Source organism: Anomaloglossus baeobatrachus, chromosome 1 (assembly GCF_048569485.1).
Source record: "Anomaloglossus baeobatrachus isolate aAnoBae1 chromosome 1, aAnoBae1.hap1, whole genome shotgun sequence".
Classification (NCBI taxonomy): domain Eukaryota; kingdom Metazoa; phylum Chordata; class Amphibia; order Anura; family Aromobatidae; genus Anomaloglossus; species Anomaloglossus baeobatrachus.
In genome coordinates this window covers 216077037-216134501 of record NC_134353.1, presented here as the reverse complement: position 1 = coordinate 216134501, position 57465 = coordinate 216077037, and the positions used below count along the sequence as shown (strand labels likewise).

At 43.8% G+C, this 57465-nt stretch overlaps 1 protein-coding gene across 2 annotated transcripts; it reads left to right on the top strand.

Moving 5' to 3' along the window:
* Positions 1-2812: 2812 nt before the first annotated feature.
* On the top strand, positions 2813-52102 carry LOC142291295 (uncharacterized). 2 transcript variants are annotated; one of them, XM_075335734.1, is made up of 7 exons: positions 2813-3116; positions 17630-17706; positions 30029-30093; positions 30749-30818; positions 35175-35266; positions 35646-35718; positions 51435-52102. In XM_075335734.1, exons 1-7 carry the CDS (start codon positions 2854-2856, stop codon positions 51578-51580), a joined length of 786 nt encoding a protein of 261 aa, XP_075191849.1. In that variant the 5' UTR covers positions 2813-2853; the 3' UTR covers positions 51581-52102. The 2 variants fall into 2 exon arrangements, with proteins under 2 accessions (XP_075191849.1, XP_075191858.1); XM_075335743.1 differs by having other exon boundaries at positions 51418-51452.
* Positions 52103-57465: the final 5363 nt, after the last annotated feature.

Here is a 57465-nt window from a genome sequence, read left to right as displayed (position 1 = left end):
GTAGAACGCAATGTGGGGCAATGTGGTGCCCAGTGTCAGAAAGCTGGGTTTTTGTCCTAGGTCATGGGTCTTCTAGCAGGACAATGACCCCAAACATACTTCAAGAAGCACCCAGAAATGGATGAGAACAAAGCGCTGGAAAGATCTAAATCCAGCAATGAGTCGAGATCTAAACCTCATTGAACACCTGAGGAAAGATCTTAAAACTGCTGTTAAGAGAAGGCGCCATCAAATATGAGACCTGGAGCAGTTTACAAAAGAACACTGCTCCAAAATTCCAGGTGAGAAGTGTAAGAAGCTTGTTGATGGTTATAGGAAATGATTGATTGTAGTTATTTATTCCAAAGGGTGTGCAACCAAATGTTAAGGTGAGGGTGCCAACAATTTTGTCTGGACCATTTTTGTTTTTTAATGAAAGTATGTCCAATTTGTCTTTTTTCTGTTATATGTTTTTTTTTTGTGTGTGTTATTCCAAAGGAAATAATTTTTTGGGAGATATACTTCATTTACTGGAACAAGTTGAGGGATGCCAACACCTTTGGCCATGACTTAGGCTGTGTGCTCACGTTGCGTCTTTTCATGCGTTTACGCAGCGTTTTAAACTGCAGAGTAAACGCATGCGTTCTTCGACCCCAGCAAAGTCCATGAGCATTTAGCAAATTCCATGCGCAGGTTGCGTTTTAAAATGCAGCGTTTTGCATGCCAAATTTTTTACAAAATCGATGTGTTCTAAAAAGCAACATGTCACTTCTTTTGTGCATTTTGGATGCTTTTCCCACTCTGTGTATGGCAGAGCAAGCATCCAGAACGCATTAGTTCTGCATCCATTCTGCACTCAAAATACATCCAAAACATAGCTTTTCGGCTGCATTTTCAAATGTACATGCAGTGACAAAACACTGCAGAATATTTGTCAAGGCAGAACGCAACGTGCGCACATAGCCTAAGTATAAGAAAAATAAAACTTCAGCTCACCCTGAATCCAGATCTCCGCAGAAAGAGCTGTTCATGGATACTAGGATATCAAGGATCTAGTATTCCCTCACAAAAGCGAAGGGGATTAATCCAGCAACTCGTCCGGAATATAAAATCTTGTAGCGTTATTTCACATTTATAAAAACATGACTGTGTCAAGCAATCCATGGTTCTCTTACATGTTTCAGACATAACAGTTCTTACTCATAGCATATTGGAATCACACTAGAAACCCCATTTACGAGTATATATGTAAACCAGAAATCCCATAGTGGAAGAGGCATCATAATCAATATGTAAATTATTACTTATAAACCTATAAACTAAGTGATCATACTAATAAAATGAAAACAGGTTCTCAGAATTGGCTATCCACAAATGAATCACATAAATATAGCGAAAAGTTGTGTGGCTTTTGTGAACACATGCTAAATACTAAGACATTTTCTAGCTTTAAAAATAATAATATTTACACGATAAATTAATTTATTAACTGTGAGTGCACATTTACGGATTTCCTGTGAGTGTGCAATGTTTAGTATGTGGGGAGCACCACCAGGATACAAAGGAGACGTATTGCTGAGCACATCTATGATGCCAGCAACAAAAGTACTAGGAGCCCCTCAGGCAAATCGCAACACTTTGGTAGTGTACATGAAGGGAATACGAGTGCATTAATAGTAAATTACGATTGAGAAGATATCCCAACCTAAGAGAGGTGGGTACAGAATTAAATTATTACATAGAAGCTATGTGGATATTAAAATTGGACACTAGATGTCTGATTAGTATGAATATTAAATATCACCTCTCCATATATTTATTAGACTGTTCCTTGTAACACCTTAACAATAGCCTTGTAATATGAATTTTCATACTATTTATATGTCGGTCGCATTTATTATGACGTATGGTATAGTTTGGGTTGGTGTGAACCTTTTTGATATATATGTATAAATTTCTGGTTATAAAAAATTTTGGGGGGGTTAAATATAGACGTTAGGATATACATATATATGTTTTGAAAAAGTGGTTTAAAAAATTGCACTTTATCTGTCCTGTTTATATGTTTATATTTAAAAATTTGCATATTGATTATGATGCCACTTCCATTATGGGATTTCCTGTTCACATATATAAATGGGGTTTGTAGTGTGAATCCAATAGACTATGAGTAAGGAATGTTACATCTGAAACCCATAAGCGAACCATGGATTGCTTGTTTTATAACCCCGTACAAGATTTTATATTCCGACAAGTTGCTGGATTAATCCCCTTTGTTTTCGGCCATGACTGTATATGGCTGTGTAACCGGTATGCCCCTTGCACAATGGATGAGAGATGAACTACATTCAATACCTATAAAGACAAGGCGGTGTAATATATAGTGATGTAATGACATTGGATGGAGCCATCTCACTACGTCAGTGAATGTATTATATATGTATACTGTATATAAACCTTATAAATGTCTGTCACATACAGTGCCCTGGAACTTTAGGCTTAGTTTCTGTGTGCCAGTGTTTTTCTTCGATTACTCTTGTATATATGCAGGATAATTTGTAGGATAATTTAGAAATGATTGGCATACTAGTCATGTGATAATCGATCTTTTTCTCCGGAGAGCTTGGATTTTGCGCTCTTTATTAGTTATTTCATGTGTTAGATATTGTGATTGTGTTTCGTGCTCACTTTGCATAGTAATTGATATGTAGTGCTTGCTCAGGTACACCTTTCATGTGGTGGTCACTTAGTAACGAGGGTCAAGTAGCGAGCAATAGGAGTGTTGCTAAGCAACCATTAACAACAGAGCAGAGCCTGCTGAGCGAGCGCAGTGTAGTGCAGGCGAGAACACATTACTCTCTAGAACTCTTCAGCATGACAATGGCAAGATATTCCCTATACAACAATGCCAACTTTCAGTCATTTGTTAGTCTAAACTACCAGCTTAGGCCTGCCAAGCAGAAATATGATGAGATTAGAGTTGACGCACAGTTGCAGCACATCCATGATACCAGGAAGAAAGAGAAAAGTGCCACGGTATATGCTGGTGAATACCGGAGGAAAGAGCTGGATGAAAACTTCCAGTCATCAATGAGACCAAGCTCACCCACTCGGATGAACAAGCCTCACCCACCTGAGTAAGAATGAGAATGTGTGTGACTCAGGATGACGTGGAGCTGGGGCTTCTGTATACCGGTCACTAGTCATATTGGGTTCTGCAAAAAAAGTTGTATCCCTGCCCCACCATTGTCATGACCAGTTCAGAAATGGCTAGTTCATACTAATTGTCATTGAATGTAGATGGTGATTACACTCATCTGATTTTATAGCCAGATATAACAGCACAGGTGGTACTGCGGGCTCACACATGGCACTGCCCGTAGGACGCCACCTTTATAACCAGCTACTTCTGGCATCTACTAAAGCTGAGCTTCCAAACAGTGACAACAAATATATAGACACCTAAGGAGGTATTTTCTTTTAGTTAAAGGCATGTATTTTGCACTAAGAATAATTTTCGCAATTTGATTTGATCACATATTTTGCACCGTGTAGCTATTAAATGTTATTTGTACCCCATTTGAGAGCATTGTGATGTAGATGCAGAGTACCACTTACTAGGCTGCTTTTTAATATAGTGGTAACATCACTATTATATCTGCTGCGGATCTACCAGTTCTCTGAATCTTGAGCTGTGTGCAACCCCACCCACACAACTGATTGGCAGCTTTCTGCCTATGCACAGTATACATAGAAAGCTGTCAATCAGTGGTGGAGACGGGGTTATACAGAGCTGAAGATTATGAAGGGCTACAGGTGTATTAGTCCTCTGGTGATAATCTCCTGCTGATAAAACAATAATTTTTATAAAAACTACAGCAAGCAGCCTAATAAGTGGTACATTGCTTTAATAAGGATCTCTGACTATAGTATGTTGCTTTAAAGTTGTCTGGCAAAAAAACCCATTGATTTTAACCCCTTCATTACCTAGGACATACCGGTACATCCTAAATCATGTCGGGGTAATCTCCGCCAGTTGCTGCGGGGAGTCAGAGGTGATTCCTGCACGTTTGCTGATTTGAACAGCAGATATGTGCGCAATACACCCATGCCTGTTAACCACTTAGATCGCACTGTGACAGTGAAATTTAAATGGTCACGCCAGGGAATATGCCTTTCCCCGCCACAATCGGAGGCCCTGTGACGCAATCACAGGGTGCCGATGGTTGCCATGATAGTAGCAGGGTCCTGTCGCTATCATGATGTAGTTCCTGTAAGGGCTGCTTCTCACTTGCGAGTTTCTCGCAGTAGAGCAATGCGAGAAAATCTCGCATTGGAATCGGACACATGTTAGTGAATGATTCAGCTCGCACTTGCGATTTTTTTCTCAGTCCGAATCGGACTGAGAAAAAAATCGCAGCATGCTGCTTTTTTGCGAGTTTCTACTGCGAGTCTCTCCAATGCAAGTCTATGGGAGCGTGTAAATAATCGGATGTCACGGGAAGGCAGTCACACCATCCTAGTGACATCCGATTTTCTAAATACATTTCTCGCATGTTTCCTAAAACACTGGAAACGAGCGATGTCTCACAATGTCTGTCAATCACTATTCTCTGTCAATCGGTCTCTCCCTCTCAGTCTCTATTCTCTCTCTGTTGATCCGTCACTATCTCTGTCCCTCTCTTACAGTCTGTCGGTCATTTTCCCCTCCTCTCTCATACTCACCGTTCCCCGATCCCCGGCGCGGCACGGCATTCACACTGCTGCGGCGGCTTTTACTATTTTGAAAAAGCCGGCCGCTCATTAAACAATCTCATATTCCCTGCTTTCCCCGCCCACAGGCGCCTATGATTGGTTGCAGTGAGACACGCCCCCACGCTGAGTGACAGGTGTCTCACTGCACCCTATCACAGCAGCCGCTGGGCGTGTCTATACTGTGCAGTGAAATAAATAATTAAATAATTAAAAAAAACGGCGTGCGGTCCCCCCCAATTTTAATACCAGCCAGATAAAGCCATACGGCTGAAGGCTGGTATTCTCAGGATGGGGAGCTCCACGTTATGGGGAGCCCCCCAGCCTAACAATATCAGTCAGCAGCCGCCCAGAATTGCCGCATACATTAGATGCGAAAGTTCTGGGACTGTACCTTGCTCTTCCCGATTTGCCCTGGTGCGTTGGCAAATCGGGGTAATAAGGAGTTAATGGCAGCCCCTAGCTGCAACTAAATCCTAGATTAATCATGTCAGGCGTCTCCCCGAGATACCTTCCATGATTAATCTGTAAGTTACAGTAAATAAACACACACACCCGAAAAAATCATTTATTAGAAATAAAAAACACTAACAAATTCCCTCATCATCACCAATTTAATAAGCTCCAAAAAGCCCTCCATGTCCGGGGTAATCCACAGACCTCCAGCGTCGCATCCAGCTCTGCTGCTTGAAGGTGACCGGAGCTGCAGAAGACACCGCTGCTCCTGTCAGCTCCACGCAGCTAATAAAGGGAATAGCGCGATCAGCTGAGCTGTCACTGAGGTTACCCGCGGCCACCGGCATGTCCGGCATCCTGGATTACGCCGGACATGGAGGGCTTTTTGGGGCTTATTAAATTGGTGAACCAGGGAATTTGTTAGTATTTTTTATTTCTAAATCATGGAAGGTATTCCGGGGAGTCACCTGACATGATTAATCTAGGATATAGTGGCAGCTATGGGCTGCCATTAACTCCTTATTACCCCGATTTGCCAACGCACCAGGGTAAATCAGGAAGAGCCGGGTACAGTCCCAGAACTGTCGCATCTAATGTATGCGGCAATTCTGGGCGGCTGCTGACTGATATTGTTAGGCTTGGGGGCTCCCCATAACGTGGAGCTCCCCATCCTGAGAATACCAGCCTTCAGCCGTATGGCTTTATCTGGCTGGTATTAAAATTGGGGGGGACCGCACGCCGTTTTTTTTTAATTATTTAATTATTTATTTCATTGCACAGTATAGACACGCCCAGCGGCTGCTGTGATTTGGTGATTTGGTGGTCACCTGTCACTCAGCGTGGGGGCGTGTCTCACTGCAACCAATCATAGGTGCCGGTGGGCGGGGAAAGCAGGGAATACGAGATTGTTTAATGAGCGGCCGGCTTTTTCAAAATAGTAAAAGCCGCCGCAGCAGTGTGAATGCCGTGCAGCGCCGCGCCGGGGATCGGGGATCGGTGAGTATGAGAGAGGGCTGCTAACTTCAGTCACTCAGGGGATTAGCGGTCACCGGTGAGCCCTTCACAGGTGACCGCTAATCAGGACGCGGCACAGACAGAGCCGCAGCATGACAATGAAGTCGGGTGAAGTTCACTCCAGTTCATTCTTTTTTTATCGTGCGGCTCTGTCTGTGTCTGCTGTCATCTGCCATTCAGCTCTGCTACATGGCTGTCTGTGTCTGCTGTCAGCGGCCATGTAGCAGAGCTAAATAGCAGATGACATAGTAAAAAATATGCATTACACACGCATTACACACGCTAGTAAAATGATTAATTTATTCAGAAAAAGCATCGCACTTGCGTTGCACTCGGACCTAACGTGAACTAAAATCAGCCGGGTTTTTTTCAGCCCAGTCGGACCGATTTTATTCGCATAGATGTGTTTCCAGCCTTAAAGTCAACAGAGCAGTAGCTCTAACAGGAACGCAACATTTCTACAGATCAGAGCTGTGCAGCTCTGATCAACAGAAATGAACAAGCGAGCAGACTGGTGATCCATATAGTCCCCTAGAGGGTACATTAAAATAAAAACAAGTGAAAAAAAGTTTTAAAACATTTTTAAAAATCCTAAAAGTTCAAATCACCCCCATTTGCCCCACTGAAAAAAAAAATAAAAAATATACACACATTTTGTATGGCCAAGTTAAGAAATGCCCAATCTAAAAAAATATAAAATCAATTAACCTGGTCAGTAAACGGCGTACCAGCAAACAAATTCCAAATGCCAAAATTGCATTTTTTGTCATTGCAAATTTTAAGCAAAATGCAATAATAGGAGATCAAAACGTAGCATGTGCGCATAAATTGTACCATTAAAAATGTCAGTTCGAGATGCAAAAAAATAAGCAATCACTGAGCCCCATAACCCAAAAAATGAGAACGCTACAGGTCACGGAAAATGGGGCAAAAAGTGTGCCACTTTTTGGTACAAATTTTTGAATTATTTTTTACCCCCATAGATAAAAATAAACTTATATATACTTGGTATCTACAAACTCGTACCGACCTGAGACGTCACACTGACACATCAGTTTTACCATATAGTTAACATGGTGAATAAAATATCCCAAAAACAATCGTGCAATCGCACTTTTTTTGCAATGTTTTGCAACTTGGAATTTTTTTTGCCGTTTTCCAGTACACTATATGGTAAAACTTATGGTTTAATTTAAAAGTAGAACGCATCTTTCAAAAAATAAGCTCTCATATTGCAAGATTGACAGAAAAATAAAAAAGTAACAGCTCTCGGAAGAAGGGGAGCAAGAAAAACAAAAACAAAAAAAAACAGAGAATCGCCCGGTCATGAAGGGGTTAAGGCTGTTTGCTTCCTTGCACACTGAATGAGATTAACTAAGAATCTGTCAGTGAACTTGTTATTATGAATATAAATTAGCACAGAGTAGCTCAGAAAAAGAGAGATAAAAGAAATGCTCATTCAAAATGAGCTGACTGACAAATTCTTAGTTAACTCATTCTGCAGCCAGCAATGGATCGTACAACAACGAGACTATGGAAAGCAAATGTTGCCAAATTTTTAATGAAACTGAATTGCAAAAATTATTTTTAGCCCGAAATACAATGCATTTAAATAAAAAAAAAATGTTGCCCTCATAGATGTCTATAGGATTTTATTCTCATTATGTAACCCCTTTTCTCATCAGGACTTAGTTAATAACCATTGATTTTTTACTACATTATCGTGGGTACATATCTCTAAACTTTTTGTCATTGTAGGATATAAAAGTAATAATGTAATTTGGGCTTTATATTTTACAGGTATACTTTTTATTTTTTAATTAGTAATGTCAAAATACGAATAAAATAATTTTTACTTAAGGAAATCCCCAAATAGTATTTATATTTCTCTATGTCATAGTTCAGAATTTAATTTGATATATAACAAAGCCTAATTATTGGATTTTAATCAGAACTGCTGATTTGGTTGGTGGGAACAAGAGCCGTTCCTTTCATTAGTACATGTCCCCCAATAGGTCATCAAATATTATTTTGCCATTATAACAGAAGTAGTGATGGGCGAACCCGAACTATACAGTTCAGAGTCCATACTGGACACCTAGTGTCCGTGCACATACCCCGAACATGAACTTGTTCAGGTTAGGCCACCGGATAATGATAGAAATTAAAAACATAAAGGAAAAAGAAAGAAAATAAGGAATAAAACAGGACAGTTATACTTATTGACCTTCCCCACTTCTGTAAACTACTTCTGGGTCCGATCATTAGCTCTCATACATATTCACTGCTTCCCCAGCCCATCCCTCAGTCCAAGTGTCTGTAATTGAGTGTAGTCAGACCACGTCCCCACCGTGTGGCAGTGTCTGTGATTGGTTGGAATCACACACACTGTTTGCGTCCCTATAGTCATGTAAAAATAAATAAATAAAATGGTGTAAGGTCTCCCCATATTGTGATACCCAGTCAGGCCCAGATTGGCCATAGAGCAAGTCTGGCAAATGCCAGATGGGCCGGTCCCTGTAGTGGGCCGCTCTACGGCCACTCCTCTGCAGCATGCACGGCAGGCAGCATTTGAGCTGCACGATCATGCTGCACTGCACAGCTAAAATCAGCAGGAGCAGGGGGTGGCGTGCTCCATGCCGCCCCCTGCTCCTGCTGATTAGATAGTGGACGTAGATCCAGCCTCTATCCGGCCCGCGAGATGTGGGCGTCCTACGCTGCTAACTGCTTCCTTGATCAGTGCAGCACGGTGACTGGGCCCTGAAGTGTGGCAGCGTCATGATGACAGTGCATTGCTGACGTCATCACATGGCGCGCAGACACACGTCGGGTACCGGTAAGCGCTCCACGGAGCCGAAGATGAAAAGTGTTATCAATGTGGACAAGTGGGGAGGGGAGACGATTAATGGACAAGATGGGTGAAAGGGGGCACAGCTTTGAAAAAGAAAGTGGACGGAGTACTTTATACGGATGGGCAATGTGTGGAGAAATATTTTGGAGAGGAACTGTGTGTGTGTGTATGTGTGTGTGTGTGTGTGTGTGAAGCAGGGATATTATGGAGAGGGGCAACCGTGGGGGGGGATATGATGGAGAGGGGCAGCCTGGGGGGAATATGATGGAGAGGGGCAGCATGGGGAAATATGATGGAGAGGGGCAGCATGGGGGAAATATGGAGAGGGGCAGCCTGTGGGGGAATATGATGGAGAGGGGCAGCCTGTGGGGGAATATGATGGATAGGGGCAGCCTGTGGGGGCATATGATGGATAGGGGCAGCCTGTGGGGGCATATGATGGATAGGGGCAGCCTGTGGGGGCATATGATAGATAGGGGCAGCCTGTGGGGGAATTTGATGGATAGGGGCAGCCTGTGGGGGAATATAATGGAGAGGGACAGCCTGGGTGGAATATGATGGAAGAGGAGCAGTCTGGGGGGAATATGATGGAGAGGGGCAGCCTGTGGGGGAACATGATGGATAGGGGCAGCCTGTTGGGGCATATGATGGATAGAGGTGGCCTGTGGGAGCATATGATGGAGAGGGGCGGCCTGTGGGGGTATATGATGGATAGGGGCAGCCTCTGGGGGAATATGATGGAGAGGGGCAGCCTGTGGGGGAATATGATGGAGAGGGACAGCCTGGGGGTAATATAATGGAAAGGGGCAGCGTGGAGGAAATATGATGGAGAGGGGCAGTCTGTGGGGGAATATGATGGAGAGGTTCAGTTTGTGGAGGGGATATTTTGTGAAGGAAGCACTGCAATTATTTTTTCAGGAGTGCAGAATAGGAGACATTTATGGGGCAGTATAATGATACTTTTATTTTTAAGAGCGGTGCCATGTTGGAAACTGTTGCAGAAGGTGGAGAAAAGGGAAATCTGGACACACGAGCACTGTGCGCGACATCTCATCATGGCATCTTTACTACATGGAGACACAAGGCATGGGAACAACTCTGAATTGAGATGACATCACCTATAAGGTACCTGCATGTAAATAACTTTGATACTGACTGAATCTCATCAATACTGTGGTTCCCGTATGCTCCGCAGTCTGATGATGCCTGATAACTCCCAACTCCCAGCATCTCCTTACCATTTTTCAGGACAACCTGGGAATTGTAGGTTTGTACAATACAATTGTACATGGGGCTAAGCTTGGTTATTTATTCATGTACTGATGGTAATTCTGGCTCTGCATTCATGTGCTGACGGTGGTTCTGGCGCTACATTCATGTGCTGACCTTGGTTCTGGCTTTGCATTCATGTGCTAACGGTGGTTGCGGCGTTGCATTCATGTGCTGACCTTAGTTCTAGCTTTGTATTCATGTGCTCACCCTGGTTCTGGCTTTGTATTCATGTGCTGAAGGTGATTTTGGCTGTGCATTCATGTGCTGAGGGTGGTTCTGGCTGTGCATTCATGTGCTGAGCTTGCTTCTGGTGCTGCATTGATGTGCTGATGGTTCTTGCACTGCATTTATGTACTGAAGGTGGTTCTTGAGCTGCATTCATGTACTGACGCTGATTCTGGTGCTGAATTTACGTACGGATGGTGGTTCTGGTGCTGCATTTATGTAATGACAGTGGATCTGATCTTGTACCCATTTAACAATCCAAAACAAGCTTTATGGCTAAGTTAAAATGTAAAAATCTTCAAAACTTTGTTTTGAGATTATGAGGCGAATTTGGCAAGATTCTTATCCAAAAACAGTGTAAATTAGCGTATGTTCATATTGATTTTTTGAGCAGAAACTGAGCATAATCTCACCAAATCCTCATTAAATCCTTACAAACTTTATTTCAGGGATGCATTAATGTACTCATGGTGGTTCTAGTGATGTATGCATGTAAGTACCCCTAACATGATACTAACTGCTCACATCCTCTTGATGTCTGATGCTTCCTTTGTGTTATAAAAATATAACCTGCTGTTGTGTCTGCTGTCTATAATTGATTGGTTGCAGTGCCGTCATTGTGACGTGACATCAGTGTTGCAGACAATAGCAGACCTGGGGAGAGACAATAAAGCAGTTTGTTTTCAAACAAACAATCCAGGGAATGGATTTCCATAACCGGAAAAACGCTTTAAGGGAATGTGCACACAGGGTATTTCAACTCAAGCAGAATATGCTGAAACCAATGTGATATTTTCCTGACCCATCTCCTGTGTAGTTTTACAGTAGTTTCCTAGGCATTTTTTCTGTTTTTTGACCATCTTTGTTTTTTTTTTAGTGTTTTCTTATTGTTTTTGTCACATTTTTTACTGCGCTTCTAAAAGCAATGGTAAAACGCAACAAAAAAGATGTCCGAGCATCGCATCTTTTGAGCCTTCCCATTTATCTGCATTGTAAAGTACAGAGCGTCTTCCGAGTTGCAAACACCAGAAGAATGGAGCGATCACTCCTTATAACTGCTTGGTGGTTTTAGAAACCTGAAGTGGTTAAAAGATGCTCAAAGGCCTGAACCTGTGCACAGCAATAGATGCAGATGGTCATTCCAGTATTTTTCATAGTGGTTTCCATGGTGGGATCTGCCCCCAAAAATGTCATTGCGCATTCCCTAAGTGGTACGCACACAAAATTATCACCAGTCAAAACTACAGCTGCCTTCCATTCCCCCTTTCCAAAAAAAGCAAAAGTTATGGATCTCAGAAATTGGTGGAAAAAAATCTGATTTTGTATCCCTGCCCATCAGTAATATGAAGAGGCCACAGCACTATGGAGGGCAGCATCCTCTTTATTATCTATGAGCTCTGTAGGGAAAATAGCAGCAAATAAAGCAATAAATGGACTGTAAGCTGGCCACAGCTGTGACTGTATGTTATATGGTCGTGTTACACAACCTACAAGTGCACAAAGATATTACACATTCACCACACGACAAGTGGGCCTGTGCACCCCCAAATGCCAGGGCTGAATTTTAGTCCCAGTCCGGCCCTGTACCCAGTGCAGATAAAGCAAACGGCTACAGGCTGTAGCCCCCAGCCATGTGCTTATCTTGGCTGTGTTTCAAAATAAGAGGGACCCTGGAGCTCCTAAAAATAGCAGCTTTACTATAATGCTCCTGAATACAGCCATATGAAAAAGTTTGGGCACCCCTATTAATGTTAAACTTTTTTCTTTAGAACAATTTGGTTTTTTGCAACAGCTATTTCAGTTTCATATATCTAATAACTGATGGACTGAGCAATATTTCTGCACTGAAATGAGGTTTATTGTACTAACAGAAAATGTGCAATCCGCATTTAAACAAAATTTGACCGGTGCAAAAGTATGGGCACCCTTATCAATTTCTTGATTTGAACACTCCTAACTACTTTTTACTGACTTACTAAAGTACTAAATTGGTTTTGTAACCTCATTGAGCTTTGAACTTCATAGGCAGGTGTATCCAATCATGAGAAAAGGTATTTAAGGTGGCCACTTGCAAGTTGTTCTCCTATTTGAATCTCCTATGAAGAGTGGCATCATGGGCTCCTCAAAACAACTCTCAAATGATCTGAAAACAAAGATTATTCAACATAGTTGTTCAGGGGAAGGATACAAAAAGCTGTCTCCGAGATTTAAACTGTCAGTTTCCACTGTGAGGAACATAGTAAGGAAATGGAAGAACACAGGTACAGTTCTTGTTAAGCCCAGAAGTGGCAGGCCAAGAAAAATATCAGAAAGGCAGAGAAGAAGAATGGTGAGAACAGTCAAGGACAATCCACAGACCACATCCAAAGACCTGCAGCATCATCTTGCTGCAGATGGTGTTAATGTGCATCGGTCAACAATACAGTGCACTTTGCACAAGGAGAAGCTGTATGGGAGAGTGATGCGAAAGAAGCCGTTTCTGCAAGCATGCCACAAACAGAGTCGCTTGAGGTATGCAAAAGCACATTTGGACAAGCCAGTTACATTTTGGAAGACGGTCCTGTGGACTGATGAAACAAAGATTGAGTTGTTTGGTCATACAAAAATGCGTTATGCATGGAGGCAAAAAAACACGGCATTCCAAGAAAAGCACTTGCTACCCACAGTAAAATTTGGTGGAGGTTCCATCATGCTTTGGGGCTGTGTGGCCAATGCCGGCACCGGGAATCTTGTTAAAGTTGAGGGTCGTATGGATTCAACTCAAGCATCAGCAGATTCTTGACAATAATGTGCAAGAATCAGTGACGAAGTTGAAGTTACGCAGGGGATAGATATTTCAGCAAGACAATGATCCAAAACACCGCTCCAAATCTACTCAGGCATTCATGTAGAGGAACAATTCCAATGTTCTGGAATGGCCATCCCAGTCCCCAGACCTGAATATCATTGAAAATCTGTGGGATGATTTGAAGCGTGCTGTCCGTGCTCGGCGACCATCAAACTTAACTGAACTGGAATTGTTTTGTAAACAGGAATGGTCAAATATACCTTCATCGAGGAACTCATTAAAAGCTACAGAAAGCGACTAGAGGCTGTTATTTTTGCAAAAGGAGGATCTACAAACTATTAATGTCACTTTTATGTTGAGGTGCCCATACTTTTGCACCGGTCAAATTTTGTTTAAATGCGGATTGCACATTTTCTGTTAGTACAATAAACCTCATTTCAATCCAGAAATATTACTGAGTCCATCAGTTATTAGATATATGAAACTGAAATAGCTGTTGCAAAAACCCAAATTGTTATAAAGAAAAAAGGTTAACATTAATAGGGGTGCCCAAACTTTTTCATATGACTGTAAAACCATCTGTTCTTCTCTGTGCACCTGAATAAGTAATTGCTCTCACTGTGCTCCCTTAACAAAATATGATCCTAATACTGTCCCTTTTATGGTATATGCCCTCCATAGTGCCCTTTCCTTGCTATCCTGGATCTCCACTTCACACTAGCATCTCACATTGTGTTCCATCTATACTACCCAGTTTCTATCCTGTGCGCTCATCACACCTCAAAACACTGTCCCCTCCTTACTGTGAGAAATATTACCAACACATGAGCCATCGGGTGGACACGCTGTCAGCATAAATATACCAACAGTGTGTCTGCACTACTCGGAGTCAATCAGAACAAAGGAGGAAAGCGAGTATATATGCAAATGTAAGATTTTTATTGATGAAGATCACACACAAAAGACAGCACAAAAACACTTAAAATTGCTACCGGAATATGAAAACATCACAGGGGGTGCAAGGGTTAAATTCAATTGGTAGATGTAAGAAGTACCTGTCTGTCTCAAATAACCATAAAGGAGGTGAATACACCTAAATAAGGAGACAATATGTGGAGATGCAGGAGACTAATATGACATGGACCAAACTCCATTGCATGATTCAGTAAAATTACTGACAACCATGGGGCTAAAGGGGTTTCAGCTGTGTAAGAAAAGAGATATTCTCAACAAAGTGGAAATGTCTACACGTAATGGCAATAACAGGGGTAACCACAATGTCACTAGGTATATGTAAAACATAACCCGTTGCCTCATGCGTGAGGTATAAATTGAAAGACTCGGACCCCTGAAATCAAGGATCAGAATCAAAAAAAGGTGAAAATCATGCAAAGGGAGTTTGACCTCATTCACAGGTAAAGACCAATTGGATAGAGTAGATCAGGGGCCCAAGTCCAAAGTACAAGTACAGGGGTTTAACCAAAAATAACCTGGAGTATACCCCGTAGTAACAGGGGAAACCTAGATAAAATCATAACGTTAATCTCAATAGTAAGGTGCCAATGCACTTAATCTGCCAGGATTCATGATAAAAAATATATACTCAAATGCAGGTTAAAAATTATCTCCTAAAAAGACCTGTAATTCAAGTGATGTAAACAGGGAGCCCTGAAGTATAATAATGCCTATGTGCACATACCCAGAAGAATTAGGATCACCACCAATGCGCGTTTCACGGCGGTACTGTTGCTTTCTCAAGGAGGAAGACCCTAATGGCAGTATAAACCCAGTGGGTATAAGTAGCCTCTCATTTAATTATCATCACCATCAGGTGTAGCAGTCCCACAGCCGTGGGATGTATGATGCAACAAAACAGTGCCGCCCATCAAGCAGGTGATAGGGCATCAGTAAATCAGTGGGCGGAGACTTAAGACATGGATCACATAATGGTCACTAAGATAAGCAAACACATAGGTGTTTAACAACTATCCCAATATGATGCGGTACCGCTAGTGACGCAGTGCACTATTGATGGTGAAAACAAATATATAAACAGTGACACATCTAGTGAAAAATGAAGCAGGAAGGATCTCACATTACCCGGATGTCCCGCCCTCCAACCAAGTCAGGAAGGAACACATGGCACCGGAGACGCGTAACCCCGGCAACCATGTAATCCAACCAGGCACTGGACATAATAGGGCGTATCACAACACATGGTAAATATGGATGACATGTCAACAATCAACAATTTGGTGAGTATTTTACATCGTTAGCGGTCGCTCATACGTGTCACATGCAACGACATCTTCCATAATCCAAAACTCGCACCTCTGTCTCCAAGACTTTTCTCATACTGCTTGTGTTTTGGAATGCACTACCCCCAAATGATCCCAATAATATCTAGCCCCCATGTTTTTAAGCGTGCTTTAAAAATTCATCTCTTAATACAGGCCTATTACCTTATCTTGCTTACCTAACTCTCCCCTGTTCCCTCCTTCTAAATGATAATTATAATCTGCTCCCTCCTATTTATGTCTCCACATTCTCCATGCATCCGATAGCACACAAAAACTGTACTTAGATACTGGCTGATGACTGGATCATACAGCTTTATATGAAAACCCTTATTATAATACTGGCTGGACCATACATAACAAGCACTTCCTACCTAATGTGTCCCTCCTATTTCCTTCTAGAGTAAGCTTGCTAGCAAGGCCATCACTCCTCCTATAACTGTTGAACTCTATAGATGTTACTTTGTTTTTATTGTCTGTACATGTCCCTGCTTAATTGTAAAGTACAATATATTCGCGTTATGAAAATAAAATTATTATTATTAGATTGAGAAATCATGTTTTCCATTGTATTGTTTTCCTAAATACCATGGGACTCAATCCGGTGACATTGTGCTGCATGGTCAGTTTCCTTTCTTGCTGACCCACAGCCTGATCAGTCACTGTCCAAGTGCTAATGGTGTATTTACTTTTACCTTTGCTTTTCTTTCTTTGGTGTGCGATTATCACCTGGTCTCTGTTTATCACATTGCAGGTGGGGCCATTATACTCTCCTGATTTAAGCCTACTCTGCTGGCTATAATCATTCCTATGTGGATTCTGCTAAGGAGTTCCAGCCCCCGCTCAAATGGTTTATGCATGTTAGGGCACGGTTCCACTTGTGCATAGCTTCTGATGCAAGAGCATCAGAAGCAATATGCTACTGACCCTCTGCTGTGAGCATGAACCGAGAGTCATGCGACTGTGATGCGATCTTGCGATCGTATCACAGCTGCGGAGAAGAGGGAGGGAACACTTTCTCCTCCGGTGCCTGTCTCTGCATAGATCGCACTGCAGTTGGATGACATGCGAGTGCAGTGTGATGTTTCACATGCTCCCATAGACTTGTATGGGGGGCTGTGAGATGAGACTCAGCAAGCGCAGCATGCTGCAATTAATTTTTCAGGCCAACATGGCATGAGAAATCAATCGCAGATAGACACTGCCCCATAGTTTTGCACTGGTGAGAGTGCAGTCCAATGTTTTATCAGACTGCACTTGTCCATGCAAAATGCAAGTAGAACCAAGCACTTAGAGACCAGTTTGGTATTTGCACTGTGCTTTCTCACTTGTCTTACCTGTCACTTTGTTATGTTTGCTGTTAGGTTGTAGCAGCTTACCCTTGCTTACATTTATTTCTCCTGTTTCCACATGTGCACTTGTTTTATGCTTCCTCACTTTGGGTACCAGTCTATCTCTGCACGCTTGCCTTATCTTTGTAGTGCTTTGCAAACTGACCTCTGGTTCCTCGGGAGATGCAAGACACAACCCGACGGACGTTCAGGAAGCCAAGTCTGGGTTAGGACTTTCCAGTTGTGCTTCTAGTTATAATTTAGTCTATGCAGGAACCATTAGGGTGCTGTGCAGCTAGGGATACTAATCTGTACAGGAACTAATAGGGTGCAGGTGCGGCAGCAGTGAGATAGGCTTTTTTATCTCTTTCCCTGTTTTGGAATACATACATGCATAACCTTCAATAGTCAAAGTTCTTACAGTTTTAGTTAATTAAATATGCATAACTAAGAGGCAGAAACCTAATGGCAGCATGGCACCCCTGGCATGAACCAGAACATTTGGATAATATTACCTGTCTACTCATTACCAGCATCCCAAAGGCGCAGATATCAGGTGTGCTGTATTTGATCCTGTTATGCAGATTTTTCAGTAGCACAATTAGTAGCATATAATAATGTAATAAGACATATGGTTATGGAATTTTTGTTATGGCTTTTTTAGGGTATTCGTGTTTACGACACTACATAACATACCAGGCCATTACAACTGTAAGAAAACCATCTCTTCAGAAGAAAAAGGTAATTGTATTCAGGAAATAACAAATACAAAGATGCACATCAACTTTCACACCCAGCAGCTATTTGCCTCCATTACAAAAAAAAGTTAAGAAATATACTATGTATATACTGTACTAAGTACATAATAAGTATCCTATAAACTTTTGGCTAATTGGATGGTATGTCATTTACTATAGGGGACAGTCAATGAAAGTCTGCATTTGCATCCTATTTCTCCATCTATAGTGTTTGAAGATGTTTTTAATGTATACATTTTAGTCTTGACCAAAATATATAAATGGGCTCTTATTTTTTATTCTGGTATAACATGGCGCAGGTTCATTTTATGCTTTGAAAGCAGAATTCCATTTGCCTGTGGCTCATTGATGGGCCAAGAATCAACTGCGTGAGAATTGAATTAATCGATATTCATTTTCACTCCAATAGCTATTGCTCAGATTGTGTCTCTTTCTAGTCTAAAGCAACATCAATGCAAGGTCTTGGCTTCCCTTATTGTGAAGTTAGTATATGCAGGGGAAGTTAGTTAGTTTGAGGGATTAGAAATAATATAGCATTAACCAGTAAGGACTGTGCACTAAATATATCTTAATATCTTAGAAAATATTAGGGATCAACAAGAAACAGATTATTATATACCATATACCATTTACCAGGTGGCTGTCATTAATAGGAAATTAGCACTATGGTGTGGGCTTGGATTTTAATTGTCACTGATTAGTACAATTCTGAAACATAATAAAAGGTATTATTTAACACAAGAATCTGCACTTGAGAGAATACCTACAGTTGAAACCAGAAGTTTACATACACTATCTAAAAAGACACAAATGCATGTTTTTCTCACTATCGGACATAAAAACAGAATAAACCTTTCCAGTTTTAGGTAAATTAGGAACCAAAATCATTTATACAGTGGAACCTAGCTTAACGGGTAACCCAGTTAGCAAGTATTTCACTTAACGAGCAAAGCTAGCTGTAAATTTGTAACTCAGTTTTCGAGCAAGCTTTGCTGAACGAGCAAAATACTCACCGCACACACTTCTGGTTTCATACATCCACCGCGCTCTGACCCGCTCTTGCAGCCCACACACACACACAAGCACGCACAAACACACAGAAACAAACACGCACGCACACATACATATTATTTTCACCTTATCTTCTGTTCCATCGCCGGCCTCATTGTTCTTGTAGTTCACCGGTACAGGATGTGTATTGGCAACCATCGCGACGAGGGAGGAACTTGCTCTGGCAGCGGAAGTTCCTCTCTCGTCGCGATGGTTACCTGATACACATCCTGTACCGGCCAACTACAATATCCATGAGAAATTCAAGAAAAATGGAGTCATATTCCAAAAATACATATAAATTTTATTAGACATAGTTAATAATTCATACATTAAATGGTCAGGAACAGGGGAAGGGAAAAGGGGGGGGGGAGGAGAATGAAGTGCAAGGGTAGGGCATCAATCACTACAGATTAAGGTTCATGGCAAGCACTATATCAAATTTTATTGTGGACGACAGCATGCACACAGAATGACAGCGTTTAAGCAAACCGCACGGGGTACAGAACCGCAGCTAATGTGAATCGTGGGCACGGGAGACAATCCAGCAGGAGTGATGTGAGTTAAAGGCCCATGGGTATTATGGTCATGATGCACAGGCAATTGGGAGCACTCACTGTATTATCACATATAATTTAAAGTGCCACATATACATGGTGCTCACAATCATAGCGTGTGCTACATACCATTATAGGGAAAAGTATTCCCATTCCCTTCAAGGGCTAGCAAGGCTTATAAAGATGTGAAAGGCTACTCCAAATTGCGGGTTAGCTCCCGTCCCAGCGGTGAGGATTCAGCATTACGGTTATAACAGAGCCCGCTGTACAATCAAGACCATGCTGTGGTCCTACATAGAAGAAGATAGAAGGTTAATTGTGCTTACCCATAAATGTCTTAGTGGTGAGAGCTGTCCAGGGGGCCCCGACGCAGCGTTTCGCATCGGGCTTCCTCGGGGGAGCCATACATTGATCCTGTGTGTCAGGCTATTTATAGCCAGTTATGCCGGCGGGGCGACTGTCAGAATTTGCGCATGCGCAGCGCAGGCAGACGCCGCGAGCACGTCACTTCCGGCCTCAATGATGCGGTGGGTCCGGGAAATCCCAGGTGACGTCAGTAGTCCCGCCCGCATCACTGACAGAGGCCTTCCATGACGCGCTCAGGCTGTCAGACGGCGCCGCGCACGCGCAGGCAGACGCCACGCTAGATGAACACAATGATGGAGGGTAAACAACAAATATACAGACATAAGGGGCATTTTATAAAGATAATTAGCAGACATATCCCACATAGCATTACATTGTCAATGTGAATATAAGATCATATCGTAACAATATGTCAGAGGGAATGTGGCGGTTCATTAACATTCCATATGCATGATGATTATGCAAAGAAGGAGGTACCCCAATTACCTATATAAGGCAAACAAGAGTAAAAAGACACAATTAAAATAAAAATCTAAAAACACACCAATTTAAAACTAAGGACTAGAACTATACATTACAAAAAAGGAGCAAAACTCTGTTGCTCATTCAGGCCATAGGGCTTCAATGTCCCCAGGATATGGATCCAACGGCACTCCCTCTGAGCCAAGATTCGTTTCTTATCACCCCCTCTAGACCCCATCCTAATTTGTTCAATACCACGGACCCTAAAGTCCGCGGGATCGCAACTATGATGACTCCAAAAATGTCTTGGGATGGGCTTAAGGAGAGCCGGCTCCTCTGCGGTCCATGCAGCCAGAATGTCCCTTACATGTTCGCGTACACGAACACGCAGTTCCCTTGAGGTGAGGCCTACATAGATTAGATTGCAGGTACATGTGGCATAATATACCACATATGTACTACTGCATGATACATAATCTAGTATTTTGTATTCCCTATGCCCATCAGCCGACTCAAACACAGTAGACCTCACCATATTCGGGCATGCACGGCAATCGCCACACGGATAAAAGCCAACTCTTCTCCTACCCACCCCCAATGGATTAGTCATCTTTACCACATAGTGGCTTTTAACCAGATGGTCCTTAAGGTTCATACTTCTCCTTGCTGTCATTAGAGGAGAAGGAGGCAGGGTATTAGCTAGGGTTGGCTCAGTAAGAAGAACGGAGCAATGTCTCTGTAGGACCTCTTGTATACGTCCCCACTGATGGTTGTAGGTGGATATATAGCGGATTTCTCCGGGGGATGATTTTTTGGGGGCAGGCGTCAGGAGATCATTCCTATTTCTAGATTTTGCCCTAATGTACCCTCTCCTAATGCACCTCCTGCTGTAACCTCTCTCAATAAATCTGTCTTTTAAGTCCTCAGCCTGTTCCTCAAAGAGTTCGCCGGACGAACAAATCCTCCTTGCTCTGAGGAACTGGCCTATAGGAATCGCCCTGACAGTTGATGGTGTGTGGGCAGAGGAGGCATGCAGGAGGGCATTAACAGAGGTCTCCTTTCTATACAAATCGGTGTATACAACACCGTCCGCCTGCACAAGGATCTTGATATCCAAAAACTCAACCTCCCGTTTATCAAATTTGTAGGTAAGTCTGATGTTGGAGCTGTTGCAGTTCAATCCTGTCATAAATTCCTGTAAATCATGAGATGAACCTTGCCAGATGAACAGTACATCATCGATGTACCTGTACCATCCTTGTACCTGGGGAGTGGCATCTGCCCCACCGAAAAATGCCCCTCTCCCATAATCCTAGGAAGAGGTTGGCATACGACGGGGCACATGCCGCTCCCATGGCTGTGCCTTGTGTCTGTAAAAAAACTCTATCTTTAAAAATAAAAAAGTTATGTGTAAGGATGAACCTTAAGAGCTCCAACACCAGACCCACCAGATCCGCATCCAAGTTGTTTAATCTCAAAAAATATTGAGATGCCTCCAAACCATCATCATGTCTGATATTTGTATACAGGCTTTCTACATCAGCCACCACTAGATACATGTCCGATTCCAATATCATGCCGTCAAGACGCTGAAGGACGTCCATGGTGTCTCTGACATAGGAGGGCAGCGTCTCCACTAAGGGATGTAGATAGTATTCAATGAATTTACAGATTGGATCGCACAGCCCTCCTATGCCAGAAACAATTGGACGTCCAGGTGGATTTTGGGGATCTTTATGAATTTTTGACAAGTAAAATGTTGGAATTACAGGGTTTTTTATCATGAGGCCATCAAATATCAAAAAATCGTCCTTAAAAAACTACACTCTAAACGGGATATTGCTGAATTGGGCCTCAACAGTCGTGCCAAGCGGGAGGCGGTCCGGGTACTGGAGGAGCTGGCAAGTGAGTCCACCCCTGATGTGTCCGATAAGTTTCCTTGCTCTGTCCTTCCGAGATCCACCACATTCCCCTCTTTGTCCATCTGTCCCCAGGTTAAAAATTTTCACTCAGTTGGTGGCCAATGATCTGAAAAAAATCAATAATAGAAATAAAAAAGACAATCTTACTATGGATCAGAGGCTTGCCTTGACTGAGTTGAAATCCTGGGATGACGTTATATTTAAACCTGCCGACAAGGGGGGGAATGTGGTCATCTGGCCGGTAGAGAAGTATGAGCGTGAGGTTTTCAGGCAGCTCCGAAATAAGGAGGTCTATACAACCTTGACCTATAACCCTATGGGTAATTTTTCATCCATATTACTGAAGATTTTGGAGCGAGCCTTGAATGATGGTATACTTACCAAGAAAATATTTGATGGCCTCATGATAAAAAACCCAGTAATTCCAACATTTTACTTGTTGCCAAAAATTCCTAAAGATCCCCAAAATCCACCTGGACGTCCAATTGTTTCTGGCATAGGAGGGCTGTGCGATCCAATCTGTAAATTCATTGAATACTATCTACATCCCTTAGTGGAGACGCTGCCCTCCTATGTCAGAGACACCATGGACGTCCTTCAGCGTCTTGACGGCATGATATTGGAATCGGACATGTATCTAGTGGTGGCTGATGTAGAAAGCCTGTATACAAATATCAGACATGATGATGGTTTGGAGGCATCTCAATATTTTTTGAGAATGAACAACTTGGATGCGGATCTGGTGGGTCTGGTGTTGGAGCTCTTAAGGTTCATCCTTACACATAACTTTTTTATTTTTAAAGATAGGGTTTTTTTACAGACACAAGGCACAGCCATGGGAGCGGCATGTGCCCCGTCGTATGCCAACCTCTTCCTAGGATTATGGGAGAGGGGCATTTTCGGCGGGGCAGATGCCGCTCCCCAGGTACAAGGATGGTACAGGTACATTGATGATGTACTGTTCATCTGGAAAGGTTCATCTCATGATTTACAGGAATTTATGACAGGATTGAACTGCAACAGCTCCAACATCAGACTTACCTACAAATTTGATAAACGGGAGGTTGAGTTTTTGGATATCAAGATCCTTGTGCAGGCGGACGGTGTTGTATACACCGATTTGTATAGAAAGGAGACCTCTGTTAATGCCCTCCTGCATGCCTCCTCTGCTCACACACCATCAACTGTCAGGGCGATTCCTATAGGCCAGTTCCTCAGAGCAAGGAGGATTTGTTCGTCCGGCGAACTCTTTGAGGAACAGGCTGAGGACTTAAAAGACAGATTTATTGAGAGAGGTTACAGCAGGAGGTGCATTAGGAGAGGGTACATTAGGGCAAAATCTAGAAATAGGAATGATCTCCTGACGCCTGCCCCCAAAAAATCATCCCCCGGAGAAATCCGCTATATGTCCACCTACAACCATCAGTGGGGCGTATACAAGAGGTCCTACAGAGACATTGGTCCGTTCTCCTTACTGAGCCAACCCTAGCTAATACCCTGCCTCCTTCTTCTCTAATGACAGCAAGGAGAAGTATGAACCTTAAGGACCATCTGGTTAAAAGCCACTATATGGCAAAGATGACTAATCCATTGGGGGTGGGTAGGAGAAGAGTTGGCTTTTATCCGTATGGCGATTGCCGTGCATGCCCGAATATGGTGAGGTCTACTGTGTTTGAGTCGGCTGATGGGCATAGGGAATACAAAATACTAGATTATGTATCATGCAGTAGTACATATGTGGTATATTATGCCACATGTACCTGCAATCTAATCTATGTAGGCCTCACCTCAAGGGAACTGCGTGTTCGTGTACGCGAACACGTAAGGGACATTCTGGCTGCACGGATCGCGGAGGAGCTGGCTCTCCTTAAGCCCATCCCGAGACATTTTTGGAGTCATCATAGTTGCGATCCCGTGGACTTTAGGGTCCGTGGTATTGAACAAATTAGGATGGGGTCTAGAGGGGGTGATAAGAAACGAATCTTGGCTCAGAGGGAGTGCCGTTGGATCCATATCCTGGGGACATTGAAGCCCTATGGCCTGAATGAGCAACAGAGTTTTGCTCCTTTTTAGTAATGTATAGTTCTAGTCCTGAGTTTTAAATTGGTGTGTTTTTAGATTTTTATTTTAATTGCGTCTTTTTACTCTTGTTTGCCTTATATAGGTAATTGGGGTACCTTCTCTGCAAAATCATCATGCATATGGAATGGAAGTGAACGGCCACATTCCCTCTGACATATTGTTACGATATGATCTTATATTCACATTGACAATGTAATGCTATGTGGGATATGTCTGCTAATTATCTTTATAAAATGCCCCTTATGCCTGTATATTTGTTGTTTATCCTCCATCATTGTGTTCATCTAGCGTGGCGTCTGCCTGCGCTTGCGCGGCGCGGTCTGACAGCCTGAGTGCGTCATGGAAGGCCTCTGTCAGTGATGCGGGCGGGACTACTGATGTCACCTGGGATTTCCCGGACCCACCGCATCATTGAGGCCGGAAGTGACGTGCTCGCGGCGTCTGCCTGCGCTGCGCATGCGCAAATTCTGACAGTCGCCCCGCCGGCATAACTGGCTATAAATAGCCTAACACACAGGATCAACGTATGGCCCCCCGAGGAAGCCCGATGTGAAACGCTGCGTCGGGGCCCCCTGGACAGCTCTCACCACTAAGACATTTATGGGTAAGCACAATTAACCTTCTATCTTCTTCTATGTAGGACCACAGCATGGTCTTGATTGTACAGCAGGCTCTGTTATAACCGTAATGCTGAATCCTCACCGCTGGGACGGGAGCTAACCCGCAATTTGGAGTAGCCCTTCACATCTTTATAAGCCTTGCTAGCCCTTGAAGGGAATGGGAATACTTTTCCCTATAATGGTATGCAGCACACACTATGATTGTGAGCACCATGTATATGTGGCACTTTAAATTATATGTGATAATACAGTGAGTGCTCCCAATTGCCTGTGCATCATGACCATAATACCCATGGGCCTTTAACTCACATCACTCCTGCTGGATTGTCTCCCGTGCTCACGATTCACATTAGCTGCGGTTCTGTACCCCGTGCGGTTTGCTTAAACGCTGTCATTCTGTGTGCATGCTGTCGTCCACAATAAAATTTGATATAGTGCTTGCCATGAACCTTAATCTGTAGTGATTGCTGCCCTACCCTTGCACTTCATTCTCTTCCCCCCCTTTTCCCTTCCCCTGTTCCTGACCATTTAATGTATGAATTATTAACTATGTCTAATAAAATTTATATGTATTTTTGGAATATGACTCCATTTTTCTTGAATTTCTCTTGTGTCTGGAGTCTCCATATGTGAGAAATAACATGTGTCAGATGTATTTGATTTCATTACAATATCCATGAGGCCGGCGATGGAACGGAAGGTACACATATTATGCTCACCTTACCTTCCGTTCCATCGCCGGCCCCATGGATCTTGCAGTTCGCCGGTACAGGATGTGTATCGGCAACCATCGCGACGAGGGAGCCGCTACTCAAAGGCAAGCGCTCGGCAATCAGAGGCAAGCGGCTCCTGCGCTCTGGCAACGGAAGTTCCTCCCTCGTCGCGATGGTTACGTGATACACATCCTGTACCGGCGAACTGCAAGTTCCAGGAGGCCGGCGATGGAACGGAAGGTAAGGTGAGCATAATATGTGTGTGTGTGCGCATGCGTGTTTGTACGTGTGTGGAATGGCACAATAGGGGACCAGGATGGGACATTTAACAAGTTGTGGAACAAATTGTCTGCATTGCAATGATTTCCTGCTTTCCTGAACGAGTAACTTGGTTAACAAGCACACTCCCAGAACGGATTGTTCTCGTTAACCAAGGTTCCACTGTATTTGCCAAATGCTAAAATAATGAGAGAATGTTTAATGCATTTTTACTACTTTCTGCAAAGTTAAAAGTTTACATACATTTCATTAGTATTTGGTCCTATTGGCCTTACACTGTGTGACTTGGGTGAAAAATTTTGGATGTGTGGTGACCCTGAGGCTCCGTTGTCACAGGGTGTTGCATCTGATTTAAGGTGCAATACTCATCACAGGTAAGGAAGAGGTTAATCGCTGGTTTTCACTTACACAACACACAGCTCAGGTGCTTTCCCACTGTAACTGGGCTAAAGGTCATCACCATAACAACAGGTTTTCTCAGCCTACAGTGAGTCATCAGGAAGGTGGGAGCAGCATGAGGAAAGTGAGAGAACACAGTTTTTACCTCAGAATAGTCTGGGAACTGGAACAAGACTGTCACTGAGGAGAGTGCTTTTGGAGCTTCCTCAGAAAGACCAGCCAAGGAGAGTGCTTTAGAGCTTCCTTGGAGGGAGGACAAGAATACTGTAACATCCAGAGACTCGCAGAAACACGGCAGCTAAGAAGAGTGCTTCAGAGCTTCCTTAGTTAGGACCGGACAGACTGGAAGAAGCAGGAGTTTACCGGGTGAGCTGGAGAGACAGAGGAGCAACACGGTAGCCGAGGGGTGAGCCTAATAGACCCTTCAGGACTGGCGCAGTCAGGGTGCAGACTCGTAGGGTGGCGTACACTCCATGTTGCGCCATCAGAATCTGCAGGGAAGGGGGATTTCATGTCCCATTGCCCACCACAAAGGTCTCAGGGCACAGTAGCATATAGAGTCAGGAGTCAAGACCACGGTCGGCTCCACCACTGATTCGCGCTGCCTGCAGATGGGATGGGAACTAAACACAAGGAAACTGGGGTCCCTAAGTAGCTTCACGCCATGGGGATCCACACTACAAAGCAAGGAAGGAAGGTCTCAAAGCTTCACAACACCGGTGGTGGCCTCTGAATCATCCGTGATCGGCTGGGGCCCATCACGGTGAAAACCGGCACTCCAAGGCTGACAACCTGACAGTGAGTAAAAGAACTTTGTCCGCAGTCCTGATGTTGTCCCGTCATTGCCGGCGCTGTTGCCTCGCGCTCCGGCGCCAATGGCCGCTACCCCCCACCATCGTCCTTCCTGGGGGCCTAGCTCTGCCTGTGGGAAGCTGGACTATCTGAGCTGGGTTACCATCCACCCCAGAGGATAGCAACATCTCACAGTGGCGGCTAATTGTTAGCCGCATACCAAGGGTGGTGCTGCAAAGCAAACCCCCATCTTCCCCCTATACCGGTCACCTTGCACCCTTTTATTGACACCGACAGAGCCACAAAGCTTGGTCAGGCCATTCACAGCAACCCCAAACATCACTGGCCCGGTGATGAGTAGCCCTGAGGCCTCGTGGGCGCATCAGATATCCTTCCACAAGCGTCTCACAATAGTTTGCAGGAATTTGGGCCCATTCCTCCAGGCAGGAAAATAAAAAATAGCCAGCTTACTGCTTGATGAGAAGACCAGGTGTGTGATTATTACACTTGTAGGTCAGCAACAGATCAGTACAAGAGCCAACTGCACATGGATGAGGAGAAATTTTGAAAAAAATCCAGCGAACTTGGTGGAAAAGATTAAAAAATAACATTTTATTAAAAAAAAATGTTTAAAATTGTATACACCAGGTATCAGTTTTGGCAAAAAGCAATGGGAAAAGGAGGTAAAGGACTAGATGAAACGCGTTTTGGCAAGTGCCTTCTTAGTCATGTTAGAAAATAGTGAGTGAAAAGGAAGTTAAAGTTAGTTTTTAATCTTTTCCACCAACTTTGCTGGATTTTTTTTTCAAAATGTCGCCATTTCTCCTGACAGAACTGGTGTAACTGAGCCATGTTTGTAGGTCGCCTTGCACGCACCTGCCTTTTTGGCTGTGCCCATAAATTTTCATTAGGATTGAGATCAGGGTTTTCTGATGACATTGACTTTGTTATCCTTAAGTCACTTTGTAACCAGTTTGCCAGTATGCTTCGGGTCATTGTCTCTTTAGAAGACCCATTTCCGACTAAGCTTTAAATTCCTGGTTGATGTTTTGAGATGTTGTTTCAGTATTGCCACAAGATTTTATTTCCTCATGATGCCATCTATTTTGTGAAATGCACCAGTCCCTCCTGCAGCAAAACAACCCCACAACAAGATGGTGTTCTTAGGCTTCAAAACTTCTACCTTTCCTCCAAATGTAATGATGGTTATAATGGCCAAACAGTTCGATATTAGTTTCATCAAACCACAGGACATGTCTCCAAAAATTAAGGTCTTTGTTCCTGTGAGCATTTGCAAACATTAATCTGGCATTTTTATGTTTCTTTTGGAGCAATGGTTTCTTTCTGGCAGAGTGGCCTTTCAACCCATGTTGATACAGTACTCGTTTCACTGTGGCTAATGAAACAATCTTACCAGCTTCCACCAGCTTCATCACAAGGTCTTTTTCTTTTGTTCTTGGGTTGATATGCACATACCTGAGCAAAGCACGTTCATCTCAGCTACATAATGTTTGATGGCTGGACATTCCCATCTTGTATGTACTTACGTATAATTGTTTGTACAGATGAATGAGGCCCATTCAGGTCTCTGGAAATTGTACCCAAGGATGAACCAGATTTGTGCAAGTCCACAATTCTCTTCATGAGATCTTGACTGATTTCTTTTGACTCTCCCATGATGCTACACAAAGAAGCAGTGTTTCATGTGTGCATTAAAATACATCCACAGATGTGTTTCTAATTAACCCAGATGTTGCCAATAAACCTATCAGAAGCTTCCAAACACATGATATAATCATATGGGCTGTCCCATATTATTTAAAATCATAGTACTCTTAGTGTTTGTAAACTTTTGACTTTGCAGAAAGTAAAAAAATGCCCTAAAACATTCTCTCTCATTGTTCTGGCATTTGGCAAATATAAATAATTTTGGTAATCCTAATTGACCTAAATGAGAAATGTTTATTCTGATTTCATGTCAGATAGTGTATGTAAACATCTTGTTTCAACTGTATAAGGCTGGGGTGACATGAGCATAGAAAAAAAAAAATCAGTCCCATTCTCATCCAGAAAAGTAGGACGATTTTTTTTCTCAGTTGTCATGTGTCTGTGTGTTATCTGTATGAAATATTTTTTTTTACTCAGCAGCTATTAATCTTTTACAGCACCATTTACAGTTTCCCATCTTACAGAGAACTGTAATGTATCAGTAAAAATCAGATGCCATATTGATGGTCCATATAGCACTTGATTTTTTTTTCTTGCACTGTACAGATTTCGGAGTCAAATCGCAGCATGCTGTAATTTTTTCTCATTCCAAATACAAATAAAACGCAACTCTGCATTGCCTCTTTGAATAATATGGGTCCGAGTGCAATCCCTTTTCAATATTGGATTGCAGTCATCTGATTTATACGCTCATGTGAGCGAGCCCCCTAACAAGCATTATGGTGCACCATGGAAAAAGCTGGTCATATAGTTTAGGTAAATGAATGATGGACCTGCTGATTTTTTTCGGGCATTCCAAAATAAAAGATTTCAAGTGGAAACTGCTTCAGGAGACACCCTTTTTTTAGAGAGTTTTTGGATGATTTATTTTTTTCCTAAAGGAGTTTTGCAGAAATTGTAGAAAAATGTTGTTTTTGGAGGTTTTTAATCCAACCTTTAGGCTTCAACAGATTCCATCAGGATCAGTTCAAAGAACTGATATTTGTATTTATTTATTTTTTAAACAAGGCCTCTGTAGAAATAAAATGCTCAAAAATCCCCTCATGAAAAATAAAGTGGAAATGAGTACAAAAATGAGAATAGTTATCCAAGCAATTTTGAAGTAGTGTTGAGGATTTTTGGAGTGCCGCTCAAAAAAAAAAGCCTCTTAAAAACCCAGTGTGAACATGGCTTTAGACAGCCTGACTACTGCTGTAATTCAACATTCCAGATCCTTGTTGCAAGCATGATGGAGTCAGGGGAAATGGCTTTCTGCCTAACAATGATTTCAGTGTATGATGCTTTAGATGTAAGTAAACCACTTCTGATAATAATTTAAGAAATGGTTTCTTGCAGGTAAAGAACAAGCAAGCATTTTTCCCATTAGACCTAGAAAAGTCCAGCGTGAAGACAAGATCCAGGTATGGTAGAGCAGATGCAGCCATCTGAAGGTCACGTACATCCAAAAATGGGTCTTAAAAATATTTAAAATTCTCTCGTGAACCAAATTCTAACTTGATTTATGACAAATAAAAGTTCAACAGTTATAAGTGTTTTCCACTTTTAGGAAAAATGGGCCCCACACACTCTAAAATAACAAACTGTTACTCACCCTCCATGGGTTCAGTGCCGGCTACTCACCACTGCTCAAGTCTCAAGTCTCAAGTCAAGTTTTTGGCTGTAGCGGTGAGGTCACGTCATCAGCGCAGATCACCACAGAGCTGAGGCTGGACCCAAGGAGTGTGAGTACTTTCTTTGTTTTCTTTAGGTATTTTAGAGCATTTTGTAGTCAATTTTCCTGAAAATGGGAAAACTCAAAATTAGCTTAGAAGATACATAAAAGCTTTACAGCTTGTCATCAGAATAGGCTCACTAATGTATTGACTGTTAACACAATCTCTAGCCAGCTATGTGCTGTGATACATACCATAGATCACTGAAGCCAAACTGTTCAAAATTTTGTATGAAATCCTACTGCAAAAAAAGTAATAAAAATAAATAGATAGTCAGTAGAAATATATAACTGTCCGAATATGACATGACATAAGCATTACAGGATATTTTGTATTTTAATAGGTACAAATATTTAATGATGTAAACTCCAATATGGCAGCCCAGGCTTGGCTCAAACTTGCTAATGATGAAGGTAAGGTGTATTTATCTTTCTATAATGAATTCTGTCATATTTCAATTGATTAATTATGTCATGGATAGTCCAGGGCCAAAAAGGAATGCCAAAACTCAGACTATTTAGTGATCTTGGACTCTTTTTTACCATGCATGTTTCCCTCGAAAATGATGTAAAACGAAACATTATACTGAATATTCAAAAGAGATCTTTATCAGCATGTCTTCCAAATGTGGGATGAAACTGGGGAACCTTGAGGAAACCCAGCCTTAATCTAAACCATTTCTTTATAGCTACAGTGCCTACAAGTAGTATTCAACCCCCTGCAGATTTAGCAGGTTTGATAAGATGCAAATAAGTTAGAGCCTGCAAACTTCAAACAAGAGCAGGATTTATTAACAGATGCATAAATCTTACAAACCAACAAGTTATGTTGCTCAGTTAAATTTTAATAAATTTTCAACATAAAAGTGTGGGTCAATTATTATTCAACCCCTAGGTTTAATATTTTGTGGAATAACCCTTGTTTGCAATTACAGCTAATAATCGTCTTTTATAAGACCTGATCAGGCCGCACAGGTCTCTGGAATTATCTTGGCCCACTCCTCCATGCAGATCTTCTCCAAGTTATCTAGGTTCTTTGGGTGTCTCATGTGGACTTTAATCTTGAGCTCCTTCCACAAGTTTTCAATTGGGTTAAGGTCAGGAGACTGACTAGGCCACTGCAACACCTTGATTTTTTCCCTCTTGAACCAGGCCTTGGTTTTCTTGGCTGTGTGCTTTGGGTCATTGTCTTGTTGGAAGATGAAATGATGACCCATCTTAAGATCCTTGATGGAGAAGTGGAGGTTCTTGGCCAAAATCTCCAGGTAGGCCGTGCTAGCCATCTTCTCATGGATGTGGACCAGATGGCCAGGCCCCTTGGCTGAGAAACAGCCCCACAGCATGATGCTGCCACCACCATGCTTGACTGTAGGGATGGTATTCTTGGGGTCGTATGCAGTTCCATCCAGTCTCCAAACGTCACGTGTGTGGTTGGCACCAAAGATCTTGATCTTGGTCTCATCAGACCAGAGAACCTTGAACCAGTCTGTCTCAGAGTCCTCCAAGTGATCATGAGCAAACTGTAGATGAGCCTTGACATGACGCTTTGAAAGTAAAGGTACCTTACGGGCTCGTCTGGAACGGAGACCATTGCGGTGGAGTACGTTACTTATGGTATTGACTGAAACCAATGTCCCCACTGCCATGAGATCTTCCCGGAGCTCCTTCCTTGTTGTCCTTGGGTTAGCCTTGACTCTTTGGACAAGCCTGGCCTCGGCACAGGTGGAAACTTTCAAAGGCTGTCCAGGCCGTGTAAGGCTAACAGTAGTTCCATAAGCCTTCCACTTCCGGATGATGCTCCCAACAGTGGAGACAGGTAGGCCCAACTCCTTGGAAAGGGTTTTGTACCCCTTGCCAGCCTTGTGACCCTCCACGATCTTGTCTCTGATGGCCTTGGAATGCTCCTTTGTCTTTCCCATGTTGACCAAGTATGAGTGCTGTTCACAAGTTTGGGGAGGCTCTTAATTAGTCAGAAAAGGCTGGAAAAAGAGATAATTAATCCAAACATGTGAAGCTCATTGTTCTTTGTGCCTGAAATACTTCTTAATACTTTAGGGGAACCAAACAGAATTCTTGTGGTTTGAGGGGTTGAATAATAAATGACCCTCTGAATAAACTTTTCACAATTTAAAAAAAAAATAAAAAAAGAAATAACATTCTTTTTCACTGCAGTGCATTTCACACTTCCAGGCTGATCTACAGTCCAAATGTCACAATGGCAAGTTAATTCCGAATGTGTAAACCTGCTAAATCTGCAGGGGGTTGAATACTACTTGTAGACACTGTATTACCATAAACCATTGTGAGGCAGCGGTTTCTTAGAGTCAGACAAGTGAGGCAGTGACCCAGGTTTTTGTTCACACCAACAGTCTTTTATTCATACCACACAAGTGTTAAGGCCACGTCTCACTAAGTGACATCGCTAGCGACATCGCTGCTGAGTCACGTTTTTTGTGACGCAACAGCGATCTTGCTAGTGATGTCGCTGTGTGTGACATCCAGCAACGACCTGACCCATGCTGTGAGGTCGCCGGTCGTTGCTGAAAGTCCTTGGCCATATTTTGGTCGTTGCTCTCCCGCTGTGAAGCACACATCGCTGTGTTTGACAGCGAGAGAGCAACGATCTGAATGTACAGGGAGCAGAGAGCCGGCTTCTGAGGACGCTGGTAACCAAGGTACACATCAGGTAACCAAGCAAAGCGCTTTGCTTGTTTACCTGATATTTAGCTTGGTTACCAGCGTCCGCAGCTTCTAGAAGCCGGCTCCCTGCTCCCTGCACACGCAGCCAAGGTACACATCGGGTAACTATAAGCAAAGCGCTTTGCTTAGTAACCCGATGTGTACTATGGTTACCAAGCACAGCGTCGTTACACGGGTCACTGGTGGCTGATCTCTGTGGAGATCTGCCTGATTGACAGCTCACCGGCGATCCCTGCCAGGTCAGATCGCTGGTGGGATCGCTGGAGCGTCGCTAAGTGTGACGGTACCTTTACAGACCTGGAAAGCCGGAACGCAGCTGGTTCACGTAAATGCAGTCCAAATAAATGTCCAGGTTGCCTCCTGCACTACTCTAGGAATCCTGGGTGCAGGGGTCCACTTTATAATACCCAGGTTTCTCGGTGCTGGCTTGTGTTTGGTCCATACAGCCAGCTCGCACAGCATGTGGTGCCCAACAGTCTGGATCACAACTGAGACATACCCTGCTATGATTTGTAGGATTAAATGTATTCCCCCGACATGAGCCTGTTGCAAAATCCGGACTGGAGGGAGAGTTCCGTTCCACTGCCAGACCTACAGAACTCTCCAAAAATAAATGCCATACCAGGTTTAATTAAAAAAAATATTTGGTGAAATATCTTGACCAAGTTCACACTCTTATTTTGTGTTGCACTGACAGCAGGTCTCACAAGGTCTCCAAGCACATTCTGGGGGAAACATACCAACCTTTATATATGACACCTGTCACTGCCTCACACCATTTATATTCATTCTATTCCTATTATATACCTATTCTATATGGTGCTTTACAATTTATTGCTTCACTATGCTGTCACTTACGCTTTCATCCTTTTATATCCTTTTTATTCCTTTCCTCTCTCACCTAAGAGGTGCTTCACACATAGCGAGATCGCTACCGAAATCGCTGCTACGGCACGGTTTGGTGACGCAACAGTGACCTCATTAGCGATCTCGCTGAGTGTGACACTGAGCAGCGATCTGGCCCCTGGTTCGTTTTCTTCAAAGGCGCTCTCCCGCTGTGACGCACAGATCGCTGTGTGTGACAGCGAGAGAGCGACAAAATAAAGCGAGCAGGGAGCAGGAGCCGGCATCTGGCAGCTGCGGTAAGCTGTAACCAGGGTAAACATCGGGTAACCAAGGTGGTTACCCGATATTTACCTTAGTTACCAGCCTCCGCAGCTCTCACGCTGCCAGTGCTGCTGGCTCTGGCTCTCTGCACATGTAGCTGCAGTACACATCGTGTAATTAACCCGATGTGTACTGTAGCTAGGAGAGCAAGGAGCCAGCGCTAAGTAGTGTGCGCGGCTCCCTGCTCTCTGCACATGTAGCTGCAGTACACATCGGGTTAATTAACCCGATGTGTACTGTAGCTAGGAGAGCAAGGAGCCAGCACTAAGCAGTGTGCGCGGCTCCCTGCTCTCTGCACATGTAGCTGCAGTACACATCGGGTTAATTAACCCGATGTGTACTGTAGCTAGGAGAGCAAGGAGCCAGCGCTAAGCAGTGTGCGCGGCTCCCTGCTCTTGCGGTTATGATCGCTGCTTCGGCTGCTGTGTTTGACAGCTAAGCAGCGATCATAACAGCGACATACCAGGTCGCTGTTACGTCACAGAAAATGGTGACGTAACAGCGACGTCGTTGTCGCTATCGCTATGTGTGAAGCACCCCTAAGTCTCTTCTATCCATACCTATCCTTTTCAATCTTATCCATCCCTACCCTGTCTGTACATTTATAATCCTATCATATCCGTTCTATTATTCTTTCACATTCTATCATATTATTTTTAATCCCATTACTAATCTGATTTTATTTTGTAGTAATCTATTCCTCAGTTTCTTCTGTTCCTATTCTACAATAGGAATGGAAAGGTAAAGAGAGAAGATAGGAAGATTTGCAAATGATATCTGTTCCTCTTCTATCTATTCAGTTCTCATTCTATGCTTTTAATGTTTTCCAAGTCTTTGACTTCTGTTCCCATTCTGTAATTTACATATTTACCTAACTGTCCATGCTTCTTTTGATAATTACAGACAATTCTGCTGTAATGCATATGATTAAGTTTGTAAATGACAAACAAGCAATGAAGGAAGATAAGAGTGCAAAGAAAAATTTACTCTACCAGGTAAGAGTTTTGATATTTTTGTAAAACAGATAATACAAAAGCTCAGATTTAGATTCCAAATTATACATTTAATTATAGCTACCTGTCTTCTAGTTTCCTCTCACAGGAAGTGCCCCAGGGGGCATCTGTTGAGGAAGGGGGGCTACGGTAGGACATCCACTATGGACACTATGCTGAATGTTGACAGTAGAGTTTAAATAAAACACATTCAATGTGTGAAATGCATCTAAAGTATTGCAGTTTGACCCACAATTTACAGTATGACCTGTCCTGATCTCCAAATGTTTTATTTTTTTACTGGCTGGGAAGTAGGGGTTCATTTTCCTTGAAGGAAACCTATAATTCACTGTTTAAGACACAACATTATTCCTTTAAACAGGCAATAAAACAATATATGAAACCAGAATATGTCCCGTCAGCCCAGCAGTGGTTACTACAAGCTCAGCCTGAAGGTAAAATTAATATGAATGACATCAAGACCTTCTATGTACAATGCATATAATAAATTATAAAAAAAGACAACATAAATGTGTGAATATTGGGCCTGAAAATATAACATTTACTAGCAAATCACCAAGGTTACAGTATTTATTTGGAAATGCGTATCGTTCTGAGATCTGAACATTACATAAATGACTTTCCTAATGTTTCTTACATCTCTGATCTTCATAGAGTAAATATCTTAAGTACTCTAGCATCATTTGCAATGAGATGGTTATAGTAAATTCAGTGTGTTGCCCGAAACCTAAATGTATTTTTCTTGTGTAATTTATTATATTCAGTACCTTTTAAAAGTATTACTACCCCGTGCTCTTTTCTACATTTTTTTCATGTGACACCCACAAAAGTTAAATTTATTTTATTGGGATTTTATGTGATATACCAACACAAAGTAAGCAAGTATTTGTGAATTGTAATGGAAACGATACATGGTTTTCTAAATATTTAAAAAATATAAATCTGAAAATTGTGATGTGTATTCAGCCCCCCTAAGTCATTACTTTGTAGGATCACCTTTTGGTGCAATTACTACTAAAAGTCTTTTGGGTTATGTCTCTACCAGCTTTGCACCTCTAAAGGCTGACATATTTGGCCATTCTTTTTTGCAAAATAGCTCTAGCTTGGGGAGATTTGATGGAGAATGTTTGTTAATAGCAATGTTCAAGTCGTGACACAGATTCTCAATGGGATTTAGGTCTGGACTGTGACTGGGCCATTCACACACATAAATATGCTTTGATGTAAACCATTCCATTGCAGCTTTGCCCTTATATTCAGGGTCAATGTATTGCTGGGAAGGTGAATCTACACCTCAGACTCAAGTCTTTTGCAGATTCTAACAGGTCTTCGTCTACGATTGCCCTATATTTTGTTCCATCAGTTGTCGCGGGCGGAGGGGCAACGCTCGCTATGCTCGGGTCCGGGGCTGCTGCTGCTCGGTGGCTCGAGCGGTGGGCCGGACCCGGGCACTCCAGCAGCGCTCCTCGCCCACGAGTGAAAAGGGGGTGGTTTGTTTTGGGAGATAGTTCGTGACGCCACCCACGGGTCGTGGTGATAATGGGCACCACCGCTGCTGATGACGGGGATCCCGGGAGCGATGGCAAGGAGCAGCTAGGATGTTGGTTCCCCCTCCGTGGGTAGGGGTTGGTGATCCCGGGGCCCGGATGGTGATACGGGGAGGCAGGAAGGCCGGGGTGCAGGGGCAGTGCGGCGCGGTGCCGGATGGCACTGTTGTACTCACTCAGGCACAGATTCACAGAGCCTCTGGTAAACCAAACGGCTGGATGGACGGGTCCCGCAGCCGGCTGCAGTGTCTTTGCTCTCCCTGGACAGGTTGATGGTGGCTGTCTTTCCCTGCACCGTTGTGTATGTACTGACTCCGATGGTTGCCCAACGGTAGTCCACTCCCTGGTGTGTATGTACCGAAGGAGCCCGTTTTCCCGCAGGCGCTGGCCCTTGGATCTCTAGCCTATGGCGGTGGCATTTTATCCTCACTGTGTGGACTGTTGCCTTCTGTCAGGTCTTGGGTGTTAGGAAACCCCTGGGGTTCTGGTCACTCTCGGATTTGACCGTTGTCGGCGGCTCCTAGCCTAGTCGGGGTCCGATGGCCCTGCCTTTGTGCTTGGTACAAATCTGCTCCCCGGCTCGGTACCGGCGGGCCACCACCCATCCCTGGTCCTACGGTTCCGCTGACTTGCACCACCTCCTGCAGACGGCCACCACCATCTGCCGACCTTGCTGACAGTGCCTGGGCTCCTACCCAGACACTAGCAGTTTCTCCACTCCAAACTGAACTCCTCACTCCACTTCCACTGAACTCCAAACTCTAACTCCAACTGTCTGCTTTTTACCGCCTCCAGGCCTGTGAACTCCTCGGTGGGTGGGGCCAACCGCCTGGCTCCGCCCCACCTGGTGTGGACATCAGACCCTGGAGGGAGGCAACAAGGATTTTGTTTGACTGATGTAGACTATCCAGGGGAGGGGGGTGTGTGTGATGTTATGTCTGTGACTACCTGGCTAGTCCAGGGCGTCACATTCCCCCTTGGTGAAATGCAGACTGTCCGCGGGCTGCCCGTCCATCACCGGTTTTATTTCTGAAAAATATAATTTAACATAAAAACATATAAACATTAACATTAAGCATTCTTTTAATTCTTCCCTGACGGGAGGCTTTTCTCTTAAACGTTACTTAATGGCATAAAAACATTTTTATTAATAACGGACGGGTTCATGTTCCTCCGCTTTCCCACCCAAGCAACCTACACCTTGATGCCGCCCCTAAGAAACGGGAAGCACCCCTCTTCCCCAGTCCGGAAACAGGAACTCTGTTCCAGGTCACCCAAGCGGGAACGGGTATGGTGTCTCGCACCCGGCTGTCATTTCAGGGGACCCCACGTCCAGGGGGACCCCTGACCCCCGGAGGATGGCCACCGGTCCTGGTGGTGGCCGGACCCCAGCCTACACTGCTGCGGGTCCTTCCTCCAATCTGCCTCTCTGCAGGCGGTAACGGAACACGGCCCAGCAAATTATTTACAAGACCACAGGTTCGTGGTTGGCCTGCATGTTCTCGGCCTTGTCTCTGGAAGGGGAGGGAGTGGTTAGTGGAAACACATAAAGTCCCTACGGGGACAACTTCTCTTCTTTTTCGGTCGGTAATCAGGTGACGTATTGATAATTGGTGTTCATTCATTCATTAAAACTTAAAACGGTAACATGGTGCTGATGGTCCCAACGGGGACAACTGGTTTGCAACGGAGGACCGCTGTCTTACTTGAGGTCGCCTTCCTCATACGCCTCCTCCAACTCTACATCCGGACGGTACGGTGGGGGAGGGGACTGGGACCGCATCTGGACACCGCGGCCTTCCCTCTGCTTCACATCTAGGGCAAACCAGCCCCTCTCCCTGCAATGTCGGGTGTAGGTCACCAGGTCGCCCGCTTGCAGGTCACGACCAGGGTGGCCCGTTGGAAGGTGAGAGTTCACATCACGGCGAGCCACAAATATTTCGGCCTGCAGGCCCGGTTCGTAGATGAAGCCATATCCATGTTGAGGGTCAAACCGTCTGACCTGGCCCTCGTAGATCGGGCCCTGCACCCGAAAAGTGGCATTGCGGAGATTGTCCTTTTCTCTTATAGTGCGTGCCAGCACTTCGGCCCTCTGCTGCTCTTTGTCGGCAATCTCGCGGCCCAGCTGGGTCGGCTCTCTGTCCCAGTAAGGGGCGTCTGCATGCCCCTGCGCGCAGGTCGGGCCCCGCTGGACCTCTCCCACACCGGCCACAACCAGTATCCTCTTTGGGGGGTCCTGCAGTGACGCAGCCTGGAATGCTGCCTTGCAGTGGCGACCCGGCGCAGCCTCAGCCGAGGCATGGGATCTAGGGACAACAGGCCTCACCTGCTGGGCCTTCCTGCTCATGGCTTCCACTTCTTCTGTAGCCGGACGGACTGCCGGAGCCGGGACTGTCTTTGGTGCGGCCACTTCCGGAGCCGACGGCTTCTTTTCACGGACGGGCACTTCCCAAGGGATCTTCCATGGCAGCGGGATCAGTGCGAGTCACTCACGGGTAACGCCTACAGGCTGGTCCTCTAGGGCGGACGGGTTGAACTCCGCTACCGGTGTTGGGGGCAGCGGACCTAGTGGCGGGCCAGCAACAACAGATGCGGATGGCGGGGAAGGCAGCAGGGTGAATGGACGCAGACCGGGCCCCTCAGCCGCAGCGACCGGTCCTTCAAGGACACAGGGGCGTGGGTCGCTTACCCGCTCCTCCAGCACTGTCTCCACCTTGCGTCTCTGCACGGCCGCCACTACTTCTTCCATTTCGGCCACCCATCGCTCCATTAAGAACCGGACCTGGGCCTGCAGGCGGCAGCACATCTGCGCGGTCCGGGCCTCCACCCACGCCGCTGTTCCTGGCGTGGGCTCTGGGATCTCAGCATTGCCGGATGGGACGGACATACTGGCGCTTGTGCTTCCAGGAACCGGATGTGTAGCAGAGTCCTGGCGTCCCTGCTCTTTATACCTTCGGTTACATCAGGTACACCTGCACCCGCCCCCCCTTGGTTCTTTCTAGCACTTCCTTCTTCTGGGGGCGGGGCTTCACTTTCGAGCCTTCCCTGCTCGGGGAAGACGTTCGAGCGGGAAATCTTCGCGCCAAAGATGGTGGAACTTCAAATTTTTTGGCCGGACGCCGCCGGCGGGGACTGCAAGGCGCACTTCTACCGGTAGGTAGATTGGTTCTAATCCTGTTCGCAAACGCCAAGTTGTCACGGGCGGAGGGGCCGCGCTTGCTACGCTTGGGTCCGGGGCTGCTGCTGCTCGGTGGCTCGAGCGGTGGGCCGGACCCGGGGACTCGAGCAGCGCTCCTTGCCCACGAGTGAAAAGGGGGTAGTTTGTTTTGGGAGATAGTTCGTGACGCCACCTACGGGTCATGGTGATAATGGGCACCACCGTTGCTGGTGACGGGGATCCCGGGAGCGATGGCAGGGAACAGCTAGGATGTTGGTTCCCCCTCCGGTCATAGGGGTTGGTGATCCCGGGGCCCGGATGGTGATACGGGGAGGCAGGGTAGCTGGGGTGCAGGGTTGCTGGGGCAGCGCGGCGCGGTGCCAGATGGTTCTGTTGTACTCACTCAGGCACAGATTCACAGAGTGTCTGGTAAACCAAACGGCTGGATGGACGGATCCCGCAGCCGGCTGCAGTGTCTTTGCTCTCCCCGGACAGGTTGATGGTGGCTGTCTTTCCCTGCACCGTTGTGTATGTACTGACTCCGATGGTTGCCCAACGGTAGTCCGCTCCCCGGCGTGTATGTACCGAAGGAGCCCGTTTTGCCCGCAGGCACTGGCCCTTGGATCTCAAGCCTATGGCGGTGGCTTTTTATCCTCACTGTGTGGACTGTTGCCTTCTGTCGGGTCTTGGGTGTTAGGAAACCCCTGGGGTTCCGGTCACTCTCAGATTTGACCGTTGTCGACGGCTCCTAGCCTAGTCGGGGTCCGATGGCCCTGCCTTTGTGCTTGGTACAAATCTACTCCCCGGCTTGGTACCGGCGGGCCACCGCCCATCCCCGGTCCTACGGTTCCGCTGACTTGCACCACCTCCTGCAGACGGCCACCACCTTCTGCTGATCTACCCCCGCTGTACTACAGAACACCAGTGACTGCCTGACTGCAGTTTGCAATGTCATGTCTGCTCTCTATCTGAAACTTAACCTTTCCAAAACTGAACTTCTTCTTTTCCCTCAATCTTCCAACTTTCCTCAACCTGACATCTCCCTCTCTGTGTGTGGCACAATGATAAGTCCTAGGCCGCAAGCCCGCTGCCTGGGGGTTATACTTGACACTGATCTCTCCTTCACCTCCCACATACAATCTCTTGCCCGCACCTGCCGCTTGCACCTCAAGAACATCTCTAGAATCCGCCCCTTTCTCACAATGGAAACGACAAAAACCCTCACCGTGGCCCTGATCCACTCTCGCTTGGACTACTGTAACTCTCTATTAATTGGTCTCCCCCTAACTAGACTCTCTCCTCTACAGTCAATCCTTAATGCAGCAGCCAGGGTCACCTATCTGGCTAACCGCTACTCGGATGCCTCTGCTCTGTGCCAGTCATTGCACTGGCTGCCCATATATCATAGGATCCAATTCAAACTGCTTGTTCTCGCCCACAAAGCTCTCCACAGTGCAGCACCCCCCTACATCTCCACCCTCCTCTCTGTCTATCAGTCCACCCGTTCTCTACGCTCTGCAAGCGACTTTCGACTAACATCCACACTAATTCAAACCTCCCACTCCCGGATCCAAGACTTCTTCCGAGCTGCACCAACCCTCTGGAACGCTCTACCCCAAGAAGTTAGGACAAATCACAACTTACTCAGCTTCAGACGCACCCTAAAGACGCATCTTTTTAGGGCGGCCTATCACACTCCCTAATCAGATTCGATTCACATAGTCCCTCTACAACCTCTCACAACATAGCTCCACATCAAACTCCATGGCACCCAAAGGCATCTCAAGGCTCTCGGGCCCACTGGTCCAGGAAACCATTATCCAGCCCCATTTCCGTGAGATGGTTGGATTGTCATTGTAAATAAGCACTTGAACCTTGCCTCTCCCCCCATCTCATTGTAGATTGTAAGCTCTCACGAGCAGGGTTGTATTTTTTTGTATTTTGTATACACTGTATTTTGTATACACTATTTTTTTTTTTCCCCTCTAAATATTGTATTTCTATAACTGTTACTTGTCTGTATATGATCCTCCTGAATTGTAAAACGCTACGGAATATGTTGGCGCTATAGAAATAAAGATTATTATTATTATTATTATCTTGCTGACAGTGCCTGGGCTCCTACCCAGACACTAGCAGTTTCTCCACTCCAAACTGAACTCCTCACTCCACTTCCACCGAACTCCAAACTCTAACTCCAACCGTCTGCTTTTTCCCGACTTCAGGCCTGTGAACTCCTCGGTGGGTGGGGCCAACTGCCTGGCTCTGCCCCATCTGGTGTGGACATCAGACCCTGGAGGGATGCAACAAGGATTTTGTTTGACTGATGTAGACTATCCAGGGGAGGGTGTGTGTGTGTGATGTTATGTCTGTGACTACCTTGCTAGTCCAGGGCGTCACACTATCGTCCCATCATATCTGACCAGCTTACCTGTTACTGCTGAAGAAAGGCATCCCCACAGCATGATGCTGCCACCACCACCATGTTTCGTGATAGGGATGGTGTTTTCAGGGTGATGTGTAGTGTTAGCTTTCCGCCACACATAGCACTTTGCTTTTTGTCCCAAAAGTTCTACTTTGGTCACATCTGACCAGAGCACCTTCTTTCATATGTCATTCCGGACAAACATCTAGCATGTGGAAGAAGATGCTTTGGTCACTTGATCAGCAAAGCTGTTTTGGACATTAAAGGGGTTTGCCCACGAAAAAAAGTAAATTGTAATCAATAGATCTTGGAATACTAATAATTTCCACAATTGGAAAAATGGTTAAAAAAAATGTTCCTGTGCTAAGATAATCTTATATACAGTATGTGCCCCTGCTATGTACTGTGTAATGGCCGTGTCTGACCGTACAAGAACATGGTCTGATCCTGGGTAGGAGAGGAAGTAAAAAATTATACAGACATAACAGCAGGCTTCCCCCCTCCATAGACCCTTGTACAGTTGAATCGACGACAATTGCATATCTGCTCTTGGATTGCTTCTCCTGTACCATCCATTACCTTACTGACATGTAGTACTCCCTGTTTTTTAAGTGTTTCTATTATAAAGTGAGATGTTTAAGCTATTCTAATGCAATGCTGTTAAACACAGAAAGCCCCTCTGGGGTAAGTTACTGCAGAACAAAAGTTAGGGATAAAACGTAACTTTAATTATACTTTATGGTTAAAAATAGATACTACTGACCTCTAATATACTTTTTAGCAGATCACAATACCATAGTTTTGATACAGCTGGATTCGGTGCTGGGTGTAATTAAATAATCCCTAATGCAAACCTATTCTATGGCCGGCTTTGCACACTACGACATCGCAGGTGCGATGTCGGTGGGGTCAAACTGAAAGTGACGCACATCCGGCGTCACTTGCGATGTCGTAGTGTGTAAAACCTTTTTGATACGATGAATGAGCGCAAAAGCGTCGTTATCGTATCATCGGTGTAGTCTCCGACATTTCCATAATGCCAGTGCAGCGACAGGTACGATGTTGTTCCTGCGGCAGCACACATCGCTGTGTGTAAAGCCGCAGGAGCGAGGAACATCACCTTACCTGCGTACCAGCTGCTATGAGAAGGAAGGAGGTGGGCGGGATGCTATTGGCCGCCTGCCATGTGACGCCACACGGCCCGCCCCCTTAGGAAGGAGGCGGTTTGCCGGCCAGAGCGATGTCGCAGGACTGGTGAGTGCATGTGAAGCTGCCATAGCGATAATGTTCGCTACGGCAGCTATCGCAAGATATCGCACGTACGACGGGGGCGGGGACTATCGCACTCGACATCGCAGCATTGGCATGCGATGTCGTAATGTGCAAAGCCAGCCTAAGATATATGTTTGTCGAGGAATGTGGAAATAGGAGTCACAATAATATTCCAACCAAGCATGAAAATCATGAAAAGCCATTATCACACAGCCCATAAGAATCAGTTATACACAAGTCAAAACCAAAAACAAGTAGTTCTCAAACCAAGTGATACAGATACCACCTACCAAGTGAGGAAACAGAGAAACGTTTCGCCTGTCATAATATTAGGTTAATCAGTGGTTACATGCCATACAACAGGACAGTTCACATAGTGTATATTTAATGGTATGAACAAATGTAAAGAGTAAAGACGTAGATTAGACACAGACTTACAGTTAAGGTGGTGTGACAGCGACGACAACGACATCGCTGCTAAGTCGCCATTTTCTGTGACGTAGCAACGACCTCAAAAGCGATGTCGCTGTGTGTGACACATAACGATCAGACCCCTGCTGCGAAATCGCTGCTCGCTCCTGAATATTCCAGGTCATTTTTTGATCGCTGCTATCCCGCTGCGCCATGATGATAAGCTCAGCATCCTTGTGTTTGACACCGCAGCAGCGACGGTCGCGACGACGCTGAAGGCAGTGACGTAGGACTGAAGGCAGGACAAGGGCGTGTTTTTGCGGTGTAGTTTTCAACGCCCCTACGACTCCGATTGGTGGTTACAACAGCGTTCCGATTGGGTACCTTGCCGAAGGCGTTACAGTGATTTCATTCTTTAAGTTCCATTCTTTGTTCCACGTAGTAGATTCTCTGTCTGGTGTCGCTAGTGTGTCGTTCTTTGTGGATCTAATGAAATGAAATAGAATGAATGAAAGCACTACTGCGTCTTCCTTTGTTTGGCATGGTCACACAATCAGGCGCCGCTGTAGTGATCACCAATCGGAATAGAGGGGCGTGAAAAATGGCAACACAAAGACGCTGTAGCGATCACCAATCGGAACAGAGGGGCGTGAAAAGAGGCAACGCAAAACATGTCTAGGGGTAAACACCACGCCTCTATCAAGGTCTGAGTCGTCGCATAGCGACGCGTGTGACACCGCACAACGACTGTTGAGGTCGCTATGATCGCTGCTCCGTCGCTGCTTAAAATTACATATTTGACAGCTTACTAGCGATCATCTAAGGTCGCTGTTACGTCACAGGAAATGGTGAGGTAACAGCGACGTCGTTGTCGTTGTGTGTGAACCCAGCTTTAGGCGTAAGGGGTCACACAATTAGCTGAGATCAGATAACACCTTGAAGATAAAATGGTAGCCTAAGGCTATATTCACACAGAGCTTTCTTGGTGCATTTTTGGCAGCCAAACCTTATGTCAGGTCAGTAAAGAAGCTGCTTTTTTGCTGACTTTTTTGATGCAATTTTGGTGTGTCATTTGTCTACAGTATAAGTGTAAATAAAGTTAGCTTCATTTACTCAAAATGCTGCAAAAACACCCTGTGTGAACATAGCCTAATGTTAGCATATAGTATAATCTGCTGCGTGATATCTCCAGACTATTTAAATATATGTAGATTCCTAGAAATGTCCAAACTAACTAGAGAAAAAAACTTTTATTAGATAACTAAAATCTTAAATATTTTAATGGGTGTGCATCAAAGAAAAACAAAAAATATGGAAACAGAAAAATACAAAAGATAATAAAAATGTACATTCCATATACCGGAGTGTAATCAGCAAAGGAAGAACAGGGAAATAAACAGATCTACTAATAGAAATCCCTGAGCAGCCCTAAGGTTGACTCCGTGGAGTCAACATTACCTGACTGTAGAGATGGACAGACTAATAGACAGTGCAAGAGATGGCGCACCCGCTACTCCTCTATCCTGGTTGAACCCTTTTCGTCTCTTGTAAAATGACATATATCTATCAGCAAGTGGACTGTGCCACAAACATACTCAAAAACCTCCACCAATATAAAGTGCTGTAACCAAAAGGGCAAAATGTTTAGAAAAGAATAGATCAATGTAATCAGATCAACGATAAAGAAAAATATTTATATATAGCATCTGAGGTATTATTATCTATATAAAGTTCATCATTACACCGTGTGCAGAATTATTAGGCAAGTTGTATTTTAGAGGATTTTTTTATTATTGATCAACAACTATGTTCTCAATCAACCCAAAAGACTCATAAATATCAAAGCTTAATATTTTTGGAAGTTGGAGTGGTTTTTTTTTTTTTAGATTTGGCTATCTTAGGAGGATATCTGTTTATGCAGGTAACTATTACTTGCAGAATTATTAGGCAACTTAATAAAAACCAAATATATTCCCATCTCACTTGTTTATTTTCACCAGGTAAACCAATATAACTGCACAAAATTTAGAAATAAACATTTCTGACATGCAAAAAGAAAACCCCAAAAAAGTAGTGACCAATATAGCCACCTTTCTTTATGATCACACTCAACAGCCTACCATCCATAGATTCTGTCAGTTGCGTGATCTGTTTACAATCAACATTGCGTGCAGCAGCCACCACAACCTCCCAGACACTGTTCCGAGAGGTGTACTGTTTTCCCTCCCTGTAGATCTTACATTTTATGAGGGACCACAGGTTCTATATGGGGTTCAGATCAGGTGAACAAGGGGGCCATGTAATTATTTTTTCATCTTTTAGACCTTTACTGGACAGACATGCTGTGGAGTAGTTGGATGCATGTGATGGAGCATTGTCCTGCATGAAAATCATGTTTATCATGAACGATACCGACTTCTTCCTGTACCACTGCTTGAAGAAGTTGTCTTCCAGAAAATGGAAGTAGATCTGGGAGTTGAACTTCACTCCATCCTCAACCTGAAAAGGTCCCACAAGTTCATCTTTGATGATACCAGCCCATACCAGTACCCCAACTCCACCTTGCTGGCGTCTGAGTCGGAGTGGAGCTCTCTGCCCTTTACTGATCCAGCCTCTGGAACATCCATCTGGCCCATCAAGAGTCACTCTCATTTCATCAGTCCATAAAACCTTTGAAAAATCAGTCTTAAGATATTTCTTGGCCCAGTCTTGACGTTTTATCTTATGTTTCTTGTTCAAAGGTGGTCGTTTTTCAGCCTTACTTACCTTGGCCATGTCCCTGAGTATGGCACACCTTGTGCTTTTTGATACTCCAGTAACGTTGCAGCTCTGAAATATGGCCAAACTGGTAGCAAATTTTTTACTTCCCCGTGGCCTCCATAGCGCTCCATCAGACCGTTTTTCTTTCATTCCTACAATTTCCTCCCCTCTGGGGACACACGGCAGGAGCTGCTTGGACGGAGGTAGTACTCGCAATCAGGAACACTGATCTTCAGTGACTCCTCCAGACCGGCCGCACGGGGGCTTTCCTAGATTAACTCCTCGGCTGCAGGAGACCTGCCCGGCACAGCAGCACGTGTGGCTTATCTCCTGGAAGGATCTCCTGGACTCAGTCCCTGACAGTGCAGGTTTATACAAACCTATCACGTCTTTTACCAGGGTTGTGCAGGGTCTGCACAACCTTATCAGGTGAGCAAATTTCATTCAATTGTTCTCACCGCTTACATTGTGACCCTACACATGCACTCCTTGTTTTTCATTTTATCTAAACTGGTAGCAAATGGCATCTTGGCAGCTTTACGCTTGACTTTCCTCAATTCATGGGCAGTTACTTTGCGCCTTTTTTACCCAACACGCTTCTTGCAACCCTGCTGGCTATTTGCCATGAAACGCTTGATTGTTCGGTGATCACGCTTCAAATGTTTGGCAATTTCAATACTGCTGCATCCCTCTGCAAGACATCTCACAATTTTGGACTTTTCAGAGCCCATCAAATCTCTCTTCTGATCCATTTTGCCAAAGAAAAGGAAGTTGCCTAATAATTGAGCACACCTTATATAGGGTGTTGATGTCATTACACCACACCCTTCCTCATTACAGAGATGCACATCACCTGATTTTCTTAATTGGTACTTGGCTCTCAAGCCTATACAGCTTGGAGTAGGACAACATGTAAAAAAGGTATCAAAACCAAAATACTCATTTGCCTAATAATTCTGCACACAGTGTATATTTATAAATGGAGGCAAAAGGAATATTCAGCTATAAAAAGCCTAATAAACCGGTCACTTAGCTCAAGATATGTAGAAAAAAGAAATGGCACTTCCTTGTAGGGCTGTCAAGAGAAATCGGGGTGCTCTTCAGGTTCCAAAGCCGTACAATGTAATTAAACAAGGCACTCCCGAACTTGAAAGTGATGCAAGTTTATTTAATGTGCATGAAAAAAAACGTTTTCGGTCCACAACGGACCTTCCTCAGTTGCACATTAGTGGAGTGAACTGGAGGCACAGGATGGCGTGAAGCGCGGTATCCACTGCTGCATGGGGGCTGCCATGATACCAAGTTCGGGAGTGCCTTGTTTAATTACATTACTTAGCTCAAGATATGTCCACACACACAATAAAAGGATACATTTCCAAAAGAACAGAGTCCAGTATGTTGCCAATATATCAAATGGGAATACCAAAAAGAAACTAGTAACAATGCAATATCTTGTACTAACAAGAGGCTCTATGGAAATAAAGGGTGAGATGTACTTCCCTTTATGAAATGTCCAAGGCCATGACCTAAACTTTTTGCCGTTTTGGTACAGCACCACATATTGGTTGAGGTTTTTAAGTACCTTTGTGGCACAGTCCACTTGCTGGTAGACCTATGTCATTTTATTAGGGACGAACGGGATTCAACTGAGCTAGACAATAAAGAGCGGGGGCACCATCTCTTGCACTGCCTAATGGACAGGCAGGGCCATCATTAGGGCTGCTCAGAGATTTCTCTCAGTATGTTTATTTTCCTATTCTTCCTTTGCTAATTACTCTCAGACATATGTAGATACTCATTAAGATATTTAAGATTTTAACTACCTAATAGAAGGAATTTTTCCTCTTGTTGGTCTGTATTACAGATCCCCTTTTTTAACCCCTTCACTTTGAAGCCTGTTTTCACCTTCCTGAGCAGGTCATTTTTTTTAAATTCTGACCAGTGCTCAATGGATCCCAGTGATTTTAAGTTTGTTAATTCGAGACATATTGTACTTCATGATACCGTAGTGGTAAAGTTAGGTCGATTTTTTTTGGCGTTTATTTGTGAAAATGTCGGAATTTTGAAAATTCAGCAATTTTTAAATTTTTCAATTTTATGCCCGTAAACCAGTTATATTACACAAAATAGTTATTAAATAACAGTTACCACATGACTATTTTACATCTACATAATTTTGTAAACTTATTTTTGTTAGAAGTTGTTTATCAGCAATTTCTAGCTATGAAGCTATTATTTTCTGCAAAAGAAAAATGGACGTCACTAACACTGCAACATCCGCTCCCCTAACACACTACTTATGACTCAACTTGGTACTAGCCATTATTATTATTTTCTGCAAAAGATAAACTGATGTCACTAACACTGCAACGTCTGCTCCCGTAATCTGCTACCTCCATAGCGACTATATAAAGTTACTCAGTACTAACTACTGTTAATATTTTTGTTTTCTACAAGAGAATCGTATGTCACTTACATTGCGCTGTCCACTATTCTACTACGGCCAATGTGAGAAGTGCACGCGTTGGTGTCGCAAAATGTGCACTAAAAATTTAAAACGAAAAATCAGCACAGAATGCAATTGGGGTGTAGTTGTTGAGGCGCAACATAAAAGGCACCAAAAAGTGCACAAAAAAATATAATTGGGAAGTGGGGGGTTTGGTGGACGGGGGAGCTGGAACAAGGATTGGGAACTGCTGCTGCCGCCACTATGATCATAGATGGGTCACACAGCAGAGCACACAGCACAGCATATCATCACTGGAGACATAGGAAGATCACAGGAGGATCACACTGGCCAATGATTTTTCTCTCTCAGGTAGCACACAGGGGTTAGACAACTGCTCTGCACACCAGATATGAGACAAATATGGAGTGCAGCATGGCGATTGTCATTTTAATAATCCTTTTGGCCCGGACTGGTCAGTAACTAGTGATCAGCCAATCAGTGTCTAAAGGGTTAATAAAAGGGGTGATGCTGGGATCACGCCATCCATTTTGACTGCTGCGATTGGTGCCATCTCAGACAGCAGCAATCATAGCATGCCACAGTGATTTATTTTTAACTATATTGTTATAATGCTGTGACCAGCAAATCACAGCGATTTCCAACATGCGCAGGGGCTGGGGGATAGGGGCGGCACAGCCCTTACGCCACGACAAGCAGGGTTAGTCTGCTGTCAGATATAGCAGCAATCTTGGAACGTGCAACGCCGTACATGTACAGTCGATGTCATGAAGGGTTTATATCACAACCACTGTTAGCTCTTTCCTACCATAGTCCAACAAAATTAATTTCTCTTGGTGCCAAAACAGGAGGATAATGTCAGATAAGGTGTATAGCACCAGCTTGGGAGAACAGCCATGGGTCATCTTGTGGCACCTAACTATGCTAGCCTACTGCTGTGCTAGTGGTAGGACACTGTTTTTTTCATATTCTATGTCCGCTTGCCATCGATGTATTGCTCTTTGGGGACGATACATTGTTTATATTTTTATTGCCTCGTCTGGCAATAAGCATTCATTTAAAAGAATTGTAGATTATTTAAATCATAATTACATCAGTCCTATGACTTGGACAGAAATACACTTTCCTTTTTAGATACATTGATTGATTAGAATGTTATTAGAGACATTCTCATGAACCTGACCTAATGACAGTGGAAAGGCATTTTCTCACTCGTTGGCCTCTCTGTATCACTCCATTTGATCATTACTTGCTCTTGGTTCTGACCTGTGTACAATAAGGTTCAATAGCACTTGTTCTTGTTGGCGCTTTGATCACTGTGTTAATGACTTTTTATGTGGGCTTTTGTAACTATATATTTGTGATCTGCTAAAAAGGATTGAGATCAGTATTTATTTTTAGATATGAATTATATTTAAAATTTGTTTTGTTTTATCTCTAACTTTTGTTTTCCGATAACTGACCCAGAGTGTGCCTTTTATGATTTTCTTTGTTTCTTTTCTGGATATGTTTTTGGGGGTTTCTTTTCCTGATATGATTTGTAGAATATATAGCGGACACGGACAGAAAAGGACCCCTGTGCAAGAACAATATATGGGTCCTTTGTAGCCCAAGAGCTCATCACAATGCACAATTCCACCTGCTTTGGAGGTAGAAATGGGCCCCCTTGGCTCTTAGGCCACCAATGATATGTTTGCCCCTGTGTAAATGCTGTTAACCAACATAAGGGTCTGCTCATAATTCTATTTGAAGCCTCATTTACCAATTCTGCCAATTTCATGCAGTGCTATTTGTACTGTTAAGGTAACAGCCTCTACAATGAAGCCATGATAAAAAAAAAAATATGAGTTCCATCAGACAAGATCCACCAAGGCATTGTGACCAGAATTATAAATTGAGCCCTATATATATCATACAGGCTGTAGGCCTTCTTTTTCGACAGATGACTGAATTTCATAGCTCATAGCTACAGTTGCCATAGTGGTTTGGCTTACCTGATGACATAACTCCATGGGGTTTGGTTACATTATCTCTTTATCTTATACTCGTACATGATCCAAGCTGCTATTATTACTATGGTTCCATGTCTAACAGATTAAACTTCATTTCAGAAAGAAAAGCTATGGAGAGATTGATTAGGACTTTGTCCACAGGACCTCTGACAGCACTAAAAGAAACTCCGGGAACTTATTCACCAGTTTACAGACCACAAAAGAAAGAATATCTGATACACCCGGACTGGAGGGCACAGAATTAAACTTTATATCAGTAAGATATTAATACTGAGCGTTGTATTTTTTGACACATTGCATTGGAACAAAACTAAAGGCTAGTCTACATTGCATATTTAGGAATAGACAACAGTGAAGAATAAAATGTATACCAGAACAATGATCTATCTTCACTAAACCCTTTCCGTTTTGTCAATAATTAAGTCAAGGACCTATGGGCACCAAATACATACTTGTAAACTATCCGTAAATTATACATTAGCGGCGTTGCTGTTTTAGAACAATATACAGATGTGGGCACAGAAGCCATAAAGCACATTACTGCATATTGCTGATTTTTATTGCATAACCTGAACTGAAAAGCAGGGTGGGTCTCCTCCTCTTATTCCTTTACACTCCAGTCATGATATCACTGGATATTTACACAGCAGTAAGGGAGGTGGCGATGGAATTAGAAATTAGTCTACATGGACCAATGTCAAAGTTTGTCACTGAAGTCCCAAAACTGCATTTCTCCAATACTTCTAACATTGCCAGCAGACATGACATAGGCTTCAAATAAAAAATGATTAAGAAAATAAGCAGACTGTGGGTGGTTTTTTGTGAAGTTGAGGATTTGGAAACCAAATCAAACATAAATATAATGAATTACTTACAGCAAAGATGGGGCTACAGGTGTACAATGCCCAGGCCACTTTTTGGAAGTGTGTGTGATTTGCTCCTCCTGCACCTGTGACATACCTCCCAACCGTCCCGGATTCTGCGGGACTTGCACGATTTATCAGGGCTGTCCCGCACTCCCGCGGCTCACAGCTGATGTCCCGGCTCCTCCCCTCAGTGAAGTGAATAAATTAAATTAAATTATCATCGGCTCTTGATTTTCGGGGCGGCCGGGACTCGAACTCGTGGAACTGTGAGTTCATTGTTTCTAAGGCAGCAGCTCTAACCACTGAGCTACTGCCTCTATTGAAAGGAATAGGAAGATTTTGTTATCTTGACCTCTATACTGCAGACACCAGAAGCAGGTTATTCAGCTGCAAAGATGGATGGAGGGATCGATGAATGGAGGGAGGGATGGAGGGATGGATGATAGAGGGATGAATGGAGGGATAGAGGGAGGGATGGATGGATGGATGATAGAGGGATGAATAGAGGGATAGAAGGAGGGATGAATGGAGGGATAGAGGGATGAAAGGAGGGATAGAGGGAGGGATGGATGGATGATAGAGAGATGAATGGAGGGAGGGATAGAGGGAGGGATGGATGCATGGATGATAGAGGGATGAATGGAGGGATAGAGGGATGGATGAATGGATGATAGAGGGATGAATGGAGGGATAGAGGGAGGGATGGATGATAGAGGGATGAATGGAGGGATAGAAGGAGGGATGAATGGAGGGATAGAGGGATGAAAGGAGGGATAGAGGGATGGATGGATGATAGAGGGATGAATGGAGGGATGAATGGAGGGATAGAAGGAGGGATGGATGCATGGATGATAGAGGGATGAATGGAGGGATAGAGGGATGGATAGAGGGATGGATGGATGGATGGATGATAGAGGGATGAATGGGGGCATAGAGGGAGGGATGGATGGATGATAGAGGGATGAATGGAGGGAGGGATAGAGGGATGAAAGTAGGGCTAGAGGGAGGGATGGATGGATGATAGAGGGATGAATGGAGGGATAGAGGGAGGGATGGATGGATGATAGAGGGATGAATGGAGGGATGAATGGAGGGATAGAAGGAGGGATGAATGGAGGGATAGAGGGATGAAAGGAGGGATAGAGGGAGGGATGGATGATGGAGGGATGAATGGAGGGATAGAGGGAGGGATGAATGGAGGGATAGAGGCAGGGATGGATGGATGATAGAGGGATGAATGGAGGGATGAATGGAGGGATAGAGGAAGGGATGGATGGATGATAGAGGGATGAATGGAGGGATAGAGGGATGGATGGATGGATGATAGAGGGATGAATGGAGGGATAGAGGGAGGGATGGATGATAGAGGGATGAATGGAGGGATGAATGGAGGGAAAGAAGGAGGGATGAATGGAGGGATAGAGGGATGAAAGGAGGGATAGAGGGAGGGATGGATGATAGAGGGATGAATGGAGGGATGAATGGAGGGATAGAGGGAGGGATGGATGCATGGATGATAGAGGGATGAATGGAGGGATAGAGGGATGGATGGATGGATGATAGAGGGATGAATGGAGGGATAGAGGGAGGGATGGATGATAGAGGGATGAATGGAGGGATAGAGGGAGGGATGAATGGAGGGATAGAGGCAGGGATGAATGGAGGGATAGAGGGAGGGATGGATGGATGATAGAGGGATGAATGGAGGGATGAATGGAGGGATAGAGGGATGGATGGATGATAGAGGGATGAATGGAGGGATAGAGGGATGGATGGATGATAGAGGGATGGATGGATGATAGAGGGATGAATGGAGGGATAGAGGGAGGGATGGATGGATGAATGGAGGGATAGAAGGAGGGATGAATGGAGGGATAGAGGGATGAAAGGAGGGATAGAGGGAGGGATGGATGGATGATAGAGGGATGAATGGAGGGATAGAGGGAGGGATGAATGGAGGGATAGAGGGAGGGATGAATGGAGGGATAGAGGGAGGGATGAATGGAGGGATAGAGGGAGGGATGAATGGAGGGATAGAGGGAGGGATGGATGGATGATAGAGGGATGAATGGAGGGATAGAGGGAGGGATGGGTAGATGAATGGAGGGATGAATGGAGGGATAGAGGGATGAATGGAGAGATAGAGGGAGGGATGGATGATAGTGGGATGGATGGATGATAGAGGGATGGATGATAGAGGGATATATAGATACACGACAGATAATAGATAGATAGAGATAGAATCATAGATAGATAGAATCATAGATAGATAGAATCATAGATAGAGAGATAGAATCATAGATAGATAGAGGGATAGAGATAGATAGATAGATAAATACTGTATCTCAATGTTAGTGAAAGAGTCAGATTCATTTGTTCATAAATAGCTGGACCAATAGCTTTGTAACAATAACATAAGCCAATAGAAGGATTAAACCTAAAACATAACTTTTAATATTCAATGTATAAAATTGAACAATCGTTCAAGTCATAAGTTAAAACCAGGATTCACAATCGTACCTGTAATGGGACGATTAACCAGATCCCAAATATCCACAATTAGGATCAAAGATAAACGAACTGCCGCAGCTGACTTCAATCTTACATAATTAAGTGTCAAGAAAACAAATACACTTACTTCAGCTGTAAAAAATACATAAGAGGTTTCGCCAAAGATCCTAAATAGAGAACCTATCTTAACATGTATAATAGGCAGATTAGTTATATTGAGAAACAAAGCTGAGTTTCTCTCTCTCAATAAGGAATGGTCTTACCAAATCCCAAGATGTTAGGCAGGCATTAGTAGCAAGTTACCGGCTCCAAAAACAGGGGGGCTGTCTCCCAGCACTTCAAATCCCATTTGGCCAGATAACCTCAGTCAGGCGGCAATCTTGAACTAGGTTGGACATACACCTGGATGCGTGAACCGGGCATCTGTGGAGGGTCATGTTAAAGCAAGACTTAATGACGCCCACAGCTGATATCCCACTTGGACTCCCCTGATGATCCATTGTGAAACGTTGGGAGTGGGAACCATTGAAATTGCCTGACTGAGGTTATCTGGCCAAATGGGATTTGAAGTGCTGGGAGACAGCCCCCCTGTTTTTGGAGCCGGTAACTTGCTACTAATGCCTGCCTAACATCTTGGGATTTGGTAAGACCATTCCTTATTGAGAGAGAGAAACTCAGCTTTGTTTCTCAATATAACTAATCTGCCTATTATACATGTTAAGATAGGTTCTCTATTTAGGATCTTTGGCGAAACCTCTTATGTATTTTTTACAGCTGAAGTAAGTGTATTTGTTTTCTTGACACTTAATTATGTAAGATTGAAGTCAGCTGCGGCAGTTCGTTTATCTTTGATCCTAATTGTGGATATTTGGGATCTGGTTAATCGTCCCATTACAGGTACGATTGTGAATCCTGGTTTTAACTTATGACTTGAACGATTGTTCAATTTTATACATTGAATATTAAAAGTTATGTTTTAGGTTTAATCCTTCTATTGGCTTATGTTATTGTTACAAAGCTATTGGTCCAGCTATTTATGATACTTCCACTGTGGATCTAGTCCTGTATATTGCTAAAATCCTCCAGATTCATTTGTTCCCATAAAACTACTATAAAGAAATGAGGAAAAAAATACAAATACAATTTTTTTATTTTTTTTTTATCTTCACCACCTTGGATTCAAACCAGCAACGTTCAAAACTTGTGTCCAGCAACCTCCTAGCTTTCCTAGCTGCTCTAGCTGTTGAGCCACTAGGATTGATGATGTCAGAGGGAGGATTTCACATAAATGAACCTACAATGCAGCCTCGTACACAGCAGATTACACAGGACACAGCTACATTGTACAGAGCAGCATTTCTATGTCCTGTATTCTAGAGGGAAAGGAAAAGAGGATTTTTTTTCTTCTAATAAAGTTACTAAAAATAATAAAAAAAAATAGAATAATGTAATTTTATTGCACTTTTTTATAAAATAATAAACATCACAAATCAGCAAATAACATGGACATATTTGGTGTCCCTGTAATCGTAATGACCTGAACAACACAGCGATCAGATTATTTATGGGGATCGGTAAATGGCGGGAAAAAAAAGGCGCAATTTATTATTTTTCTTTATTAAAACCCATAAAAAATGTAATAAAAATGGATCACTGAGGCCGTGTTCACACATAGCGTAAATGCTGCATTTGTTCTGCAGGTGTCCGCGCCACGAGTGCAATAACAATGTTCTCTGATTATTGCGTGTTTGCGGTATTTTTTATACATTGTCCCCCTTATTTGATACATGTTTGTTGCTGATGTGAATCCTGAAGCTTATAAAGAAAGAAACACCAAATCCGCACAGTTCAGCGGCGTCTTTCCACGCACCAGGAGCGGAGATTTCAGGACGTCTCATCCACTTTGCTTGGACAATTAGTCCATATTCACATGTAGTGAAAATGCTGCATATTTTTCTGCTGTTTCTTTGCACATTTATTCTCCATGAAAAGACGCTCCTGAATTCTGCGGTTTTCGGGGGGGGGGGGGGGGGTTTCTCTGGAGGTTTCTATGTGGAGCTTAAAAAATGCAGGAAAAAGCTTCTCTGTACAATAAAAACACTTAAATACGCAGATTCACATCTGAACCAAAAACGCATTAAATAAAGGAGAAATTCATCCATACAGAAGAAGAAATAGACCGCACCAATGCTGATGTCTTTTTCCGGATCTTTATTCCATAAGCAAAGTTAAAAGGTGTGTGAAGATCAGCGGGTGGAGGAGACCTGGATGCGGCCCCTCACTATGGACGACGGCCGTTTCGCCTGTGATTAGGCTTCCACGGGTCCACATGTGGGGTAAGATCAGCCCTCCCTAAATAGGGTCATGCATCCAGGTGACTTCCCCACACATAAAAAATGTGAATGAAGTGTATAATACAATAAAAGGTACTATGTATACATATTTCACGTACCAATAATAAAAACAATCATTGTGAATAATGCGAAATCGGACAATATTCCAGAGGTATAAATTATTACAATATTCACAAAAAAATCAATTCATACATGGTTTATATATGCAAAAAATTACCACTCAATTTTACTTATCTGGGATATTTTTCTGTTAATAATCCCACCAGTTATAAAACATATACAACTATTTTACCATGCCCTGTTTTTGCGAAAAAAAAACCATTACAAAAAGACTGATAAGTCATTGCGGTCATTCATTCCCAATGCGCCCTGTGCTCCATATTTTATAATTAATTTTGC

Bases quoted from the DNA above. Each gene is read 5' to 3' on its own strand.
- LOC142291295 (XM_075335734.1), top strand. From the start codon at position 2,854: ATGACAATGGCAAGATATTCCCTATACAACAATGCCAACTTTCAGTCA. The intron at 35,267-35,645 runs GTAAGAGTTTTG...TCCTTTAAACAG, and splicing joins AGAAAAATTTACTCTACCAG to GCAATAAAACAATATATGAA. The intron at 35,719-51,434 runs GTAAAATTAATA...ACTTCATTTCAG, and splicing joins ACTACAAGCTCAGCCTGAAG to AAAGAAAAGCTATGGAGAGA.